At 40.6% G+C, this 72,089-nt stretch overlaps 3 protein-coding genes across 5 annotated transcripts; 2 read left to right on the top strand and 1 right to left on the bottom strand.

Moving 5' to 3' along the window:
• Positions 1-34,398: 34,398 nt before the first annotated feature.
• Positions 34,399-53,333, bottom strand: xxylt1 (xyloside xylosyltransferase 1). Its single transcript, XM_079266873.1, has 4 exons — positions 52,703-53,333; positions 49,291-49,438; positions 41,724-41,856; positions 34,399-35,220 (listed from the first exon to the last, which is right to left on the bottom strand). The coding sequence occupies exons 1-4, from the start codon at positions 53,240-53,242 to the stop codon at positions 34,824-34,826; spliced, it is 1,218 nt and encodes a 405-aa protein (XP_079122999.1). The 5' UTR covers positions 53,243-53,333; the 3' UTR covers positions 34,399-34,823.
• Positions 53,334-54,787: 1,454 nt separating this feature from the next.
• LOC306776437 (serine/arginine-rich splicing factor 11-like) lies at positions 54,788-62,394 on the top strand. 3 transcript variants are annotated; one of them, XM_079267130.1, is made up of 12 exons: positions 54,788-55,126; positions 56,430-56,563; positions 59,258-59,367; positions 59,750-59,839; positions 59,927-59,973; positions 60,076-60,209; positions 60,392-60,467; positions 60,579-60,692; positions 60,887-60,976; positions 61,107-61,178; positions 61,263-61,440; positions 61,607-62,394. In XM_079267130.1, the coding sequence occupies exons 1-12, from the start codon at positions 55,005-55,007 to the stop codon at positions 61,811-61,813; spliced, it is 1,374 nt and encodes a 457-aa protein (XP_079123256.1). In that variant the 5' UTR covers positions 54,788-55,004; the 3' UTR covers positions 61,814-62,394. The 3 variants fall into 3 exon arrangements, with proteins under 3 accessions (XP_079123256.1, XP_079123257.1, XP_079123258.1); XM_079267131.1 differs by having other exon boundaries at positions 61,558-61,697; XM_079267132.1 differs by lacking the exons at positions 54,788-55,126; positions 56,430-56,563 and adding an exon at positions 56,570-58,997.
• Positions 62,395-64,503: 2,109 nt separating this feature from the next.
• On the top strand, positions 64,504-71,807 carry LOC306776195 (post-GPI attachment to proteins factor 2-like). The gene is made up of 6 exons (XM_079266810.1): positions 64,504-64,942; positions 65,185-65,353; positions 65,986-66,235; positions 66,452-66,558; positions 69,367-69,475; positions 69,672-71,807. The coding sequence occupies exons 2-6, from the start codon at positions 65,186-65,188 to the stop codon at positions 69,800-69,802; spliced, it is 765 nt and encodes a 254-aa protein (XP_079122936.1). The 5' UTR covers positions 64,504-64,942; position 65,185; the 3' UTR covers positions 69,803-71,807.
• Positions 71,808-72,089: the final 282 nt, after the last annotated feature.

The raw sequence follows: 72,089 nt of genomic DNA, 5'->3' as shown, positions 1-72,089 counted from the left end.
TACTGAATTCATTTTGGATTCAGTCTGTTTAACTTTTAGTTCTTTTTTTCTTTTTTAGACACCTTTAGTTCTTGAGATAGTGTTCAAGCACGAGGCATTTTGAAACTGAATGTAAGGTTGCTTTTGTGGAATTTCCATGTTGATAGATTTGTTGTTAGTTCTGGCACTAGATCAGTACAGCAAAGAGAGAAATTATCAGAAAATGTTTACATTCTAAGAAATCAAACAGTTTTCAAACAGCGCCACACAGATGGATACACATAGTCGCTAACCCTCAAATAAACCCACAAGATGTACATTATCATCTCTCAATTTACAGGTTCATTCATGACCTAGGTCTCACTTTGGAACAACTAACTTAATCAGCCACTTCTTATATTGTAAGTTATTCCCATGCATTCTGCTCAGACTAGTCCCAGTGACCGGTAAATTAGGTCAATTATAACGCTATCATGTTGAAAATGTTTTCACAGCAAGTATTTAAATAAAGATACAGTCATTTATTTCCTAATCGTTTGAATTTTGTGCTTTTATTCAAATAACCAGTATGGATGACAATAACAAAGTAAATGGATGACATTTGGAAATCGGAATTGGCCAAGAGAGGATAGGGAGATAGGAAAGAGATGTACAAACGAGCCACCTCTCCATAACTCTGGCAATTAAGAGTTATGGAGCTTCAGTCAATGAATAATTCACTCTGGCAGTGCTCTTTAATTACTTCTGAAGTAAAATGGGAAATAGGATAATGACCTTGAATGACACAAACATGTGGTCATTCAAAGTGGGTGAACTTTGTGACCAATCGGAGTTTTCTCTTTTACGTCCGGTGACTCTTAAAGTCATTAATCACTTCTACAGAGCTCGGGACTGACTAGAGAGTACAATGTATTTATCAAGGGAACAGTTAACAGTATCGTGTGCATCAATTGCTGAACAATTGTGTTCACAAAAGAACAATTTAATTTAATCCTTCATGCACATTCATATTCCTTTATATATTTCCATATTTTGATTTCCTCATACCCACGTTTTGATTGTTTTATTTGCTCAGTTTCCTTAATTGTGCACATTTAGAGATATCAAACGAAAAGTAAGAAAAAAATAAAATAAAATACTTAATTAGACTCCTTTTGCAACACATTTTGACGTTAATTCGATTAACTTCACCAACAACTCATGTGACTATCGACTGACAAACGAGTCACTTGACTAACGACTCGCATGACTAATGACTGACTTGACTTACGACTGACTTTTACTTTTAGTTTTGCACTGGACACAAACCTCCTGGATGAAAGTCCTGTGTTTATTTGACCCATCCATCACCCCTACCACCTGCCTTGTGACGATAATCTACCACTTTATACCTCAGTTGCTCTGAGTGTGTAAGGATGCAGATGTGTTTACATTGAAGTTAGGTGCAGGCCTGATGTGTCACATCCAGACTCCAAATAATGCCTCTATGTGGCATTGGAACTGAGAACGGTTTGCCTTTGGAATATCTTTACTCATTTTGAGAACTTAAGTAAAATTTACGAACAACTTAGTCCTCTAAATTAAATGCGATATTGGTCCATACACTTCAGAACAACACAGAATTTTACACAGCTATGGTTATGGTTTGATTAGGTTTTTACTCAAAAACAACTTGGTTTGGGTTTAAGTAATTACTTGGTGAAGGTTAAGGGACCTTCGTCATCATGCTTACAATAATAACCACTTAGTTACAGTCAGGGGATGACCACGGTCTAGCATAAAAAAACAATGTTGAATGTTAATGGTGAACAAACCACCCAACTTAAAACCAGATGTTTTGTCTGAAAATGTGCTTAAAACTCTTAAAATAGCAGTAAAACATACTGGCATCATGTTACCTTACATGAAAGAAACAAATGGTGTTATTGCATCACAGAAAGGAGTCGGACACACATCTTTCTTTAGTGAACCTCCTTTTTAGTGAATAATCATAAACATAAATTAAGGATAAATATATATATTTTTAAATAACAACAAAGTGTGTCTGTTCTCTCTGAAAAGAAAATTCCTTTATTTTCTATTTGTCACTTCTCTAAAATGATGGCGAGCTCGACAACTTTTTCAAGTGTTTCTTTATCCCGATCCACAGTACAATCATATATCATCCCATCTTTACGAGTCATGATTAATATGGCCACTGGAGGGTTGTTTTCATTTGAACAGAAACAAATGTCATTAGGGTTTTGATTTAGCTAAATTTAACCTAAGGTATTGTAAAAAAGGACAAACGAGACAAGATTTACTTATCGTTTTGCACTTTTCCTGCAAGTGACCTGAATGATACACATGATAGTATCATGGACAGAACATGCACACAAGGAAACGTTTTTCTTTTTTAAGAGCACAGGACTTAACCAAGGCCCTGAAAAAGGCTCAGTTTCTTCTTGGTAAGAGACACTTTATATTTTTGGCTCTGAGAGTCGACAGAGACGATGAATGAGACAGCAGTGCTGTGGCCAGCCGCTGACCCTGGACCTGCTGCGTCTGCTCCTGTGTGATATGAGCTGTCCAAGGATTACGGCTGCTCAGAACTTGGGGCCTGCTGTGTATTAACTCTGATAGAGTTACCAGACAGGAGCAGCTGGGCTGAAGCAGCTCTCACAAGAGTCCACAAGAAAAAAAATGTGTATTCGGGTTTTTGGCAACTCGCTTGTTAAATAACATCCCAAAAAAACAAAACATCATCGGGGTCCCCTGTGTTGATTTTGGGTGTTATGTAATCCCAATTGAATTTAGCCGGCGGTTCTAGCCCACCTTGTCCGCTGAGTGAAAGCCTGGCACTTCTAATGCCCCTTTCATTATGAATGACCCTATTAGGAATGGGGCTTAACTTATTCTAGTTGTGTGCGGCTTTGCTGTTCCTGTGAAACCAGTTTGAGATTTAGACCTTTTGAGTGGGGATATTTTTACCAAGAAAGTTCATTTTGGCTCAGCCACACACAGGGCTTCTACTGTATTTTACAATTCAGGACATGCATCGATTAGAATCACAGGTTTATTTTGGGAAAAGAGTAAAGGTTGAGGGGAGTGTAGGGTCAGGGTTTTAGAGTAAAATTAGAGGTTAGAGGTGTTCATCGAAAATTTGATTGGTTTATGGTTCTTTTGTGGAGAGGGGAAGCTAGATTTAAAATGCCAGTAAAGATACTGAACTCTTGAAGTGACTTTAAGAGAGGTAAATGAACAACCTAAAATTTTATTTTTTGAACAGAACAAAAGAAACACAGTCAATTAACAAACAACGCTTAATTTTTATTTGTTGTTTAGTTTAAGTTAAATAGTCATCCTTCATACATTTTCTCTGTATGCATGGGTGCTACTCAGTGTTGCAAATTAACTTTTTTCCAAAATCTACCAGCCACTCAGTAGATTACCATTGTTTTTCGACAATTTGTATCAGTTGTCACATGGCTTGAATGCAGTTGCAACAAGGTCTTACTCACCAGGACAAATCGACGGTCTCGCATCACCCCCGTACTCCGATCTCTCCACTGGCTCCCTGTAGCATCTAGGATACACTTTAAAATTCTCACCATCACTTACAGAGCACTTCACGGTCAGGCTCCGGCTTATGTAGCTAATCTACTTCGCCCCTATTCACCCGCCCGCACTCTCAGGTCAAACGCTCTAGGTCTTCTGTCAGTCCCACGCACACGATTTACCCGAAGACCCGTGGTGACCGAGCCTTTGAGGCAGTGGCCCCGAGGCTCTGGAATGCTCTGCCTGCTACTCTACGCCTCGCAGATACTGTGAATACTTTCAAAAAACAGCTCAAAACCCACCTTTTTAGGCTGGCGTTTGAGTAAAAACCCATGTCATAGACCTGCTCTTAAAATATGTTTTAATTGAAATTTTATTTTTTTCTCTGTGTATGTAACTTATTGACCCTCGGGTGACATTGTGTTTTTTACGCTTTTAAATTTCTGCCCTGTTAAGCACTTTGTGATTTTCTGTCTGTGAAAAGCACTCTATAAATAAATTGTATTATTATTATTATTACCATTGTTGGATGCAATTGCTAGATAGCAACAGTAGCCTTTGCAAACTATTGAGCTTTTGAATAAAAAAACAATTGAATACATGAAGATGAGTGACAGCCATTGAACCCACATTGGGCCTTGACCACAGTGGACAGGCTGCAGAATTAACCATGAGGCTCCTTGCTAACCTTTATTCATCCCTGGAACAAAAGTTCACTGACCACACTCATTCACAACTGTGTTTAGAAGGGGCCCGCTACACATACATAGTAGGTTCAGAGGGCCGACTTCTAGTGGCTGTATTAATTGTGAGAGGAGCAAAGGAGGAAGTCAGGTGACGTAGTATTAACAGCGAAAAATACTGTTGTCATGGGCGATGGCTGGGATAAACTAACAAAGGACTTTCACCTGGGAGACCGCTGTTAGTGTCCCATGTGAAACGAAAAGCCAGCGTTGACTTGTTTTACCATACTTTTGTTGTGTTACTTTTTAAAAACCCAAACAACAATCTTTTTCTTAACCTAAATAAATAGTCTTGTGGCCTAAACCTAAAGTTGTTTTGTTTCTTTTTACAACTTTACGTTTTACTTTCACAAAGTCAAAGTTGCAGGTTGGCCCGTCTCCACAACCCCACCTTCTGTCAGTCTATGTCTGTCTGTCCACAACTCCACCTTCTGTCAGTCTGTCTGTCTATCCACAACCCCACCTTCTGTCAGTCTATGTCTGTCTGTCCACAACTCCACCTTCTGTCAGTCTATGTCTGTCTGTCCACAACTCCACCTTCTGTCAGTCTATGTCTGTCTGTCCACAACTCCACCTTCTGTCAGTCTATGTCTGTCTGTCCACAACCCCACCTTCTGTCAGTCTATGTCTGTCTGTCCACAACTCCACTTTCTGTCAGTCTATGTCTGTCTGTCCACAACTCCACCTTCTGTCAGTCTATGTCTGTCTGTCCACAACTCCACCTTCTGTCAGTCTATGTCTGTCTGTCCACAACTCCACCTTCTGTCAGTCTATGTCTGTCTGTCCACAACCCCACCTTCTGTCAGTCTATGTCTGTCTGTCCACAACTCCACCTTCTGTCAGTCTATGTCTGTCTGTCCACAGCCACACCTTCTGTCAGTCTGTCTATCTGTCCACAACCCCACCTTCTGTCAGTCTGTCTGTCTGTCCACAACCACACCTTCTGTCAGTCTATGTCTGTCTGTTACAAGCCAACTTTATTGCCTCCACTTGTATGTGGGAACATTGTTTTAAACACAGCTATTTGGGTGTGTCGGTATGTTTGAGATGTACTTAAACCCAGTGTTTAAGCTTTTGTATCTTTTCTTCAAATGAATGCTATAGTTTTTGAACAGAAGTAAGAATTGTGGGTGATTTGTTTTTGTCAAGTCAACTATTATATAAATGGAAACAAATTTGGAATTTAAATCCATGTAACTTGAAATGGCAAGTTGTAAATACGTGGTTAAGTTATTTTAATTCAAAACTGTGAGTTACAATAATGCAGAAATGAGTGTTTGTTTGACTAGGTAAGGAGAGTTTTGTTGACCTGATGATGTAAAAGAATTATTTGTTTTAACGCGCTGTGTCAAGTTTAAACAAGTGACAAAGAGTTCAATCAACTCTGACAACTTAAAAAACAATGTTGAGACAACTAGAACATTGCAGTTAAATCAACTTAAAGAACTTTAATTTCTGAGTTGAATCAAAGGCAGTCTTCAAGTTGAGTTATGTAACTTGCATTTTCATGGCAGCAGTTCAAATTTCATTTGCAAGTTTAACTGACTTGAAATTTTTACAGTGTAACAAATAAGGATTGTAGTAGAATATTTCATTAAACACGTGATGAATTTTGAAAGGATAACATCTATCTTTGTCAATTCATTTTGACTTTTGGACTGAAGACTGATATGCATATACTGACTACTTCATACAATGACACTGCATGTGTATATATATATATTTATGGTATATGGTATATCTATGGATATCTGGTAACCCGTAGAAAAACTACTACCGTCTCGTTTTCAGGCAGCATCATCTTGGTACGGAAGTATAGGTTCTCGTGACATCCCTAATTGATTTAGCAGGACATGCCCACACAAACACACATACATAGACACTCAGCCATTAGTTTGCTGTAATACTAAAACTGTGTCTCTGAGCCGTTACAGAGATGGAGGCTTGACGAACATTAGCACAAAGCCTGCTCTGTGTAAGGGTTAGCCAGGTCGTTATGGGTTCGTAAATGTAATTTACCAGATCAAAGTTCATGATACGGCTGTGTAACATGAAGATGTTGTGAGACAGCATTGATGAAGGGGATACAATGGTTTCATTTAGGACACTGGCCGGTGCTTGGATTGGCTGCTCCTTGTCTCGATATAGTGAGGAACAGGGTAAGCCATATGCAAGCGACAGCTACTGCACATGGTGGAGAAAAGACATGGAGAGCAGCAGAGTCAGACAGATACCAGTTTTTTATTGCCTCTGTGACGTGCCGCTTGAATTGTGTGTTTTTAACTTGAGATTAGGTTGCAAGTGAATCAATTTTTATTCGAGTCGAGCAGAGTTGAGTTCAGAGGATGGGTCTAGCCCAGCTTCACTTCGGCGCCAGCTTCACTTCGGTGACCATAAACTACGCTTTAAACTGCTGCTGCTGTTACTTTTCTTGCCTGTAGGTGGCAGAGGTTACAGGTTTGAACTGGCCATAGTAAATCAATGGTTTTGCCGGCCAAGCGTTTCTTGCGACGCATCTCGCTGTGAACATGATTATTTTGTTGTACATTATGTCAAATTGACCATGATTTACCATTAAGACCAGGTAATACAGTTTTTTTTGTAGTAGTCCACCACAATTGTACATACAAGCACCATGATCTGTTCTTCCAAAACCGTTCAAAAATCACTGTTATGAAAATCAAAAACAAATTCTGTCCATTTGTTGTCCATTTTCAGATTTGACACAGCTAAAGTTTGGTAAGCTTTAAGCAGAAGGACAATTTGGCTACTGTTAGGGAAATTGTGGTTTTGGTAAAATAACTTCACTGAATTTAGGAGTCATGAACCATAATGGTTGAAATAACTATGTGGTTAAAATAAGCCAGTATTGACTTTCTGCAGCAAATGTGACCGAACAGTGTTTTTATAGTCATTTTGTTGACTTTTCAATCCAGATGGACAAAATTTTTATTTTTTATGGTCGCCAGAAGGTTTTGTCACTTACAGTTTTTCTCGATTGCTAAGACACATTTCTTGAAACGGTCACCCATTCTCTCAAAACTGTAAACACAAAACCTCATCTTCAAGCACTATTTACAAAACCTCTGAATCCTCTTGCAAAATGAAAGTTTCGCCTCAAAACAGTTTTACCTGTGCTCAAAATCAAACACTGCTCTCAAATCATAAACAAAGTGATCAAAATAATATACACTATCAAGCAGTCAGTAAACAATACACCAATAAATAGAAAACACATTGTTCAAAACATATAGTTCTCAGCGAGAAGTAGATTTTTAATCTCAAAACAAATTTCATATGAACGAAAACATGTTCTATTACAGTAGCTCAAAATTGATCAGAAATTACTACTGTGCCTTGATTGTTGTTTGATTAATACAAATGTGCTATCATTACAGCAGAAACATCAGCCTATAATCAACAGTACGATGTTGATGGATAGAGACTCACTGAACTTAGAGAAGCATATCTCTTTTTTTGCCATATTCCTTTGGCATATTGAATTCTCTGCCCTAAAGTAACCTCACTCTCACAATCCACCCATTGGTCCAGCCTCTCAACCAATCAGCCAGTCCCCAGTCAGCCGTGGTTAAATGCAATAATCTAAAGGGCCCGACTGATTTGATTAATCAGAGCAGAGGCCGTCCTAGCAACGAGTGAGTCCGTATGTTTGTGTGCATGGTTAAGTCTGTGTTCATGTGTGTAGGTGTGTCGTGTGTGTATGTGTGTGAGGAAGATAGTGAGGTAAGAAAAAAAACAGTGTAGCATTTCGTTTCATGGTGCAACTATTTATAAACTGTTTGATTCAGAGAGCCCAGTCTCTCACGTAAAAAAACATCCCTCATATATCTTATATAAAAATCATAGCAGCGTTTTGGTGCCGGAGAAGCTTAAATTCACAGATCACAGATGCAGGACTAATTTTGGCCTGAACGTCCGCCTACCCTGCCAGCCTTTCGATGAATGTAATGCCTCGTTCACACTTACAAATGTATAAGTGGCAGGCCGTCTTTCGGGTGTCTAACATTAAGCATGTTTTAACTTACAAACAGACTAGCTCCGAGCTTTGCATTATTTATTATTGTTATTATGGGCAAGACACTTAACCCCAAACTGCTCCTTGTATGAATGGGTATAATTGTTAGTTAGTTGGGCAGGTGTATGGATGGCTGTGAATGTGTGTGAAAGTGCTTTGAGTGGTCTGAAGACTAGAAAAGCGCTATACAAGTACAAGACCGGTAATATATCTTATTATTATTGAAATAAGGACGTGTGAGCTGACCAGACTGGTCGGCACTGTGGCCCTTTACCTGTGCTCAGACCCGTCACAGTCCCCATCATGTTCATTTAAAACTAGTGGTATTGTTTGCCATTCCAAGACTTAAGCGACATCTGCAAAAAAATGTAACCTTACTCAAATCCACCACTTTATGATGCTGGGCACCTTTTGAGTCTTTGAGTCTTTGAATCTCAGTGACCGGTGGCAGCACGGGGTTTGAATTGAGGTTTAGTTTACAATGAGTGGCATCCTGACGCCTCTACAGCAAACAGAGGCTTAACAGGAGTAAAGACTTATCTATCTCCCTTGTAAGGTATTATCCGATGTCTGTCAAGTCTAAACTGTCTTGAGTCAGCAAGCTGTTTATTGTATCCTCCCTAATCTTTAATCTCAGAAATGTTAACAATGAATTTGTCTGGTTTAGAGTAATGTCAGTCTTTCCTCAGGAATTAATATTTCATCATTCTGTTTCTTGTTTCAAATGTTAACCGGAGTTTTCCTGTTGTTTCTTCTTTATAATTTTGGAAAAAAATACATTTTGCAGAACATACTCCCTATATAGTCAGTTGGTCAATCTTAAAATGACATACATAGATTTAAAAATCCACCTGCCCACTGGTGGGTTAGGTGTAGGGTGCAGGTTGGTGGTGAATGATGGTGGTTTTGAATGAAGAATTTTAATGAATGATGGTATTTGGGTAAGGGTTATTTTTGAAAATATGTCTTAAATGTTTAAAAAAAAGGTGTTTCAGATATCATTTTTTTCAGATTTAGCTACAGCTATCACTGATTTGGGCACCACATTTATGTGAACACGTGCAGCCGTGCACAGCCTGCATTCACATTGTTACAGACAATACCTTTTGTTCAAGTGGATTTGCTGTCCTTACTCTGACAATGTTTTTGTCATTCTTCAATTGTCTCGTGTACCATACCCACACTTTATCATTTCTACTCATGAATTATAGAATACAGATTAGAGTGAATGAATACTAGCTGCAAGGAATGAGAGCTGCTGGGATCAAAAAATGGCCACTTATTAATGTAACATGGGGAACGTGGCATACTATAATTGGCACTTCATTATCACCTTGGAAACTGCAGGCATATTTCCTTCCTTGAGTTGAAAGACCCTCTCCAGTTTTCCTGCTCTCTCTCTCTCTCTGACACACTCTTTTTTTCCCCTCTGCCTCCATTGTATTCATGTCAAATCATCCGTGTGAAGTAGTGACTGAGTGCAAGCTAATTATGACAAAGACAGACACGGGAAAAGAGGGAGAGGAGTGACCAGTCTGGCCAACTCTCCACACTGCCCAATTACACTGCAGTCAGATAGCTGCCCCTGGCTGACTGGAGCACCAATTAACATCCACAGTGAGAGGCTTGATGAAACCTCTCTCTCTCAGTCCTGCGACCTCATATTCACCCCGGTATCACTGTATATTTACAGCCAGCCAATGAGACCATAATGGGATCACACCCAGGCAGAGGGTGTAAAGTACAACACATCCCTCAGGACAGAACTTTGGCACAACATACTGGCTGATAGACAATTTTGGATTATGGAGCTCAAAGTGCAGTGCAGTTTGAGCCTGTACCAAATGGGGACTGGCACCATGTACTACCACAGTGCCCCCCACAAGACACCTCATGGGACTCGGGTCATAAGTCCTCTTCAAGTAGGTAACAGTACTCTAAGGTCAAAGGTTCACTCTTTAGCTTCCAACGCTATATTTGCTGGAAGCCGAGAGGTGTGGTTGAAAAGTTAGCTCTGAAAGTTAGTAAGTTGACTTTTTTGAGTTTACGTTTGGTTACACTTTTCCCAAAGGTCAAGAATAAACATTCATTCTGAGAAATGTACCCTACAGTATTTAAATGAGGTGGTCCACTGTTTTCCTCCTGAATGTGAGTTATGCATTGTCTGAAGTTTCTTTTCTGGCACACTGGAATACATTTTTTCACGAGATTTAGCTGATTTCACTTCAGTTCGGGTCTGGTCTGTTCGTGTCTAGACTGGATTTTTATGACAAATCATAAACAACTCATTCAATTGACAGTTTTGACCATTACCATGCGTCATCAATACAAGGGACCATGTGGGAAAATCAAAACCAAGTTTATTCCAGTGACTTATAGCCAGTCTTACTGTGTTTCCTGCGCCGTGTGTTTATTTAACCTCTCTGAAAAAAGGTAGCAGCAAGAGCATTATTAGTCGAGACTGTAACTGAACCTCGTATGTCATTAAATATGATGGACAGATATAAACAGGATAATGATGAGGTGTGTGTTACGAGGTGGTCGCTACATTTCAGTCACTTTTTAATGAGAAACTGCTGAAAAAATTCAATGTGTACCACAAGCACAACACACCTGAAGCAAGCAGTCGTTAGACACTCAACAGAAAATGAAAAACTATTTTGGTAATCGACAACTCATCTAAGTCTTAGTTGTTATACTGAATATCCCATGTCTACTGTCACACAATCCTGTGGTGACGCTATAAAGAGGTCTCTGTATGGTGCTTTGGTTCGTAGCAGAGTTGAATGACAGTCTAGGGTTCAAATTTTTAACATGTTATTTGTGTTACCCTTAGTTTAGGTCATCTTATTCAATTTTCATTCTTCTGTCATTCTTTCTTAACCAGGTAATCAGGACGCACTTATTACTGTAGATGTACACAAAGCTGTATATGCCCATTTGTTGACATTCAAGCTCCATATATCAGACTGAAACTCGTGTTTTACGAAGTGTTAGATCCTGGGGTACTTCTGGCCCGATACGGGGCTACTTACTGACTCAGCTCTCTATTAAAATATTGTCGAGCTGGTGTTCTTGCGAGGGAACTCGCCTGGCTCTTCTAACTGCCGTTACTCCCGACGTCTACCCTGCTTCCTCCGGTCTGAGTGCGCTCGGCTGAGGGGCCAGCCTCGCCCCGGGCGCTCCTACCAGTCGCGTCGGTTATGGCAGCTTTCCTCTTCTGGATCCGTGCTCTTGGTAAATGCCAGGTTAGGTTTTAACGGCTAGGATTACTTCTAAAACCGTAAGGGATTGTTAAGTGGATTCGGTCTCTAGGATAACCTTACAGAACTCAGTTGTTAGACATACAATGGATTTAACTTTTTACTGCCACGAGGAACTTTTACTACCTGAGCAAATAAATGCACTTGAGAATTTTACTTTAAATGCAGATTAGATATTTATTGCAGGTTATATTTAGTTAGTTTGCAAGGGTTAAGCTACAGCTCACATAAAATGTTACTACACTTGATTCTTTACTTTAATTTTCTTCTTAGATTATACTCATTGGTTTTAGATGCCGAGACGGCTCGGTTGGAGCTGGATCTTCAATGGTTCGGTCAAAAAGTTATTTTGGAGTTGTTAGGAGTGAAGGTCCGGCCGGACCCTCGGATTCCTCCTGCTCTCGCAGCGGAGTTCGGCCAACAGTCCTCAAGGCTCAGTACAAAGTATTTCTAGGGCTGCGGTGTTCCTCCGTTGTTCAGTTGTTAAAGTCGAGCAGTGGGGAGAGGAAAATCTCCGTCTTTCAATTCTTTGTCCACGAACAGCGGTCTTCTTTCCGTGAACAGAGACGAAGTCCTCGAATACTTCAGTTGCGATCGTTCGTATCTTCTTCTCAGAGCGTCTGAACGGCTCGTGTAGAAATCCCATCTTGCTGTTTGCAAGTTACTTCTTTTATAACACTTTTGGGCTGCCTCTCGCGTCTCTCCCCCCTCTTCCTCAACACGGCCTCCCTCAGCCCATGATTAATATGACATCATTGATTTTGTGCATGTGCTTCGAAAAGTACCTAACTTTTGTGTGTGTGCGCATGAGGAAATCACCCCAACTTCCCTGTCTGGGCGCTTACTTAATCAAGCTCTGCGAGTGTCTAGGTGTTCAACATCTGTTGTACTTCCCCTTTTCCTACACTCACACATTTCTAACACAGATTAGTTATCATAATCACAGTTACAGTTGTTATAATCAGTTTACTTAGTACACATTTGCTTATAAAATGATTATTGATCTCATCCTTCATCATTATTGTGCTTTGTGTCTTTTCTTCTCAACCATCATTATTTCCCCATCCCTTGAAGCCAACACCCTGCTTACTTCCCCTTTCTCCGTACTTTCTACACTCAGACTGCACTATACTCAGATACACATATTATTATTATTATCAGGTTTACATTTGTTAAATCACTCTATGTATTAAACATTCGTTATGTAACGATCATACACTTTATCTTTCGATTACACTTTAACTATTGATTTCTGAGTATATGCTTTATGCTTTTTATATCCTGACCTTCCCCTGAACGTGTATGCATGTATCCAAGGCGGCTTTCTCTGTGAGCTCAACTATTCTCGACAGAAGGTGCGGGGAAAGATTCTTGTGAGCAGAACTGAGCACAAAATCCAGATTTTGTGAGACGCGCTCAGTGTAGAATCTGTTCTCACATTTTGGCTAACAAGCTTCAGAGAGACACATCCAGGAGGACAAGGTAACACTTCCAGGTCAGATGATCCAATGTTTTTTTTTCTCTGCTAGCAGGTGGAATTTGTATGCAAAGGATACAAACTTTGGATTGATTACTCATTGGTTGAGCAGTAGTTTTGTCAGTATGCTGCAGTTTAGATGCATTTCCAAACGTATGCACACACACACAAACAAACCCAAATACATATGCAAATATATGCACAGATTATACACCACATACACATCAAGTATGTATAACAATTGTAAAAAAAATTATTAATTAATTAATTAAATAAAAAATGGTTTTCTTAATTGTATCACATATGTTCAATATTATATTATATTATATATAGCACATTCTTAGATGTTAATTTGCTGCATATCTAATTTTAACAGTTCAGGAAGAAAAACAGAACGGGTTTGAAAAACAGGTAAAACATGTAGTCTGCAGCTTTGTTAACATCTTATAAAACAGCTACAGTATTATGTTTGTAGCTGTTTTACTTTGTTGTGATATAGGCCAGTGTCACTGATCAATTCCATTATAGTTATAAAGCTCAAAATTATAGTTTGACTCATGCCTCTGGTGTTGCTCAACACTGACTGACATGATAAAAATAAGAAATTGCAGGCGAGAGCACAACATGTTCCCTCCTGTCTCACTGCAGAGATCAGTGTCATCTGAACAGCATGTGGAGATGGAGAGATATGCTCTATCTATCTATCTATCTATCTATCTATCTATATATCTATCTATCTATCTATCTATCTATCTATCTATCTATCTATCTATCTATCTATCTATCTATCTATCTATCTATCTATCTATCTATCTATCTATCTATCTATCTATCTATCTATCTATCTATCTATCTATCTATCTATCCATCTATCTATCTTTCTCTTTCTCTCTCTTACTCAAGAGTGAAATTTGATCTTTAGCAAAGCTCCTGCAGTAATTCTGCATTTAAAATGATTAAAATAAGCATGAATGTTCAGGTTAAATTATTGCCAAAGCTAAATTACATATTATTTAATGAATATGTTTTACACAAGAAAATGAAATAACTAATAACTACATAACACTTTAAACACACGCATTATTTTACAGATGTAATCAAACAGAGCTTTTAGCACCATTTAATGTATATTATCAGTCAACATATTTTGCTGCTAATATTGCACATAGATTTTTCTCCCCACATAAATATGGCAGTTGGATTTAGGAGATGGATAATTTATTTCTTCCAGTGCAGTAAGAAGTGAGATTCTGTCCACCTCTCTTTTTTGACATCATTAATGCAGCCTGGTGTCCCGGTAGTCTGTTCTGCCTGTGACAACCTGTTGCTGTGGACAGGCTGAGTCCACTCAGTCTGCACATTGTCAAAGTTTTCTATCAGTCCCTTTGGCAGGTACTCGGCCAACGTGTACTCTCGTACAATGTCACATATAAATGTGATTTACTTTGGCTTTGCTGGTTTCGTTCCAATATATAATAAGATTTTCTTTTTGTTTTGATTTGATTGGACCAGATTCTTTGGTGTCTGCCCTGAAGCCCTGGTGTGTGTGGGCAGAGGACTCTTGTTTACAAAATTTGATGGCTCGCTTTCCAAATTTGATTATTTGAGGGTATTGGCCTTATCTGAGTTTTTCTTTTGATGGCATAAAAATCCCTTCTTGCTATCTCCTTCATCTCACTCACAGCCATGCCAAATGCAGTGGAACTGATGTTTAAGCCTAAATATGTATTATGTTTTGTATGCTCAATTTCTATATTTCCCAATGTGAATCACAGTCTGAGCAAAAATAACTACTTTTTTTATCATCGCACTCTGCTCCCTTTTCATGTGTTACACAAAACTGATGGATCATTCGGCTGATACTTACCGTACTTTTTTTGCAGCTCTTTCACAGGATTTCACAAAAATCTTTTCAGTTTTTCCAGGAAGAATGTTTATCGGGAACTAAAACAATACAACAAAATTATTGATAGAGTGCGCAGATAAATATAAAGACATAAGTAGAGTACACATATCTCAATTAATACCTGCATTCATGTAGCCTGTCACATCATCTCAGTTTTTGCTCTGAGAAAGCATTAGTTTATTTCAATATTGTGTAAATATTCAGATACATTTGGTGTGTAATCAATACTGGATGGCCTGCAGTGTCCCTTTTGCACTACAGATGAACATTTGAAGGCATCCAGGTGCTATGAAACCTTTTTCAGTAGCCGAGACAGATTGTTGTACATGGTGTGAGTGAGGCTGATGGTCATAACTGAGTGTGGACAGAAGACTTTGTCAGCTGGTAATGAGTCAGCCTGTTTGCACAAGTGTATTTTTAGCCTGTCATCCAGACAGCAGAAACACTGAATATTGCATCACTGCGATAAGAACTGATCACTTCAGGTGACAAGCAAATGTGATAAAGTGGCGCAAAATTCAACAGCATACCAACAACCCTGAGAGTGACAGCCAAGCTGTTATGTTCTTTTTATACGTTATTGTGTCCCAAAGGACAGAGGGGAAAGAATAACTGTAGTGAAAGCTCTTACCCTGACCCAGTTGAGTTTATTAGATGTAACACCATCATACTATATATGTATTCTTCAGTGACACGAGAGACGTTCCACTTTTTTTGACACACTTTGGGTTGGAAATTCTACCAGGAAGATGTATGTGTACAGTGATGTTAATATTACTTTATCAAATAGCAGAACATCTCTTGGCATGTGTTTCTGTCCCTGCAAAAAAATCACATCCATAGCCCTGAGAGGCGTTTATTTTCATGTTCACATTTCTTCTTGCTTTTACCTGTGTCAGTGGAAAACTTTGTGTGCAGCTTGTTTTTAGACATATTTTAGACATACATATTGAGAATAAAATTGGAGCCTCCTGTTTATTAGGTGGCAGGTTAGAGAGAGATACGCAAAAAAGTCATAACGGAGGCCCTCCTTTGTATACGTCTTTAATGGCAGGACTGAACCGGCAGGGGAACAGCGAAGGGCTGAGATAAACATGAGGAACATGTAAATATCACTTTAAGCCAGTCTCACTGTGATTTGGGGATTTCCCATTTAAAAGTACAAGCAGCATAGAACGGACAATCAGAATGACTGCAGAGCTGCTGGAATGAGGACGAAAGCAGAGCAACAGTAACAGAATAATGACAGAAAAACACCAAACAAAAATGCTTTGTTGGCAAGTTTTCCGTGATTGCTGAACTGGTACATGCAATTTTCAGTGTGCTGTTTTGCAGGAGTGAGTGGGCTGGTGGGCTGGAGGACAAGGCCTGTGTGAAATAAAAGTTATAAAACAGCACTCAAAAAAACATGTGAGATTTTAGTACTGCGGCCAGTTGGCTGCACAGAAAGTGCTGCCAAGGTTTTAAAAACCAGGCTTGTAAACAAAAATGATGAAGATGAAAAAAGTTTAGAATTACTCAATTGCACCACAATTAATTTACATGTGCAGCTTGATGTGCTAATGATGCATATTTAGAATAGATTGTTAGAAAATCCACCATTTCAGTATTATAGTTTTAGAGAATAATAGATGACAAAGCAAATCTCAGAGTTAATGTAACCTACAGTAACAAATGTACATTTAAATACAGAGTGCACTTTACAATTTTAGATGTCAATAAAATTGTATCTGTATCTATCAATAATTCTTTCTCTGTTCTTCAGTGGCTTTAGATATTTAATTATTAATTATAGAGTCAAATAAGAATATATTCAGCATCAAAAAGTCCTGCATGAATAGGATAAGTGTAGAGGATACAGTAGTAGCTCAGCTAAGACAGGGTTGGTGCATCTGTGAGCGCATGCATTTCAGATTTGGGGGGGTTGTCAACCCACAAGCACGTGTCATGGCTGCCTGCTGTGGCACCCTGGTGTTGAGGGCTGATTGATCACATGCTGCACAGAGAAGCGTCAGTCAGCAGCCATTCAGTGCCCACAGAGAGTGAGTCGGTGATAAAGGGAAGCAGGACAGAGGAACAAGACGTAGAGGTGGGAAGGAGGAGGAAAAAACAAGGAAAGTAAAGATGAGAAAGAAAATCAAAGGGAAAAGAAAAAGAGGTACAGAAATAGAGATGAAGAGTTTTATGGAAAAGAGAGAGAGACAGATTGCAGGAGATAAAAAAGACACTTTCATTGAAGGAAGCATATAAAGAAGTGAAGAATGAAGAATATAGCAGAAGATTGCTTCCAGCAGAAGATTGCTTCCATCAGGATATTAAACTGTTGTCAGGAAAAAGCAGTCAAGAAGAACATAGGCTACAGGTGAAGGTGGAATGGCCTCGTTTCTCATTACCTTCAGTGACCCCAGCTGGGTGTAGTATTTGTGAAATTGCCAGAATACACGCTGAGGAAGGGCATCTTGCCGGAAACGTCAGTGTCGCAATATTAATAAGTAGAATCTGTGTGCTTTCCTCGTCTTTACTTTTACTTAAAATTTGTACAAATTTATATTTCTTGCAGAATAACCGTTTCTCTATCAACATATGATTAATTTGCTCTCCAGCAGATTCACATGGTGTGAGGTGACAGCGTGAAGCCATCACGCTGTAGTCATGAATGCTATTTCTGAAACGCTATTTCCGCTGCTCACCAGTTGCTGAGAGTCTAGATACACGGAAGACAAATCCAGAGTCACCACTGTGAAAGGAGAGCCCCAATTCTATACAGAAAAAAGACAAACATGGATAGCATCTGTGTCATCCACAGCACTCTGACTCTTTGTTTTCCGATGACTCATGACAGGACTGTACAAGTCAAATTGTCAGCAGAAAAAAATAATTAACTTCAGGTATATGGTTAAGTAGGTAAGTGAAGTTGTTACGAGACATAAAATAATATATATTATATACTTTTTAAGGCCTTTTCAGACGTTGAATACTTCAACGCTGGCTTCATCTATATATTATTGCGTTATGTGTAATGTGATGGACATTTTCACTCTTTTACAAGCCGTATCACTGATAGATGTTCAAACTTATTTTGTTGTCAAAGCTTAATGGGCATTGCGAGTGCAAGGGACATTTGCGTTCGCTTCTCATAGTGAATCTGCCGATAAGTTTTATCATAATTTCTTTAAAGAGCTAATTCTGCTGCTTGTTTTGTAATAATAAACAGTGCACAAGCATTCAATGATAGGACGGTACGTCGGGACTCTTGTTAAATTGTTATTTTCCCACATGCTGTATGTGATATGTTTTGCTGAATATTAATTTATTCATCAATGCAGTTAGTTTGAATGAAAAGTGAATATATCAGGAGATACTGGTGGTCAGATTGTTACTGTAGTAAGTTTTTTTTCTCTCCTTTTTCCGGGTCCCACTGCAAGAGAATAATGTTTTTTATAAACTGATGTGATATGTGAATAATCTCCTCAACAACTTAAATTAAAATGAATAAATAGTCTAGTTCTTGAATTTAACACAATCCAACGTTTTAACAATAATTTCCATAAAAAAACATCTTATATTTGAGCCCATATAATAATTGTCTTGCAGTGGGACTAACACTGTAATTTATGTCAAGGAACTGACTTCTTCCTCCACCACTAGAAAATCTCTTTAATCATGTAGTACGTATGATAAACCTGTCAAAACAGAAATGTGACACTGGATGAAAACTTTCATATTGAACTAAACAACAGTGTGTGAAAGGTAAACGGGATGAGAGAGGGAGACAAAGAAAGATAACGAAGGGGAGGGATGAAGAGGGAGAGAGGAAGGTTGTGAAGGTGTGAATGTAGGTTACCAATTCAGAAATGTAAGTCAGTGTGTTAGGAAGGAGTGATACAACTTTAGAGAGCAGAGTGTGAGACATTAAACGAAAGAACAGGTGGCCAATGAAACGTAAACAGCAAATTTGATGAATAATAGGAAGGAGAGAAGAGAGGAGGATGTTTGTAGAAAGAGAGGTAAAAAGGGGGAATGAGACAAAGCACAATAGTGAGATAAAAAGAGAGAATGTTGGGATATAATATATAGAAAATCGACTGTCTTTTTAATTACGTATCGCCCCTGAATTGCTCAGGGGTCACTGTGTGTAACCATGCAATTAACAGTCCTGTGAACTGTTCAATACAACGTTCAGAAACACTGTCAACCATAGAAAGATATAGGCATGGTTGAGATACATATACTACTGACAAAAGTTCAAAATCATGCATTTAGCCTGTAATTGCACTGAAACGCTATAAAATACAAATCACTGTAGACAGTCTTTGTGTTCTAAAGAGCTGTAGTCAATTCATTCATGAACATCATGTAGCAGAGAGCTACCTTACATTAAAACCAGTTACAGTTAAAAACTGTCCACCACCTTCTTAAAGCAAGGGCTCGGACCAGTTGTTTACATGCAAATAGTTAAATATGCACTTGAGCTGAAGTAGGAAGGTTACTCTCTTGTAACATTGAGCATTTTACATTCATGACTGTTGTAATTTGTGCAGTTTATGCATGGCACATCTCACTGTGACGTCACTCTGAAACCCATCTATGTGAAGAAAAAGTTAAAGCATTTCATTTGAGACTTAATAATAATAATAATAATAACTTTAATTTATATAGCGCCTTTCAGGGGACCCAAGGCCACTTTACAAGAGTAACAGTTTAGACAAAAACAGTTTAGACAAACAGTCAGAAAAACAGAACAAGTAAACTAGGGGCCGAAAGCCTTGGCGAACAGATGGGACTTGAGGGCCCTTTTGAAGGCGTGTAAGTGTAGTTACAGGACCATCACTGATGGGACTGGCAGGCTTTGCACTACATTTTACAAGGTAGTTTTGTATCGGAAAACAAAATGCATAAGGCAAAAATTTGTGAAAATCTCAATGACTTAAAACAAGGAGAGAGTGAAAATGCAATAGCTAATGGTTGATGAAGGCGTGACTGGCCAAGAAAAACATGAACAAAATCTCTTCCAACTACTTTTGAGCTGCACCGCTCTTGTGCCTGGAAAGCTGGATGTTGGATGCAGTCCTCTTTGTCAGCACTAAGCAGACAACAGATAACACAAACACCTATTACATGGTGCTCTGCACGGACATCATGCTACTGTTTGGAAGAACTGGGCTGTGCGCTTGTTAATGGATTGTTCCATTCCATGAGCAGCAACAAAGCTCCCCTCAGAGTACAGCAGTGCCTCCTGTAGGCCGCCCACATGATCTGTGTAGCCTATTTTCTGCATCATTGAACAGAACACAATGTACAGCAGAGTAACCTGTGTGCCTCTGTGCTGTACATTCCTCCGGCTCAGTTCCATAACGTGCAAATGGTGTCAAGCATGGGCCGTCTGTCTGTCTGGCCACAGACCTAAGAGATACAGTAATAAAGACGTAACAATAACTTTTATTTTATCCTCGTCTAAATTTGTATCTTTCTGTCTCTGTCAGTTTCACAAACCCCATGAATAACCATTTTATCTAACTCCATATGAAATGAATTACGGCTCTGCAACCCATACTGCCAATTTGCAGCCTCAATTCTTAAAATGATTGCAGTTGATAATTTAGGGAAAATATGAAATTCTCTGTGAATTGCCAGGTATGAAATCCAAACAAGAAAAGTGACAGCCCAACAACTGGGATGTTTGTCCAATCATTTTTTAGGGGGTTGGGGGATAAGTGTACAGCCTTTAAGGGATGCATGACCAAAGCAAATGGCCCCTCAGCCTTGCCAGACCACCATGAGCAAAGCAAAAATAACTTTGTGGGCAGGCTAAGTGCGTATGACAAATGACAAAACATACAACAACAAACATGTTTGATGTCCTGCCGCTTTCTGATACGAAGGCATGTTGCCCAAACCACTGAGCTGGCATGAAGTGGAATGACAGCAGCTGCTAACAAACTGGCATTGATAAATCAATCTTCCCCCGCAGTGAAGAGCAGCCATAAATAATGAGCTGTGACCAAAGTTACGTCACTCAATTAACTGGAAGCACACCAGCAACCATTTGTAATTCCAAGAAGAGACAAATACCAGCGCCCTTTTAACTGCAGCTGCCATGAAGACATGATGGGTGGTGGATGAGAATGTGTGTGTTGCATTCATACAGGTATGTGCATTTGAGGGCATGAACATACATGTATATATGCACAGGGTGCTGATGTGTGAGATGTCTTCATAGAGATGAATAAACAACAATACAGGTCAATGGCAGCAGCTGTGCAGTGAGATCGGCTATATTGAAATTCAATAAGGGATCACAGAGAATGCCAGAGGTGATTGGATTGTCTCATGACTATCGGATCAGCTATCGTATAGTTCATCGGATTGTCCGTTGGATTGTCTATCAGCAAGAATTCACCTGTTCTTCCACACAGGATCACAACACACACTCATAAGCATTTGAGTGAGTTTGTGTAGGTAAGACTTTGTGTGTGTGTGTGTGTGTGTGTTCCGCACATATGGTACCAATGGGACTGTGTGTACCAGTCATAATAAATCATAGTTTCTGTGGCCAGTGTCTCTCCAGCAGGAGCCTCAGCAGAGATGAGTGGGTGGTTCAGGCTGGATGGGGTGTTGTGCCAGGGCTAGGCCGGGGTTAACCAGGGCTGGCAGCCTCACTGGGGCAGACGGAGGAAGTGGCACTGCCATGGGGGTGGTTGTACTGCTCTCCCTGTGAGATGTACTTTGAGTGTTTTGAGGCAAGAAAGTCAGATCATCAGCAGCTGTCCCTCGGCTATAACACTGTTCTCTTCCTGTTATTAAGTCATTACTGTAAGCATTATTTTAAGTCATTTATCAAGAAACTATATGCATCACAATCGTTGTCATGTAAGAGTTAAGATAAGGTACAGAGAGGTGAGAAGGGCAGCATTGTGGACCAGTGGTTTGCACTGTTGCCTGAGTAAAAATCTACGTGAATGTTCTCATGGTCTTCTGGTTTAAACACAGAGACAGTAGGACACAGTGTACAGATGGAGGATTGGTCTTTTAAAATGAAGCACGAGCCACATATACAGCGAGTCATCGAGAGAGAAAGAGAAACCAAGAAAGACAGAATGAGCGATGAAATATTTTCAGCATCACTACCCACACCTTTTAATTCACTGCAGCTGACTGCTGGCATTGTGTTCATTATGAAGATATGTGGTTGTACAGAATACACAGTAACATAGAATGCAAATCAGGATGCAGCAGTTGGAATCCACCTTGTTCCAGTTGAGCCACAATTAAGTTCCAGTCATAACAGTATTTAATAAGGCAAGGTATGGTAATGTGACTGGTGTGATCGGTTCTTTATTGCTGATAATAACATTCATCAATATGTATTTTTTGTTGTTCCCTATTTGCATTTAAGTTCTGTAGAAGAACTGTAAGGCAAGCAGTTTAGTTTGTAATCTAATCACAACAGGGGAGGCTGAAGCACAATAAAGATGAATAGAGCACAGTGTAAAAATTATTGAATGAACTATTCTGCTGTCCAGAGACTAAAATTGACCAGACTAACAACATGCAGAGACAAATAGTGCTGTTTTGCAAAGCTTTAACTGCAGCGCTCAGCAGATGTTATTTTACATCACCATCAGTATATGAGTCATCAGGACACATGTAGAGGAAAGCAACAGTTGTCGATGGACGGACAGCTGGAACGTGACTGCAGGTATAAAGCGAGTCTGTGTTGTGCGTGAGATCCTTGAAAAATGTGTGACGCCACGTGCATGTCAGGTTACATTCATATTCGGATTTGAGACACACACTTAATACACACACACACACTAATACACACACACATACACATCCCAGCAGAGCATTAAAAGCTTAGGAGACAAACCTGGACAGCTTTTCAGAAGACACTGTTGCTTTAAAATGGGAACATGTGGTCTGAATTCCTCGTATGCACCAAGGTCACCTGTGGCGAAGCGAGTTACAATAAAGCCCTTTTGGGTGCATTGGAGTTCAAACAGGTAGCCTTGTCCATGTGGGGCTTTGCAATTCACTATTCATATATTGAACAAACGATCCATTGCTCCACCGCCCCTGCTGATTTTAATTTCTTAAAAGCCTTTCTTCTGGCTTGGAACAACATATTCCCTGAGCAGAACGTTCCATGGATGAAATAGCTGAACATTTAAAGCAGTGTCAGTATTTTGACCGGCACCTCGCTGCTTTCTGAAGTACATTCACCTGATTGAGAGGATTCATTTTCATCCCTCTTGTTACACAGCAGGCTCATCTTTGATAAAAGAAATAAGCACAAAAATAGAAAGAGGAGTGAGATTGGAACAGCAGGCGCACTTGTGTGTTGTTTGGACACGGAATATGGGTCAAGCTAGCGGAGGCCAGACACTTTACCGACAGCGTCAACAAAATGCCCCTCTGCCTGCCAGGAGAAATTAATCTATTCTTCACTTTTTACATCTGGTGGTGTGCGTTTGTGTGTGTATTCATTTACCACACAAAGACATGATGCTGTTTGCATCTGCTCGTTCTCAGCCTGACCACAAGAGATTTGAATCAGTCAGCTGCTCACCTGCACACATCCCCCTCCTCATCTTTTCCCCTTTTCCTCCTCTTTTACTTTCTACGTCATTCACAGCTTTGATGTAGTTTGTGGCCTTTCCGTTCCATCTCTGACATTCATAAATGTCCTTTTCTCACAAAGGGCAATTGGAATACTCTCGCAAGATATCAAAAAACTCATGAGTAACATGACCTACATTGCTGTGGCACCCCATTCCATGGCGGAAGACTGTTTTGGGATGAGCGCTTACCTGAAACTAGCGTTTAAAAAAACAAAACACACACATCCTGTTGAGCAGTATTATTCAGTAAAATTTGAAGACAAAGTGTTTTTAGTTTTTTCACCTGGCGAACATTTTTTTTGTAACCTTCCACATGAGAGGCAGCATTGATCAATTGATGAAAACCGTCTGTCAGGGTCAAGTGCTGCACACTCGGCAACATTTAGTTGTATGTTTTGTATGTGTGTGTGCATTAAAACATGTCTCTGATGTCTCTGAAGCTCTGATAAACCCATTGTACACTATCTGCCCAACACTTAACAGCAGCCAGACACAGTTAGTGACTATAGCTTGAACATAGTGGAGTATTTAACAGATAAAGAGCCAGCCATTTCCCTCAGCAGTTTGTTAAGATTAAAACTGAGCTTGAGGGAGAGTAAATATTGGCCTGTATGTTCGCTAGAAAACAAAAACATTGCTCAAAATGAGTTGCTGTATTCAGACATTAGCTACCCTTACTAGTTAGGCTCCTTACGTGCTTGTTACTAACTTATTTGAAGAGTTTGATTGCCGAGATTGACAGGGTTGTATTTAGAATGTATATAGGCTAACTTATCAGTTAACATGCATCAGTTTTAGACAAATGTGTGCAGAGTTGTTCATGATACCAACCATTTGCGATAGCAGAACCAGCATGGCACGGGAGGGGTACAGCGAGGGGAGATAATAGTTTGTTGATCACGGATAGCGTTGTTCTCTCACAAAATCTAAAATGGGTTGCCAAATATACTTTGGCTGTTAATCTACCTGGGCGTATATACCTGTATCTGTATTCAGATGATTAATGTTGTACAGAAAAAAATGTCTCTCTTAACATGCATTACTTTTTGGCTTGTTTAATCCTCAGGTGAAAGTGCAGAGTCAGTCAGCATCATAACGGACCAACCTGTCAGCCCATCATTTATCACTCATATTTTCCATGTTGGCGTCCAGTGCGATTCAGATGCCTCCCTGTCAGTGATGTCAGTCTGAGAACAGCATGTGCACCCCCTAAGAGGGCTTTGACTATTCAATTTGACATGAATGCCAGTGAGTCATCACCACCACTGCTTTGGCAGAGACACAGGGTGTGGACGCTGGCCATCTGGGGCAAGGGAAGAGCCATGGACACACAGACTGCCTGCAGGGCATGCAGGCATTTGGTGCATATAATGACGCACACAACAATAGAGACTGGGCTCGTTGAGAAGTTACAGTGCGCTCGTTGCTATGGCAAGGCTGAGTGTTTGTACCAAGCAAGTCCAGAAATTGATAATTAATTTATGGATTGATTGATATTCACTGTGTCATTACAAGCATATACTTTGTATCGTATTGCTCATTGCATACCAGAAAAGGAAGTTGCTGGATGGAGAAAAAGGGGACTCGTCCAATGGCCATCTTTGAACATGTCTGACTTGGCTCTTGGTCAGATGTACTTGGCTCAGCTGTAATTTGAGGTAAAATGTAATGCTATAAAATAATGGCTAGTTTAGCATGCTGTTGTAGATGAATATGCTGAAGTGACATTTAGCATGTTGCCATGCATATGTAACATGCTTACATTTAGGATGGTAGTCTATCTTGCTAATTTGTTTGTGTATTAGAATGCTGATGTTAGCTTATTAGCATGCTATTTTAGCATTGATTTCAGAGTACATCTAAGGCTGCTGAGAATTGAGTTTGTTTTAAGGTGTGTTCAGACTCGGCGTGTCAGTTTCAGTTATTTTTGCTTTCGATAGCCGACACACATTAACCGCTAACAAACAAACATTATAGATGTGTGTGAATTAATGTCTTCCTTATTATTGGACCAAAAACTAATTGTGAATTGAAACTGCTCGTGATGTACATTCCTTTGTCCTAGTCACATGTTTCAGGGTTTATTGGATGTTGGAGCCTTGATTTCTATATTTAAGTGATTCATGGAGGTCTTTTGGTTGTTGTGCTAGCCCTTCACCACATGGAAGTGAGAGGTGAGAACAGCACTGCATGAACGGAGTTCAGTGCCGTCAGAAGGGTAGCTGCTCATCGTCCTGAAGACTGATAGGCTCCATCTGCTCATTACGCCGTCCAGCAGGCCATGGTGCAGAATTTCTAATGTGCAAGAAAATACAGTTTCTGAGTTGATTAAACAGCTGATCTCTGATGAATCTCCCACAGAAGGTCACACAGCCGTGAGTTATACTTGCATCCTGATACGAAGTGTGTCACACCAGCATGATATGCAGCGTTATGTCCTGAGTAGCTATTAATCACTGCTGGTGCTTCTCTATTGCTAGCCTGTTCCATGTTCAGTAGCACACTAACCTGCTTATGTGGTCTACTGTTTGTGTCCTGACACAGAGGCAACAGAATGGGCCGATATATGAGAGCTTCATTATCGCAACCTTTTCCTCTGGTTTTCCTCTTTGACTCTGGGCCATTTCCATCAACCAGCTTGTGTAAGATAAAAGATGTGTGGATACATGTACATATGTGCGTGTGTGTGTGTGGATTATGTGTGCCAGACTGTGTAGGCATACTAGTAATAGCTCCATTATGAGCGAGAGAGTCACAGTATAATTACATTAGTACAGGAAAACTGAAGTTTCTTCGTAAGCACAGCCGTCCTTTAGCTTTAAGATCAAACTCCAACACACACACACACACACACACACACACCTGTTTGCCATCTCTTCCTACAAACTGCCCTAAATGCCATCTTATGTTCTTGCCAAAGGCGATCCATGTGTCCTCAATAAGCATCAGATTTCACATCACCAACCTGTACTCCGAAATGCGGTCAACATTTAGGCTATGTCTAGTCAGGTAACTGGCATATTAAGCATCGAGAAGCGAAACTAACATCATAGAGCAGCGGTTCCCAAACTTTTTAGGCCACGCACCCCCTTCTACATCCAGACCGGGTTCACGCACCCCCAATCCCCCCCCCCCCCCCCACACACACACCTTTAAAAAAAAAAAAAGCAACAGAGCCGCATAAAAATCGGACGAATGAGAGAACAGTTTGCTCGCGCGTGGCGTTTGTTTACAAGATAAAAAACACAAAAAACTCTTCCTGCACCGTGCCTTCGAAAAGGTAACGGACGTAACGTTACGAAGGTAACGGACGTAACGTTACGGAGGTAACGGACGTAACGTTACGGAGGTAACGGACGATTGGCCAGACTGGCCACATCTGTAGGCTCGTCTACTTGCAGAGAGTAAAACTCACTCTTCTTCACGCGACCGATTAATGTAGCCAGGATGTCTTCAGACAAAGCATCGATGCGCGCGACACAGTGTTGTTGGACGCGGGATCACGTCCAACTTGTTCGCTTCTCTCTCTCCAATCATACATTCCACCATCTCTTTAACATTTTTCCCTCTCCACCACCGCCTCTCCTTCTCCCTATTACGCGGTCAGAATACTACCACAACACGCCGCCTGTCTCCGGCAGAAATGTGCTCATCCACGCACGCACCTCCCCAGCAACGAGGCACATCACCCGGTCACAATACCTCCAGAATGTCCCCGGGTGAAATCCGGGACTTGGTTTTATGGTTCCGAGTGGCCGGCGCTCACCCGTTGGCGCCGGGACGCGAGGTCTCCAGCCGCCCCCGCCGTGAGGCACCTGATCGTCAGGTCTGTCAGCCCTCGGAACAGGCCGCGGGTCAATAACTCGTGGGTGGCGGGGTAGAGGCCAGGCAGATCACAGAAACATAAAGACTAGAGTACAGCAAAGATATGTTGATGAGAAACGTATTTGTAATATGTCAAACACAAACGTAATCAGGGAGAAAATACGTTTGTGGTCAAACGTAATTGAGAATGCATTTTAGTTTTGGGGGAACGTAATTTTTAGGAGACGGGACTGCACCGCCATTACATTTTTTCTCTCGCGCACCCCCTAGAGGCAGCTCGCGCACCCCCAGGGGTGCGCGCACCCCACTTTGGGAATCCCTGTCATAGAGCATCACTGTGTGTCATGTCACAGTACACACACTTGGGACTAACAACCACTCTCACTCTTTTAAAGGGAACTAACTGGATGTTCTACTGACCAATGGAGCGTCTCATACACTTAAGATACAGGTCATGTTAACCTTAATGTCCTGTTGCAGTTATCTAGGTCATGTCTTTCAAGATCCTAATTGCTGCTTTTAGTTCCTATTGGGTCTTATAATCAAATAAATTGAGAAGATGTTTTGTTTGACTGCTGTAATCTCAATTGATTATTTTACTTCATCAATGTTTTCTGCTCAATCACTTCCTCTATGGCCTCAGGCTTTACTGACAGTACTTAACAGAGTTGAGCAAAGGTATGATAGTTATGAAAGCCAATCGGCACCGCCCAACTAATGTTATGCATTATAGTAGCACAACTGTCAGGACTCAGATAAGGAATGTGTGTGTGTGTGTGTGTTTGTTTGAGAAAGAGTGAGAAAGTCACAGAGAGAGGGGAAGAGAAGGTGGGAAGTGCACGGCAATGTTTCTGTAAGTTGTTAATTAATACTTACTCAGAACGCTGCTCACTTTCTGACCCGCCTAGCCGAACCCATGACCCCCCGAGCATCTCTACTGCCCATGTAGTTGCTGGATGTGTTCACAATGTGTCCCTGACCACCACCGGAGGTGGTTCGGCTGATTGAATCACAATCGGCCCTCAATGCGTTTTTAGGTGCATTTACAGCTGTACTTCTGCGTGGTCAAGCACTATCCAACTGCAAACCGATCACCCAAAACACATTTTAATGCAAGGTGTAAAGGGGGTATAACAATCAGGGTACATCATAAAGACAACTGAAATAAAAATTAAAAAAACATTAACCTACAACTAAATAATGTGATTAACTAATTTCTTGTTTCACATATTTCAAGAAATTACTTACAGAACAGGATTGAACTCCACTGCACTTGGTTCAATCAAACTCACCCTGTCTTAAGAATAGTTCGCCACCTCAGATTTTAAATCACATTCTGCAGCTGAATACAAGATTAGATGTTGACATGGACATTTCTCCCCGTGGACTGTGAAGTAGGGCGACACAGAGACCTCATTTCGGCTAGATAGAGCCGTATATTATGTGGGTCAGTCTCCCAGACAGTTTTCACAGTTTGCATCCTCCTAGAAGGCATCGTGATTCCATATCTTGTGAATAAATGGCTGAAGTATGTCTAGGCCTAGCTCTTGAGACTGTCTGTTCATATATCTCCCTGTCTGCTCATTGTGTTCCCTGTGGTTCTTGACACACCTCCCAAATCCATCTTCTGTACCCACCTGATCTCGCATAGTTAATCTGGTGTTTTTAACATGATTAACACCTGAACAAACAAACATATGATTGAAATGAGCTTATAGTACATGTTTCAATGGTTGTTGTACTTACTGTTGTACTTTAACTATGTACATAATCCCTCTGAGGATTTTTGGTCAGTAGCTCTATTTTATCAGAATCAGAACCGTTTATTGCCATGGTATGTTGAACATACAAGGAATTTGACGTGACAGGAGGTGCATAACATTTAACAATCAACAACAATCAACACAGTGCAAAGTAGAAACATATTAGAATTTACAGTTATCAGGTTTTTCTTGTACATTTGTGTGTCTTGAAGGACATTTTTGCCAAGAGCTAGATGAGAAGATTAATACCACTTTCATATTTTTAATTTCAACGTAAGGCTTTAGCTAGTAGCCAGTTAGCTTAGCATGAAGAACAGAAACTGGGGGGAAACGGATCCCTACGTCTCGTTAAGAATAGAATAGTTCGAATAATTCTAGCATCAATAGGATCAATACAAAAAAGGGATCAACTTCTCTCTTCTACACCGATTAGTATTTCAGGGGGTGGTGAAGTGGGCGAGTGCAAATTGGCCCCAACACTGCTGGCCCCTGCTGCTGTGATCCCATCATAAGATGGTCTCTAGCAGTAGTAGTTGTTGGTAATATTGTTCATCCACAGACTTCAGATGATTCTGTTATTGATGTCAGTGAATGTCAGCTTGCATAAAAGCATCAAATCAGTGTGTATAAGATATGTTTTAAAATCACACACATGATTCAGACCTGCAGTTCACTGAAACGAGTAAGCAGCAGAAACGATGTTGACACTCAGCAGCCCAATTTCAAGCCATTTCATTTTGGCTGATAGGACCCTCTGCTGTCATCATAATCTTCCCTCTTGTTTATAAGTTACAGCTGTTCTGACACTGAGAAGGGGAAAACAGAGCATTCCCTGAGGAACACAGATGGTGGTGGTGTGTGTGAGTGCATGTTAATTTGTGTCTTGTTATGCATATGTCCTAGTTTGGGTGTACAATTATGAGCATCATGAACAACAAAAGAGACGGAAGAAGACCTCCTTTAATGGCAATAGCAACTGCACATCTGCATTGAGTAAATTGTCCTTTATCTGTGCTGTTCTCTAAAGAATGTGTTATTGTGTTTAAAGGTGCTAAATTAAAACATTCTGAACGTTATTATAGCAGCAAACAACTGCGTGCTTTGTGAAGATATCGTGGAGCAATGGTGTCCTGAGCGTAGAATGAAGTCACACTCCCTCTTCTGCGTGTTGTAACCTGAGCTTCTCTGTACCTTGTTATCGTAGCCGGACCGACTGTAAGAGTGTTGTCAGTGCATGTGAGTCCCAGCGTGTGGGGGCCCACACCACCCTCTTTTGCATCGTGGCTACGAGTAAGCGACTATTCTTCCTTTACACATGGAGAGGCCCACAAAACAATTGTTGGTTCATAAAACTGTGGTGGTTCAAAATAGACTTTTGTACCGCCACAGAGTCTAGAAAATGAATGGGAAACACTGTATTCACCGTGTCAAGGTGAGTCAGAGGCATTAGAAAAAGACAATAGTGTTGTAAGAACTGGCACACAGCACCAGGGAATCAGACCACGGCTCAATACAGCAAGAGGGCCGCTCATTGTTCAGCCTTGTGTTGAACAGACTGCCCTGAGGGAGTAAGTGGTGGTGAGAGACAGGCAGAGGGCAGAGACAGAGTGCTCAGAAGATACTGGCCTACATTTTGTCCAGTGGAGTACTGTGTCAGCAGCACACACACACACACATACAGGCACAAATTCATGTGTAAACCACGTATGTATACTGGCAAAATCAAGTTACTTACACATTGTCACACAGATCATGTCATGTAAGTGCATTTCAAAACATCACATGCACTCACATGCACGTGCGGATGGACCAGCTACATAAACAGAGCAAAGAGAAGCTCGGACACACGGGGGGAATGTGACTTCACTCTCTGCTCAGAACGCTCTTATTCCACCACATCTTTATAGCAAATAGTTGTTTGCTGCTATATTAGTATTCTGATCTTCAAACTTCAAAGCTATTTCAGTGGTGCCATCCTATATCTATTTTCTTTTGTTTTGGTAATGTCATCATTACTAATGCAACATGGCTATAGGTCAAGCTCAGAAGTGTCAAATTGTCAGAAAGAACAGTCACAGCCAACAAGAAAGGGATCATTTAAGGCAAATATTTTGGTATTACAAGATGAAACAAGTTGAGGAAAGCTAATGTGTCCGTGCTGTCTGCTAGGAGTGCCAAAGCATAAAAGTAAAGAGTTCCAGTGTGTTAAAAGCAACACTGTCAGAAACAAATGGAAGTGGTTCACAGACAAAAGCCAGGTCAGTAGATCACCTGTTTAAACGTTTTTGACTTCTTGCCATACGCACAAGCGTGGGCTCCTACACTTGTTCATACGCTGTTCACTTTGTGTGCATGTCAGTAGGAGTATCATCATGTGATGTTGCTGTTGGCTTTGAATGCGTCCCTGACTTAGTGAGTCATCTATGATCAGCTGTTACAGCAGCTGTAGATTCTGCAGAGCATTTGTCTTCCTTCCACTGTCAATCGGTAGGCGTCTCACTCAGCTCTACATTGAGCCGTTTGTGTTTCTTGGAGAAGACATGCTGCTGCTGTATCAAATCTACAGCAGCCTGCCGTCTCTGCTGCTCGCATGAAGGTACATCTCAAAATTGGCAATGGATACAGGTAGAGGGATTGTTAGAAATCATAGCACACTGAAAGGCTACTTAGCCCACGATTATCATGCACAGCCCTACTAATATAACTCCATCAAGTTAGAAGCTGTTATATACGGCTAGACACTGGAACTTCAAAGTGTAAAACACCATGTTGTTAATGGTGCAGTGTGTTTGCAATACGGGATGAACAGTTGAAACTTTGTGGCTTGTTTACCTGCTGCTAAAATATTTATGGGGATTTAAGCTATGCATATGCATTATTTCACAATGACTCATGAAATTCCAGAGGCACAATATCTGCTGTCTGATTAAAAAAAAAAAGCTGGACATGCCTGAATCTGCCTTCTCCTCACAAACTGTCTTCATTATTGTACCTGTTGTATGTTGAATGTGAACAAACGGGACATTTTTCAAAAAAAAGCAAACCGATTTCAATACAGACAAACAAAAAAACATTACATTGCAGCATATATTGGTGCATTTTAGCTTCAGGTGTAAATTGGGTTATTTTAATGTCAGCACATTCAGGGGTCAAGGCTGATTGAGATTGTTTTTTCTGTCTATGGAGCGTTCGCTACCTGCGTCTGCAAATTTGAGTGACAGAAATGGGTCATGTCTACCGCAGAGCAGACAAAGAAGAACAGTACGAGAAATGCGAGGGCTCTCCGTTCACATGCATTGTCTTTTTACCACCTCATTATAACCCTGAAGTGACTAAAAGCGTCCCCTTTTTCATGAGGATGTGTTTTCAGCTCTCCCTCACAACACATCAAACTAAAGGTCCTCTCATGTGAGCTGTTTAATAACTGAACCAGGAACAGAGAATAACTAATGTCTGCAATATTACTGTGCATAAAACAATAACACATTTTAAAAAGAGTGACATCATATAATTTATTTAGGAATGCTGATCACACAAAAGAAACAAAATGTCAACGTTGTGAAATCATGTAGAGACAAAAACACAACCAGACGTTTACTGTATTTGTGTCAGAGGTGTGTATGACAGTCATTGAGTCGAACATTCATTCAAGAAATATTTGGCATGCTTTCACAAACCTGATCATTCTCACTGCACACAATCTTGAATCTCCAGTTATTTTAAACTTCCCACAGTTGTGTTGGTGGGTAAAAGTAACACAAAAACATGGGTAACACTTATTCTTTTCTTCCCATAATTTCCGATTCATTTCAAAGGAGGTTCCTGGAAATAACTATAGATATGTAATTTGATACTTATTATAAAGGGAATAGAGAAAGTGTTTGATTCCAATTAATACTATCTATTCATTGCTGGATTAGGGTTATTGGCCTAAGACAGAAGGAAGTGGAGGTACTTTGTTGCTGCCCTATGTGCCGGCCGGCGCAATGGAAATGAGTGAGTGAGTCATTGCTGGCATAACCCAGAGGGTCTCTTAGTCAGATCACGAGAGATCAAAGTTATCTACAGGTAAGACTAATATATATATTTCAAAGGATGAGCAGCCCATAATCTACCATTTTGCAATATGCCAACCAGAGCAACATATACTTTTTTAGATTAGTTCCATTTCCATCTTTTGCCAGTGGTTTCAGTTATTTAAACTACACTGTAAATGCCAACTTCAATAAACCTTTAATGTTTCTGGGAAATTCATCACATTGAATTATTAATTGCATTTTTCTTGTTTTGTTTTTCCACTGTAATAATGCAGTTGTGATCAAGAATAACTCACTCTACCGACATGAAAAGACGCTCATAACAGCAGTTGGCAGCAGAGTTTTCACAGTGTCCATGTCTGCATTTCTAAACATAGTTAACATAGTTAAATTAAAATACAATGTTCTTCAGCAAACAAGTATCCTTTCTTGGTCCTCGCATGCACCACTATGAAGAATTGCTGCCTAAAGAGTGGGAATCAATCAAAAAGTACAAAAATCTGGAGCGGTCTTTAAAACAAAGAACAAATAAAAATCAATGCTATAAAATAAATCTACCTGTCATCTAGTCAACACAACCCTTGATGATAAAGATTGTGTTTCAAAGTTGTAAAGTGCAATTGGAAACAGAATGGAAGTTCATTTTTCACTGTGATTCAACGGTTCCATGTGTTTTAGAGCTGTGGAGATTGAAGATGGTTGTTCTGAAAGAGCCGGAAAAAGTATTGACCAGCTTCAGGGGGAATTCAAGAGATGCGCATTGATTTGCGATAATGTTTATTCTCAAGTGTCTTCAGTCTTAGACTCCACTGATGGCGAAGGGGCAGGCTATTCAGCTGCTTCACTCTCACTGTGTCTCACATGTGTGCATCGCCTCAGACACTTTCCTGACTGATGAGTGTTGACATTTCTTTGAATCCGAGCAGTTCAGTGAGCACAGCAAGAAAACTCTAAAATGGGTCAGTGCCTACATGGCCGCGTCACTCTTTCTGAAATGTGCGTGTTTGGCCTCAGCTCAACTGCAAACACAGGGTCACAAACAACAGCCACAATTATTAACCATTACCTCCCCTACCCCTCCTGCAGTCTGATGTAACCCCCACTCGCCCCCTTTCCTACCTGCAGAAAAATGTTTCAAAGGAAATGTGGCAGTGTGTTGTGCCTTGCGCCCGAGTGGCTCCGGAGAGAGCCTTATTCAGTAAGGTGCTGTGTTGGCCAATCAAATACAGGCAAAAAGAGGTCCTGGTAGCTTATTTTGTGACGTGAACAGTGCATTTCTACTCTGAAAATAAATGGATCTAAAACTTCGGTAATCATATTTCATCTTCTCTGTACCTGAAGAGATGCGTGCCAAATATTGCAGCTCCTTGCATTGCTGTAACGGGGGGCTTTCAACCTGACCAAGATTCATTGTACAATGACACGGTTGAATGCCATATTTGAAGCAACTTTTATGGGCCCCATGGCCGGCAGGGGGCGGAGTCTGTGACTACTCTGGCATTATAGTGGTCAAGAAAAGAAACTGCCGTATAAGTCAAAATCCTCCCTTCCAAAAAGCAGGAAAAATATTTTCCCTAAACAATATTGTAGATGTCATAGCCTCCTTTTGGGTTCCAGCATCAGTCCTGTGGCTACATCAGTCATCCGGTATAGGAGAGTTGCAGTTCCCGTGGTAGATATAGACAAGTCCATCACAGCGATAATACATCTGAAACACGTCTCCGTATCCGTGGTCCCGCCACCAGGTGCACAGCTGCCGGTTCCACCCACAGGCCAACGTATAAAACAGTTCAGGATGCTCCATGCCGATCATGGTGAAGAAGTCCTGGTCCCCCAGATGGCCCCTGAAGCGATACTGGTCTGCTAGTTTGGCTACATTGCTAGGCTCCAACAATTGGTTATAGAGCACCGAGTCCCTCATAGCACCTAGGTCCAATAACATCACGCCGCTGTTGAAGCCCGGGAGGCCGTCAGGAGGAGGATCGCCTACTCTGGTCTGAGGGTTCTCCTTACGATACTGCCAGAAGGTGTGTCTAAGGAAAGACAGAAAGGTTCACGTGAAAATTATGAAAAGTGTTCTGTCGGAGAATAAAGTGCCCACAAAAGAGGCATGGTTTACTGTCAAGGTACATCCATCTTTTGAATAAACACAGTAGCTTGCCAGCTAGTCCTGATCAAACTTATAGCACCACCTTTACTGCAAGGACACATCAATGAATCTTGCTTTCTCTCTTTCTGGTCACTGGCCCTAAGGCTGATCTGAATGCCTACAAAGTTATTTTTATCTCTCAGGCTCACTGACAACAACCAAACCCAAGCAAAACAGTTGCACGACACAGATATTTTATCAAGAGATTTATTCAAGTGGTTTAAGAAAAATGTAGGATGGCTGGAACATGTATAGGTGCAGAAAAGTCAGGAACAATGGACAGCTCTGTCTAAGTAAAACACAACCACTTTCTTGTGTTGTTGATTAAAAAGAGTGTCTTTCTGAACCTGAACTCATCCCTCTGCAAGGTCTGGAACTTGTACATCGATGGTGAAATGTCTCACTCGTATGTCTGTTCGGGCTGTTACACATTTAGAAAAGTGAGGGTCAACTCTGTTTCAGTCCACGTTTGCTGAACAAACAGCACTGGCCAAAAACAGGCTGGTCCAAGAGCGTCAGACCGTGCCTGAGTGCCAGACGCTTGTGCCAACTCAGCACCCTGTTCTGCCAACACACCAACTCTTAAGTAGCTAAATGACACACAGAGCTTCACTCAAACAGCATTTGTATGCACAGTAGTTACTTGTGTACACAAAAGTCAGACCTTTTGTGAGATTTATTATTATTATTATTATCTTATTTTGAAGTTTACAGTGGCGAGAACAGTTTTAAGTTTAGTGTCATAGATGGCATGCAATACAAGTGTAATAAAGGATCACTATTTTTGGCACACTTGAATAACACGAGCCAGCAACAGTCCTTTTGTATTTGTGGGTTGCATGGTAAATTAGATCTCGGTTACAATATATGGGAGTTTTCTAGAGTGGGACCAGTTGTTCAAAGTGTACTTGTCAGAAGTAAAGCTGTGCGTAAGATCCACACTAAATGCTTGCGTACGTAAGTATTCTGATTTATAAAACCTTGCGTACAAGGTATTAACGTATTAATGATGGAGTTAGTTGCCGTAAAAGACATGGCGTTACAGGGCAGTCCATTTAAAAATCACGTTAATAAAATCAGCTGCGGGTTCTGTTGACGCAGATAAACGCACGTGGGAAAAAATTGCGTGGAATAATTATAGTTCATATTGTCGAGGGTACCTCTGTCCTCTTTGTGCAGCTTGATCAAATCTAGTGGGAGCAGCAGATTCTCTGAGTCACCCTTTGATATTATAGCCGACCTATATTCAGCAGCTGTAGCTTGTCCACATAGTTTTATACAATCTGTTGGTTTGGTAGCTAGGGGCTTGTGGCCTCTGTGGAGCATTTATCATCTTTAAGACATACACTGGGTCTACGTGCCCAGAGACACATTCAGGGTGAGTAAGTCAGTAAGGGAACATTTAGACTTTTACATTCTGTTCCACTTTCTTATGTCAGAACAGCAGAATACTGCATTGCCTTTTAAGTGGCATGGTGGACGTAATATAAGACTGACAGCATTGCGGTTATTGAGACATGACAGACAGTAAAGCTAGAGTTAACAGACGTATATGAAACTGTTTTTTGTGGTTAGATATTAAGAGATAATTTACACATAGACACAATATACTTTTGTTAATTATTATACATTTGTACTTATATATCATTTTTTACAAACATTACTGCAGCTAGGCTTTTAATCAACCTGATCATTAACATTGTAATACCTTCACCTGGAGGATCATGCAATCAGTTGTGTGCATGCGTATGTCTGTGAGTAAGTGTGCACCTCTGTGTCTGTCCACGACTAATCTCCCATTCTCCTGTGGAAAACTGCATAATATTTTAAGTGGCCATTTATGGCGGCATGCCCAAGGACCTCTCCCGGATTCGGTGACTCCCACTTTCTCAAAACACCTTTTATTGCCTGTTTTATACTGCCATTGACTGCCCGCTGACTCCTCACTCACTACTCTGATAACACAGCTGAGTGCATTGTCAAACCCCAGCTGCCACTCTGCGCCCGAGAAACAGTGGGGTAAAATAGTTTGCATACTTTTGTTGTTTTGACGATGTGTTTGGCTAACAGCGAACAGAATTTCCATTACACACATTCCTGAGTACCTCGCCGAGCTTCCAGCTGGCCTACAAGTACGTCAGCATTAACGTGCGGCTTGATTGGTCAGTGGGCTGGCTTGACTGTTGTGAAACTAGCCAGCAGAACTTTGTAGTGGTAAGAGTTACAATTTAAAGATATGCCAGACGTTTTTACACAACATTACATTTTTAGCTTTTTGCCATGTTTGGCGGTGACAATTCTCTACTTCCTCTGTCGAGCGGACATTTTCAGCCCTCAAACGCGTTAAAACGTATTCAAGCAATACAACTGGAGAGTGTCATCACTGACGTCCATGAATCGAGAAAGACCTCTGGCTGGAACTGAACCGCACCGATGTACTGTACAGCTGAGTCATTAAATGCTTTTTAATGAAAGAAAGGAGGATGGACTTTGTCTTTAAGTGAACAGCAGCTTTGGTAAGTGAACTGCTTTTGTCGTGTCGTTTTTATGATATGGTTAATATTGTTCCCTCTGATGTGAATATTTGAATGGTGCCCTTGAGTGTGTGGTGGAATGCGTGTTTTAGCGCCACTGTTGAATCGTGTTATTTGGGTTTTATGTTATTCTACCTGCTTTGTTGTCATATAAATGTGTGTGACTGGTTCTTGAGAGTTTGTTCTCGTCATTATGTTATTTATATTGATTGTGACTATATGCATTGCCCGTTAATGACGCAGCATCCCGTCATGCTGGCATCATAATGAGGTAATTAGGAGGTTGGTTCAACTGTAGTAGGACAACACTGAAGGCCCAGGTATAAAATACATGGCCCGCTACTGCAGTATAAGGATCAGCTAAGATTTAATTATTAACTTGCACATTAGTCACATTTTTCAGATGTAGTTTCTCCTTCAGCCTTTGAAAAGTGTTGAGATTTGAAGGGCAAGTACAAAATGCAGCTATGTTCTCTGTCACAATGACCTCAGTTTCTTTGTACCAGTACACTTAAACAAGACTAGAAGGGGGTCTGGTTCTGAGGCACACAAATGACAGAGCAACACTTGGGAATAAGTGGGATGCATCACACAACTGTACACAAAGCAAAAAGAGTGTGACTCGCTTCTGGCTAATGTCTCTCATTGTGTGCATTTGTGGTTTTGGCTATGACACTTATGTGAGTGGGTCTTGTCTCTTGGGCTTTTAAAACATTACAAATGCAGCTGCTGGGAGAATACATTCTTTTTAATAATGAGCTTTTTCTGTGGCGAGATGTGTTCTGAATGCGGCTGGTGGGAGGATGCATTCTCCAGCACAATGCTCTGGCCATTAGCACCTTAACAGTGTGCTAATGGACAGAGCATTAGCACACTGTGCTGAGAGACCTCTCCACTAAACACCGGACAAAACTTCAGGTGAGGGGATTGTACACAACACTTTGCTAATACCAAGTTTGAAAATTAAAATATTACAAAGTCCATTACCCATAATGGTTTACAAGCCAGCTCACTGGGCTCACTTGGGTTTTTTCAAATGTTTCCTCTGGCAGCATCATCTTCTAAAGAAAACACTTAATACGTCGACAGTGTAACCATGCTGGTGTGTTTTGGGGTGCAGTGCATCCAGGGAATTTCCAGCCAAATCTCCCGTTGCTCTGAATAAAAGACAACCCTGATTATAAATTCAAAAATGAACGACTCCCATTAAAGCACAACGTAAATCCCACATTTGGTAAGCTTGTCTCTCAGTCATATATTCGCTCCAGTGAGGCTCTTAAAAGCAGTCTAAATTATATTCTTTGGCTGTTACGCACTTTTGAGCTTCCCATCATGAAATTCTGTTTCACCTATAGGATGACTTAATACAGCCCCCACTTTTTTTCAAATGTAATTTTTTGAAAAAAAATCAAAGCATGTTATACTGTTGATATCTATCAACAACCCAGTCAATACTACGCTATTCATTTTGCATGGAACACTTGGCTTTGTATCCAGAAATTGCACCTGACATTACCGGTCACCGCACTTTGAGAAAAGAATAGATCGCTACTGACTGGGTGGATAACAATATCCATGACAATCTCAGTTACTTTTTAAACGTCCTTTTAAAAAAACAAGAGAGATGAAAAAGCTATTGCTGGTCCTGGAATGTGCTTCTAAACTCTGAACTTGAAAACTCAAATATGCTGGTAGAACGAGTTGTTGTCCATCACACTGCACATGGTCACACACACCAACAGTGGTCTGAAAAGACAGAGAACCAGTTGTGACAGTTTGTGTGAAAGTTTTGTTAGGTCCCTTTATTTTCAAATGGTGAGGCTGTGCATGCTAAGATGCACGATCTCCTGCTATGTTGCTGTGTGTTTTTAAATGAGTGTGTCCGGGGCCACAGGAACAACAGCGGCAGGGGATTCCCAGGGTTAGGAACGCATTGAGCCAGTGCAGTAGCAGGGCAGAGATGCAGATCTGTTGGGAGACGCTGGTGCCAACTTGAGTCTGGCAGGAAAACTACATTTCACTTAAAACTACTTACGCAGAAATCACCAACATTTAAAGTACGCAGACTACGCTTTGTCTTACATGCACACACAAATACTAATTTCCGCTGATGACATATTTCCCAACTTTTTACATCACGACTACTATGTTAAGGAAAACCAGATCAGCAGAGAGAACACTACCTGTCATTTTAACTGGTCAACAGTCAGTCTTGGCTAAAAGTGAAGGGCTGCTACCCTGAATGTTTTCAACACTGCTCCTGATGTGTGTGCTTTTATGCCATTCTTGTGTATTATTTTGCCAATCCAGGTGTCAGAACTCAGAGTTGCACAGACGCGCACAAATATATTCACATCCTCTTACTGATATACTGTTGTGAAATGCTGCCCGGCTTTCATAAAGGAGAGTAAAGGATGGGATTTTGTAGCTTTATTGTAGCCGATAGAAAAATATGCCCGAGTACCGATCTTCAGCATCAGCTTGGGACATCTCTATATATCACATACATAACATTGAGGACAACGTTTTTTTATTACATTATGCATTATGATTAGCAGACTATTATAGCAACACTTCCGCATGTCGTTGTTTTAAGGGCTTCCACTCAGTAACATTTACTGTCACACATTCAGTCTAGGAATTACACAAAAGCTAAAGCACGCTAGGATGACTCCGGTGTGACAGCTAAAGCGTCATAGTATACAGATTTAGGAATGTTGTGTGTAATGAATCAACTTGCTTGAAGACAATCTCATCATTTACATCCCTATTCTTATCGCAGTTTTGATTTTAGAATTTACCATCATTAAAAGTTTAAGGTTGCGTTTCTTTTATCATGAAAATCCTGGCATGACAATCACTCCATGGATACTTCGAAAAGCCACTTTGTTTCTTTCAAATATTGCATTACAACCTTTAGTTGGGAAATGACTGAAATGGCTGGTAACACTGCTGAGGTTCTTGAGAATCTGAGCCTGTATGAGAGACTTCTTTCTCACTTAGAAACTGTGAGAGAAAATAACTGAATGTGCATACGAGGCCAAACCACAATCCATCTGGGGTTAACAACAGTGAGTGAGATTAGTACGGTGGCTCTTATACCATTAGTGGGAAAGAGATAAAAACAATATTGCTAATGGGGCTGCTCTTACATATCTTATGCGTAAATATAGCAGATCAGCATTGCAAAATAAACTCGGCTTTTGATGATCTTTCCAGTTCGATGATCTTTCCAGCTTTTTAAGCAACATTAGGCATTGTAAATTGTTTGATTGCATGTTTACTTTTATTGTGAAGAGCATGAAAACGGAAGTGATTTTACTGTGAAGAGGCAGGAAGTAGCATGATACGTGCTTCTTCACGACAACAATGATGATGAGAAGTAAAAACCTATATGTTGGGCGCTGTTCCCTGTCACAGTTGTTATACTGGAGTTTCAGAAGTAAAAGTGTTCCGTTCAAAACCAGACGTGTCTTGGTCGTCAATTAGAAGCTCCACTTCACAACAGGCATGACAATTTTTGGTACGAGACAGTTTTTGATTGTCCATTCTTTGGACACATTTCAGTCTGTACTCACGAAGCATTGCATCTTGATACTCAGCCCTAGTCACAACTGCACAAGGACATGTGTAGTTGGAATTAATTAAATGAATGTATAACAACCAAATGTTGGACTTCAGGGAAAATTATCTATTTAATTTCTCCCCGTGTAAGACCAGGGTTCCATATGTTAAAAACGTAACTTGTTTCAATAGACCTTTGGTTAAACACATTTTTTAATCACAAAGTATTTTGTGTGACACTGACAAATTTGCATCATTGACATGTGACGTGTTGTGCCACACTGCCTACCTGTAGACTGGCTGCATCTCTCTGGCGATACCGATTACGGCTCCTGGAGGAAACTGGTCAAATTCTTGGAAAAGGTCCCTGATGTTGGTCCGGTATTTCAGGTCCAGGTCTAGCTGCACTATGCGCGTGAGGCCTGAGAGAAGAGCACAACACGTTGAAAAAAAACATGCAGGATCACTCTAAACATGTGTAAACTGATTGCCGTTTGATTGCTTGCTCTATGTGAGTGAATGACAATTCATTTTTAACTAAGTTTTATTAGTGACAAAAACAAGTTCTTCTTTTTTTTTTTTATTATCCCAGGAAATGTGCTTCTGAGTCAACTCTGCACGTAGGTTGCGCTTCATCCAGCGACAGACTAACCACCCCTTCCGGGAATAGACGTGAGAGGCATTAAGAGCAGACTGAACTCGACTGTTGACAAGCTTAACACAACTAAATGGTTGCTCAGAGGTGGTGTTGTTCACTTTTGCTTTCTGTCATGTTACTATTGACCTTAACAAAGGAAATTGCATGAAAATGTCTATAAATTGTGGGGAGAAATGTCTAAAAAGTTGAGCACGACTGTAAAAAATAAACACTTTGCAGCTGTGAGTGAACATACAGTTGATTATTAACGCTGTTGTTTGTGGATGAAATGGCAACAGCAGTATCCAGGATATTCAGGCCCTCATCTGTTCATTGTTTCAGCTTCCTATGTTTTGCTGGTAGGCATGGTGACGAAAGGTTGGGAAATACTCAGGAATGGTGTGCCGGGGCAACAACATGATTATTGAACGATTGAAAACAATTGTCAGCTTTAGACAAACTGACAAGGCTAGTTGATCCGTTTCAGTTCTTCAAAGCCTTGTTGAGATCAAGCAAGTTAGTGTAATTCAAGATGCACAAAATGTGTACAATACGATACAGAGGGAAGATATGTTACATTCTTAGATCCAGTACTTGATGTTCATGGCAGCGTGTGAGCTGAACAGTTGCTCGACTGATCTTGAAGCTTATGTCCCATCTTTATGTTGTACTGTTTATCTACTACGGTTTTACAATGTACACCAGTGTTGCTTAAAAGTCATTATAAATCAGCACAGCAATTATGTCTGGTTTCTATAATTTAGTGTCTGGCAAAAGATATGCTTGTAGAGACTGTTAAAAAGTTTTCAACCTAATACTTACTAGTCAGAAATGTCAGCAAATGAGTGTGAGGGTTGAAGTATAAAATAGTTGAATCACCCCAATTAGCCATCCCAGTCTTCTAATGGGGTAAAAATAAAAAGGTATCCAATGCAGGACAGTACTCACAGGGCCAAACATCACAGACAAACAACCTCATTTTGGAGAAAAGAAAAGAAAAAAAAGAGCAACTTCGGCATTCACAAAGCCAGCTGAACGGCAAAACAATGAAGGGTATGAATGTAACTATGGGGACTGTCACGTTTGCTGCAAAGATATTAGAGTGGCGGATTCTGTTGGAAAAAGAGGTGGAAAAAGAAGACTCAGCAGTGCGGCGGCGACCTGTTTTCTGTGCTCTCCAAACAAGGAAGTTGCCATCACAATGCCTTCATGTGCTGTGGCAACAGAGAGGGGCTTTGACGGGTAATCTCCGAGTGGTCACCGCTGTTTGTTTGTACTAACGGGGCTTAACTAGTGGCAAAATAACAGGAAGAGGGCCTTGAGTTGTTCCAACACTGTGGTGTGGTGGGTTTCATGTTACATCAGTGACTCAACACACAGTCCTGTGAAGGTGAAAGTATGGCAGTGCTTGATCACCGCATATTATGATTTCAGTAGAAATGAGATTTAGTGTATTACAAGACTCCGGTGTTTGCTGTACTTCCTCACATCATACATTTTGTATTTTCACCACTGCCATAAAGCCATCACTCTCTTCCATAGATGCCCAATTTATTTGTTTTGGGCTAAAATGGCCCGTAAGACTACTAAAGTGCTGTTGCACTGATGCGCACTGTGAAAACAAATCCAGTGTTTAAAAGCAGCATATGTTCATTGCAGAACCATTTCTTGCTAAGCAGAAGCATAAAGGGAAAATTATAATCTGTGCGAGACAGATTCCGCAGTTGCTGTCAATTAGTGTATAAGTATTTCAGGCTCGACAGCTTTCCTCATTTATAGAAAGCTGGGTATGAGACGAGAGAGAGTGACAAAGAAAAGAAGACAGAAGGTGCATTTCTCTTATTTGCATCTTTTTCTTGTCCCACTTGTATCTCTTCCTTCAATTCCTCTCTGCAGCAAGTAAGAAAGAGAGGAAGCAACAGGTAGCGACACAGATGAGCGTATTCTGTCGTGCTGCCGGTCACTGTTTGATTGGTGCACAATTGCTCTGTACTATATTGTTCACCTAAAGTTTTAAAGCCTAACATTAGGCTGTTGAGTTTACAAGATGATCAACACACACGTATAACGACCTCAATGAAGCCAGTCTTCCCATAAATCAAAAAGGAATTATATTTGTAACTGTATTTCAATTCCTCACGCAACAATATTTTAGAGGTGACAGCTTTGGAATTAACATTTTATATATATATATTTTATTATATCTAGAAATGTGAGAAGTCATAGTCCTTTTGACTTGTTGACTATTTGGAGGTAAAAATAAATGTTTTCATTTTTGGCAATTTTTTGGCAATTTTCACCAAAAAATTGTGTTTTATTCAGTGGAGTCGGTTGTTTAAACTGACTTTCACTCTTTGTTCTTCCCAGCAGCATTTAGAAAACCCAGATATCCTTAACGATGATAGAACTCTGCAGATTTCTAGATCTTGTGAGGATGAACACAGACGAACCAAAAGGATAAGTAGAAATGGCGAGGGTTAAAATAAATCTTGGCGGTTGCGTCGGAGCTATAAGGTTATTGCAGGAATAATGTTGTTAGTGTGGCTTCGAGCTTGCCTGAGGCTCTGGTCAGATCAGAGTTAACCTTCAACTCGGCCACAGCACCAAAACAACAGAGACACCGTTATCTAACGTCACATTCTGTTCAGGAAAAAAGTAGGTCAACCTCATTAAGCCCTTACGTTAATCTGATGTGAGCAATTACTATTTGTAAGGGTCATTGTTGTCTGCTTTCACCCTGCCTTTTTCAAAAGGAAGGACATCACCTGAAATTGATTTTCACCTGAAATTGAATATGCAAACGTTGACGGGTTTCCTGCTGCAACAAAAAACGGTCTACTGCTGTTTGCAGTAAACAGCAGAGTCCTCCAGTCACAAGCACTTGTTAGAAAATGCTTCTAGGAATATGAAGAGAACACAAAAAGACAAATATGCTACAGATCATGATCAACATTAACCAAAAAATAAAAAATCCCCTTTGTCACTTTTAGGTAGAATTTTTAATTATTCGTATTTTCTATCTAATTTCCAACTTTTTTTGTCCCAGAATGATGAATATAATAACATATATATACATATATATATATTTTAAATGACAGGAGTAGACAATACTAGCTTTGCTGGACTGCAATCCAAATTTAAACATTTCCCAATATGATGCCTTTGCTTTAGCCAAACAATGAAAATATGCCGTCTAGTCTTGTTGACCATTAAGTAAAACCATGCCTTTTTAATATATTGCTGTCTGTGTGTTCAGAATTCTCAAACCAGTAAACAGGTCTGCTGCAGAATATACAATTTCAGCCCCGGAGCAATCTACTCCAACAACCAACTCATGTTCAAACCCTTGCTGTCATTTTCTATCAATACATGCGTGTTGAAGCGTTATTATCTCTGTGTTATCAGCTCTGGAGAAACAGGATGGGAAGTCTGATTATAGCAGGTATGTCTTCTAAAGTCAGACTTCAGTGTTTGCAAAAAGGAAGTAGAATGTGTTTTGGAACTGATAGAAATTACTGAAAGATTTTTTATCACAAAAGCAAGTCCGTTTTCGGTACTTCATCTTGGAATTTCACGAGGCCCTGATGGGAGGTGAAACAGACGGCTGCCAAGGGGCAAATAAAGAGAGAACCTTGAAACTACTGCAAACATGTTTGACATCCATCTGCTGTGTAATTTTAGGCTTGCGTGACAACAAATAGTTGAGCTACTACCTCGCTCCTCAGGTACCATCTTTCTTACTTTCGCAAAGCGTTTCACACATCAGCAGCACCACTCCACCTGAGGTGGAAAATAGAAGTCAAGGTTTTAGGGGAGACTCAAGTCACGGCATGTCGAGAGCTCTACAGGGGAAACAAAACACGGAACACCTCTCCACCAACAAAAACAGTGTTTCTTAGGAACCTTATCACAAATGACAACATGTTTCCATTCTGCAATTATATGTCTTATCCTCTAAGGACAGATGGTGTGGAAATAGAGTCCTCCTTTTTAAAGCCATTTGCCTACTGACTCAACACTGTCATATACACAGATGTATTCCTTTAGCAAAATATATTGTGCTATATTATTGACAGCTGTTTTAAAATATCTAATAGCTTTTTAGTTTATCATATAAAAATATTGTTGAGTACCAAATAGACTCCATAGCTCTAATAAAAACTACATACAGACCGCAAAAATATCTTACCTCCCATTGATATTGAACAAACCCTTTACTCTTCAGGCTGTATAACTGGTCAAAGTGCTGACAATTTCCTCAACCTCTTCCCTCTCTTTTAACGACCAGATTAAACTCAGAACGTCGCCCACATCACAAGTTAGAGGATGTTAAATTGCAAGCCCTCCCACGTGCAGCTGATATTTATATTTATGGATATCACATTTGTCTTCAATCATAAATGATGTTCCGTGTCTCCTGTGATGCTCGCTGAATGAAGAGTTTCAGGAAAATTGTACCCCCACTCCCTCTGTTAAGACAACCACATTATGCCCTTTAGAGATAAAAGGATTCTTTAAATAGAAATGTGTGGCCATTTGGACACAAAGCAGACGGCTCATGTGGTTGATCGATAAGCATTTCAGGGACACAAAGTGAGACACTGTTACGGCCACAGCCGGCACCCTCCCATGTGTCTAACCCTTTTAGTGTTTGATTCTTTTCTTCTTTTGTTTTACGTAAGCCAAGTCAGATGTGCGGTACCCTGTACGAAATTGGTTCTGGCGATGCACTGCCCAGCCTACTTCCTGCTTGGATATCTGAAGAGCCTGATTTGAGCGGCAACCAGTCCAGCTATTAGGGGTGGGGGAAAAAATCGATACAGCATAGTATCGCGATATTTTTGCGTGGCGATATTGTATCGATACATGGACGCCAAGTCTCGATCTTTTATTATATAAACTATTAAAAACAAAACTTTTTTTTTTTTTTAGAAAAATCAAATAAATTACTTTTTCAGTCCACTAGATGGTGCTGAGTTATTTTCTGGTGAGGTCAGCAAAGGTCCTGGGTCAGCGTGATTGGTAGGAAGTTGGTCAAAACAAAGATAGAGACATCTGGCCTCACAACGGGGTTAAATCTGCCAACAGTAGCCATGTCAGGCGCATGGGGAGAGTGCAGCGCACAACTGTCTCTCTGCCCTCGACGTCCACGCATCACAAGTTATACTGAGTTATATCACTCTTATATAAGTTATAGTTGATATACTGAGTCCACACATTTGCATTTAGTTAAGTTGGACTGTGTAGTAATACAAACAGTTCAGTTTGTCAGGTTCATGCAACATTTGTGACATTGTTGGTCAGTCTGTCTGCTTGACAATCATATTCTGCTGCAATAAAAATGATTGAAGTGAGAACAGACTGAAAACGTTATCTTATTAGATAAAACATGTTGACACAGTTTTCCTTTGGGGACATCATTTGAAGTTGAAAAAAGTAATAAATTGCTAAATATGTTATTGCAGTATCGTGATAATATCGTATCGTGACCTAAGTATCGTGACAATATCATATCGCGGGACCTCTGGTGATTCCCACCCCTACCAGCTATATGTACCGTATTTGGCCTGTTTGTTAGTCGGGGGCAGCTGGGACATCACGTCGTGGTGTTCAGACTAATAGATGTTGATTGTCGTTTGTGAATTAATATCGAGGTACTTATTAACTACCTGAAGACTGGGCCAGGTATAGTTTTGTATGTTGTTTCTGATAGCACACACACGAATCATTTTATTGTCTCGAAACACTAGGAGCAGGGGTGACGGTTTTTGTTTTTTATCGAGTAAGCTCAAATAGTGACGTTTTAGTTCCTTTTTGGTAAAGTAGCAAAGTAGTAGTTAGTTACTGTATATTTATTTATTTGATTTGAACAGCACCCACATGCCCTTATTCCTTTTTAGTCCGCCTCTTTGTTTGTGATAATCTAAGTTGCTTCCTTGTAAATAAAATAACTTTAATATACCAATTCCACCAGTTTTTTACATTGCTGAACCTCGTGAGCTGGGTCGTTCCAGGCATAAGACATACACCTTCAGCTTTGTACAAGGGACTACTCGGGAAAAAAAACGTTTGTCGCATAAAAACACCTGATGCCACACTGGCAATATGTTTTAAATTCAGTCAAAACAACTTTGTGCTTCACCACAAATGACTTTTCACAGCTGACGGCTGAGTGAAAACTACACTCTTTTATTTATCATCCTGTTTTGCTTTAAGAAATCATATTTTTCCTCTTAAGTGATAGCCTGCTTTTCTAAGTAATGTAAATTGCATACTTTGATGCGCTAAAACCTGAATCTGACCACAGGGGTCATCAAGCCATCAAATCTGGACATGCAGCATCTTTCTTTGGTGGAAAGCTAATAAATGAAAAAATTGAACTTCCAGCTCAGGCCGATTTCTAATACTGCCCCGTTTATGAAAACACTTTCATGCGAGTAACTGCTGAAAAACTCTTCGAGTGGAAAACACACCACTATACCCTCTGACCGTGAAATGTGAAGCCCTATTAAAATGTTTTAATTATTATGCCTGAATCATAACTTTAAATAAAGGAAACTAAAATGTGATGGTGTTCTGCTATCTGCAGGACAGAGACTTCAGGTTTGATTCATTTCTATATGGATGCCCCATCCTGCACATCCACTGACGTAAACTACAACGGAGGAGAGATCGCCGCCATCGGTCAGCACGAACACAGGGGGCACTAATGTGGGCAGCAGCGACAGAACACATCCTTCCTTCCTCGCTCCCCGGGGCCTCTGCAGCATGCCACGTGTCTGTTAGATACCTGCCCACGCTGCCTTTTCCAGCTGTGCACCAGCAGTACCAGAATAGAAACGGGAGTATCTGAGTGAATTTAAAATATGGTCTACCAGAGGAGAAGAACAATCATTTTGAAGCTATATTAAGCAACATACAGTATTTATGCAAAGAAATGTGCTTGTCTTGGATAGGTCTTTTTTCAACTGTTTTTACTGGGTTTTTTTATAGTCTTTCTTTCTTGTTTGTGTATTTTGCACGATTGAAAAACTCAAAAATAAAGTATAAAAAAATAAAGAAAAAAATATTACCAACAAGCATGTCACCAAAACCTATTAGGTCATCTTTGGACTGACTTAATAAGACACGCATAGATCAGCCATCGTTTCAAATCTAAAGCTAAATCTGTGGTTATTTAACTGACAAAAGAAATGGGACAAAATATGATTTTTCTTACTGTCGGGCATGATGTGATGCATGGCAACAGACAGGAAGAAGATGGCGTCGCTGTAGTAAGCACCAGAGCCAGCGCTGAAGTGCTTCTGCATGGCCTCCACAATAGGGAATAGCTTCTGTGTGAGAGCCACCACGTCATGAAAGAACACCTGCAGATCAACACAGTGGGATCACGTTAGTACAACAAAGTCCCATATGCAGTAGTGCTGGAAATATATGGAACTACTAAAGCCATTTATGAGAGGGGAGATATGTGGGTACATATCTCCCCATAGGAAGATCTTCTGATGTTCACTATGTTCACGAGTTGTGATAAACGCCAACATTGGAGCCCATGGGAATGTTCTTTTAAATAGGCTTTCCAGCAGACAATGAGTTCAACCCATGTACTCCTTTGTGCGTGTCCTTTAAATTCAGAACAAATCAAAAGGTATATTTAAAAAACGTGATATTTTTATAACGCACTGCCTTGTGTCAATTCAAAAAGTTTTGATTGAAAAAAACAACAACGAAAGGCCGTCTTCTTGTTTTTCCTGCCTCTCAGGCCTGAGCATGAAGCTGTGAAGCAGCAGTCTCTGCTCATGTACATGCACAGTAGATATCTCAACAGATTACTGACAAGAGGATTTTTAAATATATAGTAAACACTGATTGTCATTAAAGCTTTCCTGCAGGAGGAAAAATAAATGTGTTCGTTTGGGACGAACAGTATTTCCAAAAAGAGAATCTGTCCTTTAATTGGTCAAGCCTGACATCAGTAAGTGTGTATATGTTAGAGGCCTCCGATGAAACATGGACAATATCATTTAATGATCCCTGACAGATTAAGGTAAACCCCCGGTCGTTTGTGGAAATAAGGGCCGTCCTAGACCGCTGTTAGTAATGTGATGTAATTGCACATAAATCACTGCCGTGGGAAGAATACGTGATATTAGTCCTGATAAATAATTCTCACTCACGGGGACTGCAAAGGACACATTTTCATTTTATGTAATGAACTATATGAGTTGCATCAAAGCACTAATATCAGAATCCATGTTTGCCATTTCATATGAAAGTACGCATTTGGAAACATCACAAAAATGAACACTACACTTCCACTTTTTGGTGCTCTGGTTTCCCCATTTCTACCAGGTTGAACCGGTATACCGCCCAGCCCTACTGCTAATTCACTTGCGATTTTTATCCTGCTAACAGGATATTAAACTGGTATTCATATCACAACACTATGTCCTCCGTGCGAATGACTGAACAGGAACGAGGCACAGGACTCAAGTATGTGGTGTGACTGATGGTCAGCGGTAATGAGCACACAGCCTCTGGGCAGCGTGACTCTGTGGGCTGTTTGTTGCGAATGTCAGGGTCATTGAATTTACCCCTGTTGAGAAGTGATGGAGGCTAAAATTCTTGCATAACCGCTGTCTTACCCTCACGCTCCTTTTAGATGAATAATTGAAAGAAATGAAGCTCAAGTTAAGCAGACAAGGATGTCTACACACACACCGCCTCCATCAGGGAGCCCCGACCCATCTGTAACTTTGGCAGGACTTCAGTGCGTGCCTGTCTGTGTGCACTTCAATAGAGACAGACGAGACAGTGGCTGTGCTTGTGTCAGTGTCAGTGGTGGCAGACATCATTTCATGATTCATTATCTTAAACCATGACGTTTAAAAGCACTGGTCTGGAATGACACCATGACACGTATTAAACCACTGGGGTTACATCCTGCTGGTACAATTTATGCAGCATGTCACTTTGATTTACGAAAGCACAAAATTGTGTGAGGGAGTTAAAGACTTGTTTCCCAAGGTCAACATGTACTAACTAGAGCCTGACTGACACATTACCATTGATATTATGGGGCATGTAGTGCCTTTTCTTTGAGAGTGGACAGCACGGGGATGACAGGAAACAAGGTCTGGAGGTTGGAAACGACATGTGACAAAAGTCTCTTGCCAGAGTCAAACCAGGGAAGTCGTTCGTGGTCAACACCTGCTCACAATTATTTAATAACCAAATTCAAGAGACCTCTATCAAAATAATGGCCCAACATTATAGCCCCACTGATCGACAGTTTGGAGAAGAATTGTGACCAAGCTACATACTGAGCGTGACATTTTCCAATTGAGGTACCGGTATTAGGCAGAGGTTAGTCAGTAAGCCGTTTGGGCTGCATTTGTGAGAAAGAGACCTTGGCTGGTCCTCCAACACCCTGGTGTAACCAGTGTTAACGGATTGATTTCATGTTGGTGTAGCAGGTCTCACAGCCCGTCGCCATCATAGTTTGTCAGATCTTTTCCAGTACTTTACATCCCACTCTGCAGATGTGCTCCTAGAATACTTTGAGCTTGGAGTACAGAGAGGGAAATTAACAGGAAGCAATCTGACCTACAGGCTCAAAACTGCCAAGACGCCAGGCTGAGCAAACCCTCCAACCAACCCGAGCAGGCTCGGGATCAGCTTGAGCTAATACAGAGCTGTAACAACACCAGATGTTGGAGAAGGTGATGAGGCGTTCCTGAGAGAAAAGGCCTAGCTGGTGAGGAGGATTTTGAAAAGTAATTTGTAAACAAGTTTATGATCTTGCGCTCTGTGATGAATACCAAAGAGGAGAAACAACTGACATCGCATGAAACACAAAGAGCAACAGAGAGGGGACATGATCCTCTGTTTTGGAAGAGAGAACACAGAAGCTGAGGGACATCTCCATTTGTGAGGGATTCGCTTGGAAAGCCAACACTGCCCCCATGTGTTTCAACTTTAGATAGCACGTCCAGTAGTTTGCTCCTAGATCTTAGGTCACTATGCAAGTCCTCTAACTTCACTGAAACTACAAACTGTAAAGCATCCATCCAGCTATCCGCCAGGTGTGAAAAGAGTCAGTAGGCCTATTAAACTTCTCTCTCAAGCTCTCTTTTTTTTGATTCTTTACAAAGAAAATTCCACAATACAACCCTATGAATTCTTTCCAGAAGAGACTGTCCTAAAGTGTGTGCCGTTATCCACATTACTATTGGGTCTCATCCTTGTCTGTGACGTCAGACTTTTCACTTCGACTTTGAGTGTGGGTGTAACCCGACTCTCTGTCAAAATGGTGTGTTTAGGCAAAAGAAAGGACTCCCTTGTCAGACGTTAACTTGAGAAGGCTCTTTTGCATCTGACTTGGAAGTGTTGAATGTTGAACGAATAAAACCAAACACATTTGCATTCTGTAAGAAACTCATCACAGCTGTGCAGTTAAAATACAAGTTGTGTCTCTCCGGCAGTGTTTTACCTCAAGTCATTTCAATTCACATCAAAGGCATCTTTACTGGAAATAAAACTCATCATTAAGTCAAACATGTCAGGGGTTTCTTCTTCTTGTATTGAAATCAACATACAACAGAGCCATGGTACAGTGCAAACACATTTACCTCATACTTAAACGTTGCATCAAGGAGAAACTCCAGCAGCATCCTCTCTCCCAGTTCTTTGCTGGCCTGGTCGCTCACAAAATGAAGGACCAACACCTCTCCTTCAACGAAGTCTCCATACTTAACCATAGACAACATGGCCACCCTGAACTTGTCCTGCAGGCTCCGGCTCTTGTCCACCTTGGTGAACATCATGAGTGCGTGGAAGCGTTGGTCACCCCTGTCACCACTGTCCCTTTTCCTGGACCTCAATCCCTCACTCTCTCCTCCTACATCTCCATATTCCTCTCTTTGCTCCTCCAATCCAGCTGGGTGGGAAAGCCTGGTGTCCACGGTTAGGTCAGCATCATTCCTGTTGGCGTTGTGGGTGACCTGGGTGTGCTTGATCCTCTTAGTGGTGCTGGAAAAGTTCTGCCTCTCTGAGCCAAAGTAGTAAAAAGCTACAACAGCAAGTGCCGCAGCTAGGAGAAGCACAAACTGATAGGACCTGAAAGTACTGATCCTACCCATGATTCGGACTACCAGTCTTAGGATGCCCATATCTCCTTGTTGATGTCATGACAGTGGGGGTGTACAAGGGAATACGTTCACCATTTTGTGTCTTTCCAGTTCATAGCTTTTTTTTGGTGAGTTACCAACATTTTCCTGTAAGAGAAAAAAATACAAATTTTAGTCTTGATCCACAGAGATGTACAGTAATACATGTTTGGACTGAGTGCACTGACTTCTGGCACTTTACCTCCACGTTTAGCTGGTAAAGCTATAATTCCCCATTTTTCACCATAAGATATAACTTATACCGAAAAAGGACACCCACTTGCCTGTCTCACGTGCTTAATATCTGCAGCTCCATCTTGCCAGCTTGTTCGCCGTGTTAGGCTTACGTGCATGTATTGATGCAACAACTTCGTAAACGTTCACGGAATGTCATATAATAAAAAATACCTGCAGCATGTCAACTGGTAGCGAGGATGCTAAGTTAGCAAGCGACGACTTTGCGCCTTACGTTATATATTATATGGGTAGCGTTAGTTGAGCTGCCGTCCGACGCTGTTTGTTTAATCCGAGCACAAAGTCACCCACTGTTTGATTGTTTAAATGTATCGTTGCATACAGTTGCCGTTATTTAAGTGCGGCGTTTGCATTGCTTTGTGATTTCGATAAGCAATAAGTGTCGTTGAAGCGATCACAAGCTAAAGCTAGCAGCCTAGCAACAAAATGCTGTGACACAACTTTAGCCACACCCACTTTGTCTTCAGCCGTATTCAGAGCCATGGGGCCTTTAAGTGTCGTTGGAAAAATGATACGTACGTCTTCATTTATTGATGTCTTAAACATTTCTTGAGCCATTATTCTTTTGTGATAGTACATTTAGGATTCTACAGTTTACATCAGATACTAATGATTTCGATATTTTCGAACAATTATTTTAAGTATATCAACAACTCAACTAAAGTGCTAGTGGAGTTGCAGAGATGTTTCAAATAGTTGGTTAGGTAGTTTCTACACCAGCACTTTTAGTACTTTTTATTACACTACATTTATTTGACAGCTATAGCTCCTAGTTACTTTCTAGATTATATTGAAACCGCTCAGGCAGATATGTAAGTTGATGTTGACTTATTGTAGACACATTGATAACGGTGTATATGTCTGACAATTAGTAACAAGAAATTGCAGTGCAGGAATGCCATACTAAATGTTAGGTCATTTATAAAAAGTGTCTCACTTGTTAGACAATTTGTCCAGCAGAGAGCACTGACAAGTAGATATTTCCACTGTAAATGATCCATCCTAGTATGTCAATCTAAGTGATACATGGAGGGTTTTTTTCTGTTATGTGTTTACAAATCATTATAACATGTTTTTAAACTCACAAATATGTATGTCAGTATCAGCTTAAAAACAGTACCGGTCAGATATGATGTGAAAGTATTTTCAATTAAATCAACCATTGGTAAGTTAGACAGCAACTAAATACATTATTTTACTTGAATGGGACACTTCTTGTTTGGTCGGCTGAATCTCATAAATACGAGCTTATAAACTGCACGTGAACGCGCCAGCATCTCTGCCTCGCGACATTTTCAGCAGCGGCATTGTTGCTCTCTGCTGACGGTCGTCGTCGATTTGCCACAGACAGCCAACGTTAACCATCTTCTTTCTACCGGAAACATGCACGCTTTTGTACTCGCCTAATGTTGTTTTCCTCCTAAACGATACCTAGCTCGTGTTTTTTTGGTTTCAAATTCAGGCTCGTTGCTAGCATAAAACTACGGTAGCTTGATTAGCACTCGCGAAAATGAATTCCAACACGCACGTCATTCAGGTGACGAACGTCTCCCCGAGCACGACGTCCGAGCATATGAGGACTCTGTTTGGATTCCTCGGAAATATAGAGGAGCTGAAACTGTTTCCGCCTGAGTGAGTATTGTGAACTGTAACATTGGTAAAACGTTGTCTTACCTAGCTTGAGGCCTGTAGTGTCGAGTAGGCCTCGCTGCAAGGCATGCTAATGCTAACGTTAGCCCGCGCCTTTAGTAAATGCAGCAGCAGTCACTCCCCTTCAACTAAGGATTATGATTGTTTTGGATTAATCGTTTAGCCCCCAAGTGTCAGAAAATATATTTTTTAATGGCCTTTACACGTTTTAATCCCGTCTGACATTGTATAGACTAATTAATTGAGCAATCAGAAAAGTAATTGTTAGATTAACCAATATTTAAATTAACATTAGTTGCAACCCTAGATGTAACTGCTGCAGCATCTTCTCAATGTACTAAATGCTGATTTAAACAAAGTGGAAGAACAACTTAACTTGGTGTCAATATTGTTAATGAGCTACTACAATCTACAGTATTTTAACATTGACTATAGGAGGAAATAATTGTTCTCTGCTTTGTATCTTCCTGAATTGAGTTACACCTGACTTCTCAGCAGGTAGGACATGGCGAGGACTGTAACAACAACAAAGGTTCAAAGTGTCCGTGATTGGCGGTGATATTTGATTCCCAGATTGACGACAAGCAATGCACTTATTACAATGCGTTCATAAGAAAATATGTTTGTATGTATTGTATCTAAACAGATAATGAAGAGGTCAGAGAGAGGGTGAGGTTTTGCTGCCTGTACTCTATGATTAAAGGTATAATGTGTAGCATTGTCGGTTGCTGTTTGTAAACAAACACCACCACACTTTGGGAAGGTGGCAAAATGTTGGATTTTGAATGAATGCAGGGGAAACACTGAAGCACATGAAAACTCACAGCAATGTAACAACCCTTTGGTTGTCAAATACTGCGGCTTCATACTGACGCTAAAGGGGTCCATGTCTTGTGCCTTGCTAACAGACGCCAAGGGGTGTGACAAAGCGGCGGTATTTGACCTGGGAATGACGACGGCATACATCCTACATGCTCTTATTAACTTGGGGTTACACATCAACGTTGGGCCCGAAGTATCTTTGCTGACGGCCAGAAACATCCTAAAATAAGAAGTAACTACAGAATACAGGACATGGTCTCTGTAGATGGACACTACCGCACACTTCTTGTGGGTCATAAGTGATGATTGAGAGGGATTCTTTTTTTTAGAAAAATGCTGCATATTGTACCTTGTTAACTTAGTTGTCCCAGGGGACAAAAACATCATTACGGTCAGTTTGAAGAAGGCATGTTGGGTCTCCTTGTTCGTATTCGTTGCACAACATATCTGTATTTTCTTCCAGTGACTCTCCCTTGCCTGTGACTTCACGTGTCTGTTTTGTAAAGTTCCTTGAGTCTGAGTCGGTGGGAGTTTCCCAGCACCTGACGAACACCGTCTTCGTGGACCGAGCCTTGATCGTGGTCCCTTTTGCTGAAGGTGGGTGTTTGTTTTATTCTTGTCTCACTCACATGGCTATCTCTGAACATGCATCACAATGTGTAGGTTGTTTTGATATAATTGCAAACACTATCTGAAGCCATTGTGAGTTCTTTGTGACCAAGCAAAATTCGCTAAGCTTTTCAGTGCTTGGCATTTCTAGGTTTATAAAAAGGGAAATGTACATTTGTGTCCATGTCTGACAATCTAGCTGTAAACTTCTCTCTCTGTTATTTGTGTTGTGGTTTTCATAGTGGACAAGTCATTTGCAGAGAGTCCCTTCCTTGCTGGCTGAAAGTGGTCCTCTGCTGCCATCAGGAGATTAGAAAAAATAATGGCACCAGGCTCGCAAGCCCCCTTCTCTCTCTTGTTCTGCAGTAAAATATTAACTCTTATTTATTTTTCTCTCTCTGTTCAAGGCATCTTTTATTTTAAAAATGAGCCACTCAACTCTTCAGCAAAATAGGGGTATGGAATTCAAGCTTGAACCATTTCTGATCCTCTATTTATATTTGAACCGTAAGCACCCTGGGTAAGCCTGCTGTAAATATCCCATTTTGCTTGAACCAATAACTATCAACAATGCGTTACAATTCATGTTATCCACACTCTCAGCATACGTCAGCGTGGAAATCCACTGTAGGTCAGTCGCTTTGCGTCAATTCCAGCGACATTTTGCACGTGTTATACACATCTAACAAAACTGTTTAAAGTTGGGTATACTATATCATTTATGTTACGTAGCATACATGTAGTTGACAGATCCACGCTGACACTCCTTTGTCCATTAATATTTACTTCACCGCTGTAAGAAACTATAAATTATGCTGCATATACACAGTGGTGTTTTCAGTTTGGCTCGAAATATTTCTAGGTTTAAGTTGGGCACAGCTATGTTGGGAGTTTGATTTGGTTTCCAAACTCCAGGTGTAAGTTGCTCCGCCCCTAACAGGTGCAACAAAACCTAGCAACAGAGTGAGGGAGATGTCAATCAAGCACAGTCTTACAGGTCCACAGTTATCAGGAGAGGTCTAATCACCCAAATACGTGACAACTTGACTTTGTTTTCTTGATGCATAGCTGTTCACCAAACATCCAAACGGTATTGCCTCATTAAATGTAATTGTGGCCTGATCAAGCTATTTGGGTGCGTTACAAAGGAATATGTAAATACTGGATCTGGACTTGGTATTGGCAGAATGCTGGTATTTAATGGCTCAGATCCGGGTAGAATGTTTGGGACATCCCTACACCAGCACAAAGCATGCAGGATAGATGATGTGCATGCTAGGATAGTGTGTGTGTGTGTGTGTGTGTGTGTGTGTGTGTGTGTGTGTGTGTGTGTGTGTGTGTGTGTGTGTGTGTGTGTGTGTGTGTGTGTGTGTGTGTGTGTGTGTGTGTGTGTGTGTGTGTGTGTGTCGGTGCCGTCATCTACACAATTACTCTGAGCAGATGTTTTGGAAGTCAACACGCATATCATTTTGTTATAACCATGAGAAGCACACAAACCGGCGTTGGCATTTACTTGCTCCAAGCCGTGTAATATTTAACTTTGTGCATCTGCATTTTCACTAACGTGCAAGAGATAAAAGTAGTTGTAATCCTCTGCTTGATGTTGCATTAAAAATGCTTTTCATTGACCCTCTCCACACATGACTCTGCAAGAGTTGAGTCAATCTCACGTTTAACGGTGGTGTTTCTTTTGTTGTTGTGTTTTACAGTTCTTTTTCCTGGTTCAGCCAGCCCTATATACCAGGCCCTGCTGAAAATGCCACCAACAGTTTTGTCTTCTGCAGCCTTATCCTGTTTCTCAAGTGTCCTTTCTGTTGTGTGCATGTGTCTCGCTCTCTCTCTCGCTCGCTCGCTCGTTAACATGTCAGATGAAGAAATAGCCTGTTTTCAGATTGCACCATGGATGATCATCTCTAAGATTTTCCCTTTTGAATTTACTGTTTGATTTCTTCAGCTTTGGGCACATTTGTCATGATTTTATCACAGCTTTTGCTGGTAATAGCCCGTAACTGTTTAGTGCAGTTTATCTTTGACATTGTTTAGTGTTTTTAGTGACATGCTGTTGGCCAAAACCTAGCGGTACTGTAGCTTGTTAGCAATACTTTATGTGGTTGGCAAGTTTTAGTTTTTTTGTGGTGGAATTGTACAAAGTAACCACCAACAAAAGCCTAGAAAAGGTAATATGTCTGAATCTTTTCTGTTTTTGTATTGGTAATGGTAAGTAATGTTGAAATGTACCCTTGTCTACACCCAAATCATGAACTTTGTTTTCTGTATCTCAATGTTTTTGTGTGCTTTATAGCGAAGCAGCCGGCACGAGTCGCTTGTTCATAAAACATCTTATGAAAGTTGAGAGCACATCCCACGGGACAACTGGCTGTGCTTGCTTACGTTTGGTTCATGACTTAAAAAACAAGTACAGGTGAAAAAATCTTGGCAGTGTTGACCAGTGTGTATTGTGACTTATAAATTCATAGCTGCTAATCATACAATCATACTTTCACAAAAAAAAGAGACATCAGGGCTCAAGATTTACAGACAAGACAAAAAATAAAAGTGCATTCTTTTTATTTATTCATTATTTGAATACAGAGTAGTTAGACAGAGGTGGCTTGTCTGCAAGTCTTGTTTGAGTGTTCATCAATGTTTGCGTGGAGCATGTACTGAAATGTTTTTCTGCAGGAGTCATTCCTGATGAATCTAAAGCTATGTCGCTGCTTGCTCCAGCCAATGCCGTGGCAGGAATGATGCCTGGGGGAGGCCTTCTTCCAACACCCAATCCTCTGGCATCAGTGAGTTTTGACATTAAGTTTGATTCTCAATTATACGTGGTGCTCATGATCATTTTGGGTTGCCGATGTAGATTCTGGTTGCCTTTTTTTTTTAAAGATCACTAGTAACTTAGATATTTGTGGTATTGTTAGATAGTTTAAATCATTTCTTGATCTTTTTCACGCCTGGTGAGGTTGCATGTTTGTTGAGATTCTGTCACGACTGAAAGTGACATTTATTTCTAAAGTAACACTGATGTAAATGGGGACAATGATTCAGTTTATTGAAACACGCCGCTCATAATTGAGACATGAGGCTGTGTTGCGTCTGCTGGATGCTTGATGAAAGTTTTGTGGCCAGGTTTTTTTTTTTGCTTAAAGTGTAAGTGTGTCTGTATTTCAGATGGGAGGGACACCATTCGGAAGTCTTGGAGGTCCCAGCATGGAGCAAATGGCTGCCATGGGAATGCAAGGCCCTAACATGAACCCCCAGGTGAGCACTTGGTCAGTCACAGTCATAGTCGCAGCATGCTTAAACTAAATTTTTCTTATTTTAATTTCCCTCTTCTTTCTTTTTCAGGCTCTTTCTGCAGACTTTCTGAAGCTCATGCAATCCATGGACCCCAAGTAAGAAACCTTACATGCTCTCATTCAGGGTTTTGCAAGCCATTGAGCCTAAATCATATTTTGGAAGAAAAAAAACAAGTAAATAATTGATGGCATTTGCAGACTTCATCCATTAGCGGCCGGACTGAACTTGAATCCAGGGCTGAAGAACGATGCGTCCAATAAGGAGATAGAAGAGGCCATGAAGAGAGTCCGAGAGGCCCAGTCTCTCATCTCTGCAGCCATTGAACCTGGAAGTAAGTGCTCCGCTTCCTCGTGTCGCCTTTTACAGAAAGGGCTACTTGTTTTATGTAGCAGTTTATAAAGTACATTATAATGAAGAAGCCAATGTTTCATTTAATTAAACATTGTGCTGGAATTGTGTCAGCTTTTCAGTATTTGTTCCTGTGAGATATTCAACTTTGTCATTGTTTTGCAGATAAAAAAGATGACAAGCGCAAACATTCCCGTTCGCGGTCAAGGCGAAGGCGGTCCAGATCTCGCTCAAGACACCGGTAAAGACACCAGCGAGACGAACTGTCTCCGGACAGATTTAAACCAAATGACATGCACAAGATAATTGATTTGCTATGTTTTAAAATGTGACACCGCTTCATTTTTGGCAGACGTTCGAAGAGCAGGTCTCGGCGGAGGTCCCATTCAAGAAGTAGGAGGAAGTCCAAGAGTCCACGTAGGAGGAGGACCCACTCCCGGGAGAGGAACCGCCACAGCAGATCTAGGTCAGCATTGAATTGCTGCCTCATCAAAGTTTCATGCCGACCACTTGTGTTAACCACTGCTTTAGGCTGTCGTTGAAGTTCTGATTTTTATTTTTAAACTCTTAATTAATACACAATAATTAGTATCACTTGTAAGAGCTGCCAGTACATCCAGTTTTTGCTGACGTTGTTAACCTTGCTTGTGTCTTGATCAGGGACCGCAGGAAGGAGGAGAAGGCTAAGAAAAGGTCAAAGACTCCCCCCAAGAGCTACAGCAGTGCCCGGAGGTCTCGAAGCATTAGTCGGTGAGTGGTCTTCCGTTCAGTTAATGTGATTTACATTCATAAAAGCAAATGACTTTAAAAGGCAGCAGTGCGTGATTTGGTAAGTGACGGACGTATAAAATCGTATTTATTTCTTTACTTTGTGTCTCAGGAGGCACAGGCGAAGCCGCAGTGCATCGCGGTCCCCCAAGAGGAGGTTGTCCAGGTCTCCATCGCTCAGACGGTGAGATGTCAAACACATTTTTACATGCAATTCATTCAGTCATATCGAGTTCAACAACTGAAATGATACGCTTGTCATGTTCAGTCACAAGAAGGAGAAAAAGAAGGAGAAGGAGCGTGAGAAGGAACGGGATAGAGACAGGAGGGAGGACAGAGACCGGAGCAGAGACGAAAGGGAACGCTCGGCCAGTAAGAAGAAGAAGAGCAAAGACAAGGAGCGCGACCGGGAACGCAAGTCTGATAGTGAGAAAGGAGACGTTAAGGTATGTTTAGAATATTGTTTTGAAATTAATTAAACATCCCAGAAGATGGCCCATTTTTAATAACCAATTATTTAACTGTCATGATCTTTTCTGTTCGTCTCTCTCTATCAAATACAGTAGAAATGCCCCCAAAAAAATAATCTTTCAAAAACAATTGTCCGGACAGGTGACACGGGATTACGATGAAGAGGAGCAAGGTTATGACAGTGAAAAGGAAAGAGAGGAGGATGACGATGAGAGGAAGAGCGACTCTGACTCTGCCGCATCCCCCAAAGGCCAGGAGGAGATGGAGAGGTCAGAGGGCCACATCCCCAAAAAGTCCAAAGTGAATGGAGATGACCACCATCAGGAAGACATGGAGATGAGTGACTAAGAACCAGGCAGTGTTAACTTTCCACTTTTATATTTTTAATATAGGCCACGACATGTCTGTGCCTGATCACTCGACGTTAAAAAGAACGATTTGTTGTCTTAACTGTAGAAGCTTTAGCGAAGGAGGGTCTTTAGTAGGAAAGTGGTCAAATCATTTTTGTAAAGATGAGGAAACGAGGACTAAAATATGAATAACGTGAGACATGGTTTTAAATAGTCATTACTGTACTTTTTTAAGATCCTGGTGACTTTTTGTTTTTGTTGCCGGTTGTGTTTAAACTTTGTCTTCCTGACAGTAGAATACAAAGTGTTTCCCACTAAAACTCTATGTAAATATTTTATTTGTCGGGATTGAGTACTTTCTTTCTGTGACTGTTGAGTCACTTTAACGACCAACTTCGTGGTCATTTTTTGTTTGCTGAACAATGTTGCTTCAACTGTAATGCACGCAGTCCTGTTTCAGATGACCTTACTATTGACAACCCATGGTAAGTGTACACTATAGATTGAAATGTGTTGTTGCAATGAAGTACGACAATAGGTTTTCCAAAGGAAACTAATAAAATTTGGTCAAACAGTCAACTTGTTTCGTCACTGAATGAAATATTTAAAAGCAAAAGTTGGTAATTTCTTTAATCGTTTTCTGTAACTCAATGTTCACAGGTTGTCTGCCAACCGCTGTACAATTCTGAAATGTCAGTTTAAACTTTATTTGTAAAGACTAAACCAGGGGTTATCAAAGTGTTCATGACTTCAGCTTGAATTTAGGGTACCAGCATGTTTAAGAGCCACATGGGAAAAGTGAACACAGAAATGCAACCAGTAGCTCTAAAACCTACGAGTTGCTTGTTAAAGGTGCTACGTTTGACGCTGTAGCTGAAAAGTATTGCAGATATTTGTTTATATATATTTTATATAACATACTATACTGCAACGCTCTTTTATGGTGTACTATGTTATTACATTTATATTTATAGCATACTACATGTCTACTTTTTAAAATCATTATACAATGACATTTTTGTGGCATACTATATATTACTACTTTTCTTTTTTATTACACTAGTGCAGTGCCTGTTGGCCCATTCGGAATAGCCGTGATGCAGATCTCTGAAGCTCCGCCAGCGGTGCGACACAGCCCTGTTCTCAAATTTTTCAAAGTTTACTAATATTGAATGTTTTACATGTCCAAATTGCACCAAATTCGACAGAACACTGGGTCCCCTGCAAAACGTGAGACGTGCGAAAAACACAGATTCCATGCTTTATGAGTTGGACACTTAAAGATTAATTGTATGACGTATAATATTTTTATGCCAAATTATACTGTTTTTTTAATTTATTTTTTTATGGCGTACTTAGAAAATTACATTTTAATGATTTGTTGTGACTGCTACAGAGACAAAACAGCAGAGTGTCTTAAAAAGGACCGTTGGTGGGTAGTCTCTTCGCTTACGGCCATACCACCCTGAACAAGTCGTGTATAGTTGGCATATGCTGACAGTCAATGAAATTGAAGCATTATTAACGCTGTCCAAGGTGCTCAAAATCCACTTTCAAATCGCTGGTTTCAGCTCCTGGACGCAGGTTCGAGTCTCACTTGGGGTAAGCCTCTCATCAATGATGAGTTATTTATAAATCAAGAAATGTTTATCCAACTTGAACTGTTCCTGGTTATCACTAGATTGTAGTGGCAGATAGATTATCAAGTACTTGACTTATTTATGGCTATTAACCTATTATATTGTAGTTTTTACTGTTGACTATAATGATTTACGTGTTAATGATGCATGTAAACATTAGTGAATGAAATATATTTATTAAACAACAGGGACAGTGAATATTGAACACAGAGCCAATAATGCAAGGTCACAAATACACAACACATATGTTAAACAAATATGACAAAACACTCCCCTTTTCTCTTACTTTCCCTTTTCAACCTCTTTTTCTGTCTCATAAAAAGCAGACCCCTGGAACTCATTCCAGGTCGTCTCCTTCTCCATGCCCTGGTCTTTGTAAAAGGAAAGTACTTTACCAGGGCAGTAAATGTATGCAAATGTATGAAAATGAGGACTGTTTGGGCCCTGCTTCAGATCCATCTGACAGAATCCACACTTGCGACCTGTGGGCAGGGATTCAGTCCTCTTCTGCTGACCATAGTTATTAAATATCGGTCCCTCTAGTAACAAAACGAGTTACCAGTCATGTCTAATCTGGATGGATGTGTGCTGCACAGTGTAGAATATCGTTAACATAAGATGCATGTCCGTAGTCTTTAATATAAAACATAAGCGATGTGAGATAGCCTACAGAAATTGAATCACAAATTAATCTAGGTGGATCACAGCTTCCCACAGTTGACAGTCATCTGTACGCTGTGTTTGATACTTTTAACTCACAGGCTGTATGGATGCACACAGGTATATCGGTCTCAAATCGACTTGACATGAGATTAATAACGATATATGATACAAATATAAGACGGACAACAGAGCGTTTCTAAAAAGGATTTATTGACGTAAGTATTTTGTATTGACGTAAGTATTTTGAACAGGCATCGACACCTACCACCAACTTTGTCATTCATTCTGGTCCTCGTTGTGTCCTCGGAATCTCACCCACAGCCTCGCGAACGAGAAGTACATTTTCCAGCAAAGTGTTCCGTTTATATTCTATCAAAATAAACCGTAGAAACTACGTGAAAGACAGAGGCGAAACGATCGAAATATTTATTTCCTGTTTATTCTACGTGGGTCCTGAAATGCCACTCCTACCACACATCTGCCTCAGGCACTCCCACATAAACAAGTTCATTCAAAACCAGTTAATCTCGCACACCGGTGATTTGGAGCAAAGTCCAGGTAGAGAATCGATAAAACAAATAACGGAACAAAAACAGATGAAGTATGTCAGCGACTTTGAACTGAACTAACATATTTGGCTAAGAAACGGTTTTACAAATTAAAAGCCGACGGAAGTTCGGGCTAACGTTAGCTATCTATGTTAGCTCATTAGCTCCCGAAGCTAAGCTAACAGGGTTAGCTCTTTTAGGCTAAACTCAAGCTAAAGGTAAACAAATGCGCGTGAAGCGGAGCACCTGGTCGCACGAGCCTGCGGAGCTGTAAAGGTGAGTGTTTTATGTTGTTAACCTGAAGCTAACTGTTAGCTAACAATAACCTGTAGAAGATACGTCACGTTAACTTCACTGCATCACCTGGACAGTGACGTAGTCCAGTGGTGGAATGTACCTGACGTAATTTACTCGAGTAAAAATATGAGGTACTTGTACATTAGTTGAGTATTTCCATGTTGTGTTGTGTATTTCTTAAAGTGTTTTCTTATCCGTCACTGTCTGTTGTGTTGACCCAGGATGCTCCAGGGACCGTACGGCAGCCTGGACCGGGACCGGCCCCTCTTCCGGCTCCCTTTCACCAGCTTCGCTGTGGGTACGGTGCTGCTCCCTCTGACCGGCCTCATCGCCTGCCTCTTCATCTCACTCATGTACCACTTTGAGGATGCCACGTACACACACTGTCATGTGAGTGATCACCTGGTGTCATAAAATAAAGTACTGATGTGGAAATCATAATGGAGCTCTAAATTAGGGCTGGGCTGTATACTGGTTTTAATTTCCCATACAATATGAATTTTTCATATACCGTCATACAGCTGTAGCTGCAACAACTTCTGTTGCTCTTCAAGTGCTGTGGGCGCTAGTTCTCTTAGCTGTATTGAGAGGGAACCCTAGTCATGGTCATAACTTCATAACAACAATTAATAACCCACAACTAACGCTTTTTAACAGGGCAAAACACCACGACACAACAGTTTGTGACAGATAAACAATTTGTAGCACTAATAATTGTACATTTATAAAATTTCACCGCCGAACTGCATGCTGGGTATAGCTCGCTAACAGTCTGCTAACAGCTGCCAGAGGCTCTGTCGCGTCAGTAACGTTACATTAAAGAACAGAAAAGAGCGATGCAGGATGAACAAAGACTGAACAACAAAAGGTATTTAGGTCAGACACATATGCAACGCTGATTACCGTAATGTCTGTGGTATTTAATTATGACCAGATCTAATAGTAGAAAATATATGATCTGTGTTTCCTGTTATAAAAGCTCAAATAATCATCCGTGTGTGTTTTTACTTTTTGGCCCTCAGGTGTCAAACTACCTCCCGTCCATCAGCGGGGCCATCAGCCTCGTCCCTGAGCGCTACATCTGGCGCTGCTGCGTCGGTCTTCACTCGGCACCGCGCTACCTCGTGTCCGTCGCCTATTTCAGCTTCTACCGCGGCCGCTTCTCCAAGAGGCTGCCGGAGCTGCTGCTGAGCGGGCTGGCTCTCCTCTGCAGCCTCACCGAGAACACCGGCCTGCTGCTGCTCACGTACGTGTCGTCCACCGAAACCTACAGTGAGTACAATAAACGAATTCTAAAATCTTTAGATAGCTTATTATCGTGTGTGTGTGTGTGTGTGTGTGTGTGTGTGTGTGTGTGTGTGTGTGTGTGTGTGTGTGTGTGTGTGTGTGTGTGTGTGTGTGTGTGTGTGTGTGTGTGTGTGTGTGTGTGTGTGTGTGTGTGTGTGAGAGAGAGATGAAAGTGTTCTATAACCCGTCTGTGTCCTGCAGGTGCTCATAAAAACGGTTTTGTCGTGTTTGTCGGGAGCTCGCTGCTGCACATGCTCATTACGTGCCGACTGTGGCAGGTGATCAGGAGACACAATGTGAACCCGGAGGTAAACAAACATTCACCACCTGAAACCAAGCTGCTCTGAGCCGAACGCACCGCATGACATCAACGCTCCACGTCACCGTTATTTTACCTTTCTCACCATTATTTACCCGAATATCTCCAACGGGCCTGTAGATCATAAACTAACATGTTTATGTTTATGTTATCGTCAACAACTTGGTCTTTGTACTTTGTTATAATAATCTCTAGTATTCACATTCATCAAACCCAAACAAAAGCTGCTAAAAACACTTAATATCAATATTTATACAACATTATATTTGTATTTGATCAGGTTCTATACAAACCTTCAGCAGTGCTGAGCTTCACCTGCAGAGGGCGCCACAGAGCTAAAGATCCACCTCCTGAGCACAGAGCCGGTCCTTTGAATCCACATTCATTCAGACCTACTAACTAGACTCTGGGGATCCGTGAAGAGTGCTTGAGGATGTGCCCTAATAACTTGAAAGGTGCTTGAGGGGTTCTAACGGTTCTTGTTTAGGCCCCAGTGGTACTTGAGGAGGTGCTTTGGGTTCTTGAGGGGGACCATGTGGTTCATGAGGTGGTTCTAGTGGACCCAGAAGAGTGTTCATGGTTCGTGGTGGTTTTTAGGGATCCTTGAAAAGATTCTGTGGTACTTGATTAAATGAGGACATTCTAAGAAGTAGCAGGGGTGCTTCAGCGGTCCTTGAAGAGGATTTAGGAGTTGAGGAGAGGATTTAAGAGGACCTCGAATAGGTCCAATGGTACTTGAGGAGGTTCTTCGGGTTCTTGAGGAGGACCATGTTGTTCCTGAGGTGGTTCTGATGCCCTCTTTAAGGTTCTAGTGGACCCAGAAGAGTGTTCATGGTTGGTGGTGCTTGAAATAGTTCAAGGAGTGCTTGGAGTGTCGTCACGTTGCCCGTAGTGGTCATTAAGGATGATTCAAGAAACGTTGGGAAGGTTCTGTTGGTCCTTGAGTGCTCATGGAGGTTTTTAGGGATCCTTGAGCAGAGTTCCCCGTTGTGGTTTTGGGAAGGTTTTTTGAGGAGCTTGTGAAGAGCAAAGCTTGTTTCTTGGGTCATTGAAGAGGTTGAAGGATTGCTTGAGGACATACTAGGAAGTACAGAAGGTGCATCGGGGGTCCTTGAAGAGGATTTAGGAGTTGAGGAGAGGATTCAAGAGAGCTTGAAGAGGTTCTTGAGGATGTTTAATGAATATTTTACGAGGCGTTGTGGTCTTGAAGAAGAGTGCTGCTCAGACCGCGAGGTCCTCCAGGAGGTTTTGGGGTCAATGTTTGTGTCTTTCCCACAAACTGACGTCTTGTAGTTTCAGATAAAGACGATCAGGTCTTTACATCAACAGTCATTAGAAACCATGAAGACGTTCCAGGTGGAACTTCTGTCTGAAGGATTATTTCGGTGCTTCCCTGTTTCACTTAAGCTCCGGTACTTCCTGTTGAGCTTCCAGGAATTTCCAGGAATCCTCCACCAGCTGATTAATATTAATATTTAATGCCGTCAGTGTTCCCACACATCCTGGAGAACCTTTGATTATTTAACCCGTTGAACACTCTCCTGCGTCATAACTGTTTTATGATAAAAAAATATTCGTTTTATGGGTCTTTAAATTGAGTTAGTTGCTCATGTGTTCTCAGGTTTTCATCACAGTAAATATCTGTGTTTTGATTGGGTGATGAGACATCCTGAGACTTAATAATTACCACTAAGTGAATTAAAAGTATGCTGAATCATCTATAAGAAGCTCCTGTTTGCAGTTTATCCTTAAATGTCGAGTCAACGATCACCGGATCACTGAAGAAAACTTCAAAACATGAAGATTCTCAGGAAACTTCTGCAGTTTAAGAAGTCCTTTATTGAATAAAATGGCGACAACATTGTTTTGTTTTTACTCTCAGATATTTCTGGTTGTTAAAGAACCAAAGCGTCACCAAGATAACAGATTTACATTATTGATCCATTTAGTCAGATACCTTCCAGCTATTCTGATAATCGATTAATTTTCCTTTTTAAAGAAAAGAAAGACAAATATTCAACACTTTCAGCTCCTCTATGTGATGATTTACTGCTTTGTTGACTTATATATTTTATTATATATATTTATTATTTTTAGTTGAGTATAATCAAGTGTTTATTGGACAAAACAAGATATTTCGGTTCTGTGAAAATCACTAAATATGTTAAAATGCACCAAATATTCAGTTTACATGAATAAAGAAAATTAATATTCACTAATATTCCTGTTTACATGCAGCCGTTCATACTCTGATTAACGTAAATGCTGCATCTATATATATATATATATATATATATATATATATATATATATATATATATATATATATATATATATATATATATATATATATATATATATATATATATCTCTTCGTCACTAAGGTTTTTCACTTGATAAGGACATTGAGAATTAAGGACATGAAAAGAGTGAACATCAAAAAACAACACATGATTTTTTTATGTATATATAGTGAATGAGCTGTGTACATGTCCAGAGAATGATCCTAGAACCTGAGAATATCAACACATCACACATGTTTTAATATAAGCATCATCCATAAACAATAATTCAGAAGATACAAACATAATATGATGTTTACATGAAGCACATTCAATTCAGAATATTGTGTTATTCAGAATAATTGTGGAATATGATTGAGCATGTAAACGTAGTCACTGTTTACGACATTTAATTGACAATGAAAAGATGTAATGATCACAAGAAACCCATTTCTCATCACACGTCTGTACTTAATTTACAAATCTATAAATACGTTTTTAAATTCTCTGTCCAGGAAGTGAGGTCGTTCCGCTGGAAGCTGCGTCTCTTCCTGTTTAACGTCTGCTGCTGTCTGGCTGCCGCGTACTTCTTCACACGCCACAACAAGTTCTGTGAGACCGGAGGTGAGCGTTCAGGATCAGCTGTTGTTTGTTGACGTGGAGGGGGGGGGGGGGTGATGACTCACTGGTGATGACTCACTGGTGATGACTCACTGGTGATGACTCACTGGTGATGACTCACTGGTGATGACTCACTGGTGATGACTCACTGGTGATGACTCACTGGTGATGACTCACTGGTGCTCTCTGTGCTCTCCAGTCTACACCCTGTTCGCCCTCTGTGAATACCTGGTGGTCTTCTCCAACATGGCCTTCCACATGACGGCCTTCTGGGACTTCGGGAGCCAAGAGGTGATCGTGGCCACGCCCCCCGAGGACAAGCGGTACTGAGCGGCGACCTCACCTGTGGACAGGTGACAGGAACTCTAAAAACTTTATTTAACATAAGCAGCGTCATGAACATTGTTGATGTGTCAGTGCTGCAGGTGAGATTAAACTTTTTTTATCATTCCAAAGACACCAACGTCATGTTTTTTATAATCTTCAGCAGCGATACCAACATGTTTCATCCTCTACTTGCTGTTTAAAACAAAGAAGTGGTCGTAGTCGTCACCCGTTGGTTTGTGGACTGGAGTTTTCACAACCAGTGAACAGGAAGTGACCATATCTGGACTCGGGAGGAGTGACGTAGAGACGGCGTATACGTCTCTGTTAGAGACCCGTCAATCACTGTGTAGCCCCGCCCTAAAGCATCCCCTGCTTTATGGTTTGTTTGACTCTAAATGGACCATAAGTTACTAAATGAACATCATGCTGTATTGAAGACTTGGAACTAGAGATTGAGACCATAAACTCATGTTTACAATGTTTAATGAGGTAATAAATCAAGAGAGAAGTAGAGTCATTTTCTCATAGACTTCTATACAACCAGAGGAAACTGGTGGAAACTAGAGAGAATGCAGCTTTAACACATGAAGCTTTAGCTTCACTCGGCGTAAACATTTAAGACGATGCAAGTACACAACTCAACAACAAAAAACACAAAGGTCTAGTCGTTATTTTTATTATTCCCTTTAAAAACTGTTTGGAAAGTTCATCAAATGCTGAAGAAACTAAATTAATTTTAGTTTAATGGTGTCAACGAACTGATATGTTCTGATGAAAACCAGGAAGAGAACTCTCATTCCATCCTCATGTTTTTCTCTTCAGTCTGAACCACAGCTCCCATTTAAACAACGTTTATGGATGTGTTTCATCTCCGACAGCTGTAAATACGGCTCGTCTGTTATAAAAGGAGGTGGTTTATTTACGCCGTCAGCTGTCGTGTTTACTCACCAACACTAAACTGGACTCGCATGTTCACGGCTCACTGTTGACATCCTGACAGGACACGAAACAAAGAGACGGCCTGTTTCCTCACCGCTCTGTTTGGGCTTTTCCTTCAGCTTCACAACACTAAAAGTCTTTAGCAGCGCCACTCTGTTAACATTTTTTCACGACGAAAACTAAATGAGGAGAAACAGACCGGTTGGTGAAAACAAAAATGAAAAGAGGACAGAAACTTTATTGAAAATCGACGGAAGAGCATCAGCGCCAAGGAAAAAATATGAGAGGAAGATTTTTGTTTTGTTTTGTTTGTCAAAAATAAAGACGAAATTTCAACGTCTGTGCGCTAACTCTATTAGCTTGATTTATTCTCAAAATGTCAAATGTATATATTTTATTTTGCACTAATCCTGAAATTTCAAACTTATTCTCGACATTTTGACTTCATTCTCGAAATGCAAAATTAATAAAAATGTATCTTTTTTTTTTTTTTTTTGTCATGTCTGGCACTGCTCGTCTTCCGTAAAAATATCAAAATTCAACTAATGAATCTACATTTTCCTCAAAGGACTGAAACTAAATCATAATTTGGTGCCAAAATGAACTCTGAAGTGAAGATGTTTTTAAAGCTCCTGGAGAGGAGGACACTGAAGAAATTATTGTCCACCCTCTCCACCACCTCCTGCAGGGACAGCGGAGCACTATCGCCAACAGACTGATTCAGCTTCGCTGTCACAAGGAAAGATACAGGAGAACATTCCTGCCCACTGCAATAACACTTTACAATAAATCACCTCTGGCCAGATCATCCTCCACATAACTACACACTGCTACACTGTTAGCTGGGGTTGATTTTTGCACAACTGTTTTTCACCTAGTTACGGGAGTTCATTTAACACTATTCTATTTCATTGTATATACTGTGCATTTTTGTTGCTTTATCTTATAGATTCTATATTCTGATATTTAATTCGTCATTCTATTGTATATATTGTGCATTTTTTAATACTTAATATTTTTGGTTACTCTGTTACTTTGCTTCTTGGTGTGTCTTGCTGATGTAACATACAAATTTCCCCCTGGGGATGAATAAAGTACATATCTATCTATCTATCTATCTCTAATGTCTGACAAACATTTCATCTCTCCAATAGCTGTTTCAACTATTTCAGTCTGTAGGGGGGGGCTGAGGCTCATCCTCAGAGCCACACTGCTAGCACAGCTTATGAAAACAAAATCAAATTATAAATTTGCTGTACATAAATACAATTTAAAGGAGACTGTTTATCTTTTGAATAGTTTTAGAGGCCTAAAGAGGTTGACATATCTATTTAAAGCTTCCATGACAAAC

The sequence above is a fragment of the Melanostigma gelatinosum genome, assembly GCF_949748355.1.
Source record: "Melanostigma gelatinosum genome assembly, chromosome: 4".
NCBI lineage: Eukaryota > Metazoa > Chordata > Actinopteri > Perciformes > Zoarcidae > Melanostigma > Melanostigma gelatinosum.
This window is presented reverse-complemented; position numbering and strand designations above follow the sequence as displayed.

What these genes read in the sequence shown, in the direction of transcription:
- xxylt1 (XM_079266873.1), bottom strand. Translation starts at nt 53,242, where the DNA reads ATGGGCATCCTAAGACTGGTAGTCCGAATCATGGGTAGGATCAGTACT. An exon ending in ATGCAACGTTTAAGTATGAG is followed by an intron (nt 49,439 to 52,702) that starts GTAAATGTGTTT and finishes GTTGATCTGCAG; the next exon opens with GTGTTCTTTCATGACGTGGT. An exon ending in GAGATGCAGCCAGTCTACAG is followed by an intron (nt 35,221 to 41,723) that starts GTAGGCAGTGTG and finishes GTCTTTCCTTAG; the next exon opens with ACACACCTTCTGGCAGTATC.
- LOC306776195 (XM_079266810.1), top strand. Translation starts at nt 65,186, where the DNA reads ATGCTCCAGGGACCGTACGGCAGCCTGGACCGGGACCGGCCCCTCTTC. An exon ending in GTCGTCCACCGAAACCTACA is followed by an intron (nt 66,236 to 66,451) that starts GTGAGTACAATA and finishes TGTGTCCTGCAG; the next exon opens with GTGCTCATAAAAACGGTTTT. An exon ending in GACACAATGTGAACCCGGAG is followed by an intron (nt 66,559 to 69,366) that starts GTAAACAAACAT and finishes TTCTCTGTCCAG; the next exon opens with GAAGTGAGGTCGTTCCGCTG.
- LOC306776437 (XM_079267130.1), top strand. Translation starts at nt 55,005, where the DNA reads ATGAATTCCAACACGCACGTCATTCAGGTGACGAACGTCTCCCCGAGC. An exon ending in CGTGGTCCCTTTTGCTGAAG is followed by an intron (nt 56,564 to 59,257) that starts GTGGGTGTTTGT and finishes GTTTTTCTGCAG; the next exon opens with GAGTCATTCCTGATGAATCT. An exon ending in CACCCAATCCTCTGGCATCA is followed by an intron (nt 59,368 to 59,749) that starts GTGAGTTTTGAC and finishes TCTGTATTTCAG; the next exon opens with ATGGGAGGGACACCATTCGG.